We start from the raw sequence: 55,330 nt of genomic DNA on the forward strand, positions 1-55,330 counted from the left end.
TGTGTCTATTGAAGTAGTGGGAGGAGGCGGGGGATAATTGCGAAAGGAAAAGGGGACCGCTTTGATTTAGATATTTCTGAAGATGAGGAGGTAGGTGGTGAATCTAGAACTAATTGCACAACTTGCTGTTCTGGCATTAGTAGTTGCATCAGGACCACTAGTAATTGCTCTATCAGCAGCCCGTAAGGGAAATTTGTAATTCTGTCGTACCATCTCCGGAAGCAAGAAAATTTCTCATTAAACACTGAATTCCGGAGATGGATATTTGAAACGGGGGGGGGGGGGGGAGCTCCTTTTTACTAACACTTTTGGCTACAACCCATCCTTAGACAGGAAAGACTTATATATGATACAATCCAATCGTGGCGGGTATGGTTTAGTGGTAAAAGTGTGATTCGCTTCATTTTCGAACCAGGTAGCTGAGGGATCTTTCAAATTGATTTCTCACTCGATCGAAAAGCTTTATTTCTAAGGGAAGTCCACATACTTTCCTACAATGAGTGTCGGTGTAGAAAGCGTTATTCCTGTCATTCCTATATATTCCTACGTTTGCGAAGTCGAACCAGTTGCATATCGGAATAATGAAGCGGAATTTTTCCAGGATCCAGAGGTCCCGGAACAACTAGTGTAGAATCTATGGATAGCAACCCGAAATATTTGTCTCATCGTCACTGAATCTCTGATCCAGTAATGAATCCGAGCCAAATAGTTATGAAAAGATCGATCCTTATTTACCAGGATTATCAAGCATTTCGTGGACAATTCTATAACTCGGTGAAAGAAAAAATATTCTCCTAAGGATTGTCATCTATAGAAATAAGAAACGAAGTAACCGGAAGAGACATCGGCTGACCTTCGATTCGACAAAGTATTTTCACGAGTCGTGGGAGTAATATGCTTTTCCACAGGGATCATCTAGGAAGTGTGTTCCCGTCTCGTCGGATACGGAAGAAACTGACATAGATGCTATGGATCCTTCTCACCAGCAATGTAACCCTGGTCGAGAAGGAGGAGATATCCGCAATGAGTCTTCGGAATGAGATTCCAATGCTTTCCATTTCTCTGTTTACGCAGCGAAGAGTGAAAAAGAATCTCTCTATGCTTGTATCTGGGGATATTCATCTCCCTCAAGCTCCTCCTTCTACTATCCATTCCATAGAGGAGCCGAATGAAGGGAGACCTTCACGTTCGGTTCTGAATTAGAGATGCCATAATGAACTCATTCAGTAGCATCGACTATAACCCCTAGCCTTCCAAGCTACTGATGCGGGTTCGATTCCCGCTACCCGCTCACCAATTGAACCGGTTTAAGTTACCCTTCTCCATCTCCCGATTCCCGCTAATCTAGGCTTGGGTTCTGGCTCCCGCTACGCAGCCATACCTTGAACAAACCGAAGTTATTGTTTTTGTTTGTCCATAGCATAGTTCCTGCCCCCCCCCTCGGGGGGGGGGGGCGTCCATCGTCTAATGGATAGGACAGAGGTCTTCTAAACCTCCAATATAGGTTCGAATCCTATTGGACGTAATTCCGTGTATACGACTGATGGGTGTTTGCAAATTGCAAATGGCTTCTGATCCTTTTTCTTTCCTCCCACCCCCTACTCAAGACATATTTTGCGTGTTCTGAAAGTTATTTTTTACTTCTCGCGAAGCAAGAAAAGTTCCGTATATTCTTTAATAGCTTCCTTTGAAAGCATCTCTGCTTGTTCCGTAAACATCTTGGTAGAACGAATAATTTCGACGGATCCGGGTTTATTGGTTGTTATATACTCACGTAACTGAACCAGGAATCTCTTCACCTTCTCGACGTCCAATATATCCAAATATCCATTAACTCCGGTATGAATAGTAGCTACTTGTTCTTCTACCGATAGTGGGGATGATTGAGATTGTTTAAGTAACTCACGTAGCCGCTGACCCCTTGCTAGCTGATTTTGAGTAGCTTTATCGAGATCAGAAGCAAATTAGGCAAAAGCTTCTAATTCAGCAAATTGAGCTAATTCCAATTTTGATTTACCAGCTACTTGTTTCATGGCTTTGATCTAAGCGGCGGATCCTACTCTAGATACGGAAATCCCCACATTGATTGCCGGTCGAATTCCAGCATTGAATAGATCCGCTGATAGAAATATCTGTCCATCAGTGATAGAAATGACATTAGTCGGGATGTAGGCTGAGACATCTCCGGCCTGGGTCTCGACGATGGGCAAAGCGGTCATGCTACCTTCACCTAATTGGGTACTTGATTTAGCCGCTCTTTCCAAGAGACGCGAATGTAGATAAAAAACATCTCCTGGATATGCTTCTCGTCCGGGTGGTCTTCTCAGTAGGAGAGACATCTGTCGATGAGCCTGAGCTTGTTTAGAAAGATCATCATAGATAATCAGGGTATGTTGTTTACGATACATGAAGTATTCAGCCGGAGCTGCTCCTGTATAGGGGGCGAGATATTGCAGAGTAGCCGGAGAGTTTGCAGTCTCCGATACCACAATTGTATATTCCATGGCGCCACGATCCTGAGAAGTATTCACTACCTGAGCTACGGAGGAGGCTTTTTGACCAATCGCTACATAAACACATATAACATTTTGACCTTTCTGATTCAAAATTGTATCTGTAGCTACTGCTGTTTTACCCGTCTGTCTGTCTCCAATTATTAACTCTCGCTGGCCGCGTCCTATGGGGATCATAGAGTCAATAGCAATAAGACCCGTTTGTGAGGGTTCATATACGGAACGCCTTGAAATAATCCCCGGAGCAGGGGATTCAATCGGTCTAGATTCAGAAGCTGGAATTTGGCCTCTGCCATCAATGGGTTAAGCTAAAGCATTTGCGACACGACCTGAGAAGGAATCACTAACTGGTACTTGGGCAATCCTTCCCGTTGCTTTTACAGAACCTCCTTCCTGTATGGCCAAACCATCACCCATCGATACAGCCCCGACATTATCAGATTCCGGATTCAGAGCAATTCCTACTGTACCGTCTTCAGATTCTGCCAATTCACCAGCCATTACTTCGTTAAGACCATGAATGCGAGCGATCCCATCTCCGACTTGGAGTACGGTGCCGGTATTGACAACCTCTACTTCTGGAACATATCCCTCAATTTGTTTGCGAATAATACTGCTAATTTCGCCGGGTCGAATATTTATTACCATTAGCATCTATTTACTATCTTCTTGAGAAATGGGACCTACGGAAGCTAATACGGAAGCTAATCAGCTGCGTTTTCCATGGCCCGGAATAGGCCAATGTGATAATCAATCATGCGCAAATGCAATTCGCCATCTAAACGACTATTCGGACTCTCCGGAGCTCTTCTGAGGCAGGCGAGAGACTTGCTGGCGAACCTGTTCAATTGCCCGTTGTTTTTCAAAACGAATAGTATAATTTTTACTATCCTCCAATCTTTTTGGATCTTCATCAGCCGCATCAACGAGATCCCGCTTCTCCCCCTCCATTTGCGTGAGTCCATTCACGCGGATCTCATCCGCTTTCACTTTGCTTGTTGCAAACGAGTCCGAGCCTGCTTGAGTTTTTCGGTAGCCTCTTTATAACGTTCCTCCGCGTCACGAATAGTACTCAAGATTGTTCCCTTACAATTCTCCAGTAGATTGGTCAATGAAAGTAGATTATATATCTCCGGTTCCCAGAGATCTGTGGTCCCTTCCCAAACCGAACATGGATCTTTCGATTCATTCGGCTTTCCCGCCCGTACCTCTCGATAGGATAAGAAAATCCAATATCTTCACGGACCTGCCATCCCTATGAATGTAGTCCACAGGTGGAAATCAAATTGCTGAAACTTGAAAATCATCGAGGGCTCTTCTGGACGATACTCCTCCTACCAGCGAAGTCGTTTCCTCTGAATAATATTCATTCCAGATGGGTTGTCTATTCAGCAGATTGAACAAAATTTGGTTCCTACCGGTAGATTTTACCTCCCCCCGCGAGAAATGAGAGAGGTGGGGCTATTCCCGATATGAGTGTTGTATATCGAAGAAATCTCCGACCATGCTTTGGAATCTTTGCACAGCAGGGGGAAGAGGACCCGAATTCTTGCTTAGACTTCAAGCGATTCAGCTTTAGCCGTATTGATGATATTCCCCTATCAGTCGGTGAAAGCAATAAAGTTTCTACCGATTTCACGAAATGCTCTGGTTCTTACATGATGTCACTCATTTGCAAGTAATTCGTCGGGATTTTGCATCTACTCCTGTTCCAAATGCAACCGGAGGAATCCAGTTATCTCATTCAGATATGCGACTCGCACACACTCCCTTTCCAAAATAAAATAGTACACCCGAAACTAGAATCAGATTAATCGGATTTGTCTCCAAGATATTGGTATTCGAACCAAAACCCGCGGCAGGAGTCCAATGACTCGTAGAGACGGCGATGTCACTTATACTTCTCATGCTCCCTCCCCCTCCCAAGGGATTATCTAAATCCTACATAATTCCTTCAATCTGACCTGGAATAGAATCATGGATTCGGAGGGAATACCTACACACTAGATAAAAAATAGAACTGACGTGGGAATGGAACGGAGCAATCAACTGGTTCATTCCATACTGATGTGGGGGGGGGGATTCACAAAATAACTTGGAGAGTCGCGAGAAGGAATCGATAAAATAGATTGATCGAGGATTTTCTGTCAGACCCCCCCCCCTGAATAAGATAATCTCCCAATCAGATAATCGATTTGGAAAGGGTCCGATTGGGGAGGGGGTACAGGGCTCCCCAAGTACCCCTCACTGTGGGTGGATCGAACGAAAGGATTTGCAGATAACGGTGCTAGGGCTACAACTGGTCCATAGATTGTTAAAGCTTCCGTGAAGGCTAAACTTGACAATGAAGTGCCTCGAATTTTACCCTCTGCCTCTGGTTGTCTCGCAATACCTTCTACTGCTTGACCCGCGGCAGTGCCTTGACCAACACCGGGACCAATAGAAGCGAGGCCTACAGCTAATCCGGCAGCAATAACAGAAGCAGCAGGAATCAAGGGGTTCGTATTAATCTCCTCTTTTTTATTTAATTCAACCAATTCCGACTTAGCAAAGATCAATGCCTACTGGAATAATTCTGTGAAAATTCACTCAGAGCCGCTGATGGGTTGAAATGTTCCTTCCGATTCACTTGTTTCTATTCGAAGCATTGAAATAGCAATACCGGTGGGCGAGAAATAAAGCCATTCCCCCGACGAGAATCCACCAATCTCACTCGTTACCCGTAATGCAGCAATTGGATGAAAATATAGTACTTCATGATGAGGAATTCCAGCCACGGCCCGGATGAGATTCAACTCCTTGTTGTAACACGATAGGAGATACTAGTAAGTATCGGTATCATTGGTTCCCGAGGTGACAAAGATTCCCACGAATTGCGGAACATCTTGTGATTCGTCCCCCCCTGCAGACTGGAGGGAATGCTCGAGTCGAATGGTGGGAATCACTATTGTCATTTCCATCCCCATCCCTTTGAATGGAAATGGGAGTAGTAGGATTTCCCCCCCCCCCTCTAATAGGAGGGGGGTATCATATTATTATACCACAGAAACAGTTTTTGCTACTCCAAGAGGTGGCCCGAGTACCTGTCGAATACCACGATCCTAATCCGATGATTCGTCGGAATCGAAACTCGGTTAATGATGACCCTCCATGGATTCCCCTATATAAGCTGCAGCTGGAGTCGCAAGAATCAAAGCTTGAATGGCACTTGTGAATGATCCTGGAAGCATCATAGGTACGGGAACAATTAGGGGTACTAGAGAGACGAGGACAGCTACTACCAACTCATCAGCTAATATATTTCCGAAGAGTCGGAAACTAGGTGGTGAAGGTTTAGTGAAATCTTCTGGAATATTAATAGGTAGCAGTACTGGAGTGGGTTGGATGTATTTACCGAAGTAACTAAGACCTCTCTTGTTTAGACCCGCGTGGAAATATGCCACTGATTAGGCAAAGCTAATGCAACAGTTGTATTGATATCATTCGTAGGTGCAGCCAACTCTCCATGAGGTGATTGGATAACTCGCCGAGGAAACAGAGCACCTGACCGGTTAGAAACAGAAATGGATGGAAACATAGTTCCAATGAATGCAACCCAGGGACGATACCCTTCTTCCCCCATCTGAGTTCTAGTCGGATCCCTAATAGATTCAAGAATATATTCAATGAAATTTTGACTGCCAGTCGGGATGGTTTGCAAATCCCGAGTAGCTGCGGTAGATAAACCCAATGATATAGCAATTACTACCCGGGAAGTTACAAGAACTTGTGCATGAACTTGGAAATTTCCTACTTGCCAATAGAGATGTTGACCCACTTCCACGCCCGATACTTGATATAGATTATCAATCCCATGAATGGACAATTGTTCGGAATTCGTATTACCTCCTTATCAGGAATCAACGTGGGGAAGAATGATTTGCACAGAACAATCAAGTGGATTCCTAATCACTACATAATCCCAGGGTTGTCCCCATAATAGAGTCACAGCATATTGCTGTCTCTGGGGTAAGTCTCTGTTTCATTCTACCACGAATAGTTGGGATAGTTACTGATTTCACTATCTATTAAGTTCAATATCTTTGAGTTCGAACGACCCTCAGAAATAGCCAGTGTTGATTTATCCAGTACCCGTCGAATGGAGGACCGCGCATCATCATTACTTGGAATCGGAATATCTGTGAGATCTGGATCGCAATCTGTATCGACGACACAGATTGTAGGAATACCTGAAGTGATACGTTCTCTAATAGCAGTGGATTATTCGTGTTGATCAGTAATTATCGCAATATCGGGTAAATTTGACATATATTGAATTCCACCTAGATACTTCTTCAATCGAAGTAATTGTTTTTTCGGAATCGATGCCTCTTTTTTCGGGAGTCGATCGAACCCCCCCGTATCTTCTTCATTCTGCAAATATTGAAATCTCTGAAGACGTGTTTCTGTAGTGGACCAATTCGTTAACATGCCACCGAGCCACTTTTCATTCACGTAGTGACATCGAGATTTCGTCGCAGCCGATGCAATTAGATCAGCTACTTGGTATTTTGTACCTACTATTGAGAATTCTTTTCCCTCCGTCGCTGCATTGGATACCGAATCACAGGCTTCGGATAGGAGACGAGCAGTCTGAGTTAGATCGGGAATGTGAACACCTTTCCGTTCCGTAAATATATAAGGTGACATCTTGGGATTCCACTTTTGGGTTTGATGACCGAAATGGACCCCCGCCTCCATCATCCCTTCTGGATCGATATTCCAATTTTTCTGTTGCATTTTACCCCCCCAAAAAAGAACTACGAAAAGCCGCAGATTGATTTGATTTTTATGGAAGTTACGTAATTATTACGATTCACTGGTCGGGATTATTGAGTGAGACATACCCGAGATGCTACGTCGCAAAATGATTCTGAATCTCATTCACCAATATTGACTCCGGGGAGGGGTTGTCTCAATCCTTCGTGAATCATTAATCTATGGTGGGAACTCGGCTCCCTCCCGTAATAAGTATGAGGGGGAATATCCCTTGCCTCTCGACTGAAGATGTTAAAATCACTAATAGCTAAATAAAATTCCGTATTTCTCTCTACATCTAGTTGACGAATAACCTCCTGACTGCCGGTCCCAATGGGAACGAGATCACCAAGGATGACATTTTCTTTCAGTCCCTTCAACCAATCGATTCGACCCCGAATAGCGGCTCTAGCCAGTACCCGAGTAGTTTCTTGAAAACTCGCCTCTGATATAAAACTAGTAGTGTTAAGAGATGCTTTTGTCATTCCCAATACAACAGGTTCGTAGAAATTCGATTCTTTTAAGACGCGATTCATTCGTTACGCTTATGATGATTCAATAAGCTCTCCGGGTAAGAAAACATTAGTTATTCCATCTTCCAACGTTACTACTTTCGATGTCAGTTGTCAAATGATGATTTCTATATGCCTATCGGATATTTACACCCCCTGGGATCCATGAACCTTTTGAATTTGATCAATCGGAACCAGTTGACAATCTTCCATACCTATTCCGGCACTCGTGAAATGACTCCAAGGATTACCAACTAATCTTGTAATAGTTCTCCTCCATCTATCAGAAATATCTTCGATTCTTGCTAAGGTAAAAGCGGTGGAACGAGATTCCAACAACTGCTCAACCTTTGGAAAACCCTGAATAATATCCCCAGACCTCGATCTATCGTGTAGTAATGTTATTAATGTATCCCCCTTCCCAATGATATCTCCGTAATTCTTATGAATAGTCGCCCCCTCAGTTGCTAGGAGAGGCTTGGCTGTTCTGATTGGTGAGTATTCTCGGTGAATAGCTATGATTTGGCCGGATTGGAGGCAGATATCACCCCCGTAAATGCATGCGTTTTCACTGACCAGAAGTCCGAGATTAATAGGCAGAATTCTTGCTCCGGGGAAATATGATGGGGGGAAGATCAATCTGGGGAAGCATCCTCCCACCAATAAATCTGGGGAGTATTCAAATATCGATTCATTTTCATCTATTGAATACCAATACCTACGTCCCGATGCATCTGTTGACTCATCGACAAAGGGATCCTCGGCAAAAGAGACTTTGTTGCTTGATACGGAGTAGGAAAACAACAAAGAGTAGGGGCTATTTTGTGAATCACCTAAAAGGCCCAACTTTTTGTTTCCCCTTCCACCAGTAGTAGGATAAAATTCTCCAAAATCTGTCAATACTCCTTTTGGTCCTGCGGTACCTCTCCAAATAGATCCAGCATCAGAATCCGAGTGGGGATCTTTTGAATCTATGTTGTTACGAAAGACAGTCATACCCCCCGATCCAGAATTATCGGAATATGCACCCCCCCTTCCATATACCCCTCCGTCTGGGTCGGGGGGCAGGGGGTTACGAAAAAGATTGGATGGTGATAGGATTAAGAAGGATGCACCTTGTTGGGGTACTACATGAATAGTACCTCGATATCCGACAAATTCTTTATTTTTATTCTCATCGCGTGAATTCAAATTGATGGGGGATAGCTTCCCACCGAGCGCCAGTTGTGGAGGAGCTTCCCCAGCTCTTGTCTCAGGGGACAAAAACGGATTGGAAAGTCCCATTGGGTTAACCTGGAGGAAGGTGCTAAGACTGTCACTTATCTTAATATTGGTGAGAGACAGATACGACCCTTCCGGGGGAGGGGGGGATTCTTGCCAATCAGCCACTAAACAAGTTTGAACCAATTGGATATCTGTGTTGTCACTTATTTCTACTACTTCGCCGTCTCTGTAAAAGATATAGGTAAAGACTTGAATTCCCAAGTCTTTCTCTGTCTTTGGTATTTCAGGCATTCGTATTGGAGAATCACCAGGTACATTGTATTCTACAACTGTTCTTATTGAGACAGAGGGCTTCCTTCTTCTAGCCGATGCAACTGGTTGGGGATAAACCCAATTATCAGATTTGAATTCACCGAGAATCAGATGCCCTGGTGGAATCAAAGTATCAGCCTGTTTAGATATATTAGTTTTCTTTTTCGGATAATAGATATATCCGGGTAAGATTCTTATTTTGATACTATTGGGTATCTTTTCTATGCGAACCAACCCACCCATCTGACTAATAATATTAGAAGTTATTTGTGTGCCCTCCTCGACAACACTGTTGTTCTTCACCAAAATGGATGAGGAAGGCTCGCAAATAGTATACACTTCTTCAGGGATCAAGGAAGAGTTACCTCCTTTGGTGACTTTATACCGCGATCTAGAACTTGCTGTTTCACTGCCAGAAACCAATTCTCCTTCATCAATGGGTTCTACTTCTGCAGTACCATATCTTACAACTCCCGAAACGTTGGTTCGATACTTCGAGTCTTCGCAAATAGCAATAATTTCATTCCGATCCAAAATCACGTTATTGAGTATACGGAACTCGGAATTTGCGTAAGATAATTTCCTGTACCGACCCTCCTGTTCCGGTGATAGAGGAACCACCTCTGTTCCCCCACCTCGACCCATGGAAGGAGTTGAAACAAATCTCGACGAATTCAATTCACTTTTGATAGATTCAAAATCGACATTGATTCCGGACTCCCATATCCATTCCTGATAACATCCAGAGTTAATGACACTAATATTCTCCCAATTTACCTCCCGAAGCTCGCGTTTACTCTCGTTGGAATGGGATCTGGTATCAATTCTATCTTGATCTTCATAAAAGGAATTCCCATTGGAATCACTAGAGGTTCCTGAAAGGACCCGTACATGACCGCTATTGCGCACGACATGAATATTACTATGTATATCTTCGGGCGAGTGATACACGACCCCATTCCAATAGGTTTCCCCCTCTAAATTTGGATAGATCTTTCTCTTAATCCGTTCCTTGAGAGGAAACTCCTTGGCTCAGACTTCCGCAGTGATTCGTTTCGATTCAACATATTGATTATTTTGAATCACAAGTAGACTTTGTGCTGGAATCACAGGATTGTGTGTATCATTTTAACTTCTAATAGAGATAGGTAATTCATTTTGACACATCCAAGCGGGCTGTCCGTGTCGCGTACGTGTGGGATATAATGACTTCTCATCGGAATTGATGATTCCATTGAACGGGATTCATACATGTTCTGCGATATCACCCGTAAATACTCCACCAGTATGAGAAGTTCTTGATGTTAATTGGGTTCCTGGTTCTCCGATTGGTTAGCCCGCAATAATACCTACAGCTTCTCCCAATTCCACCAAGTCGTGGTGGGCGAGACCCCAGCCGTAACACAATTGACAAATCCAGAAAATGCTTTTACGTGTCGGGGGAGATCTTACATGTATCGGTTCAGTCGCTACTACTGAGTTACTGGCGGGTTCATTATCAATATCCTGATTACGCATAGCAATACGTCTCATATCTAGATATACATTGCCTGCTAACACACGTCCAACTAGTCTCTGTTGTGGTATCGTTCGTGTGGATCCCTCTTCCCCCCCAATAAGATTCACAGCAATGCCCCTGATAGTCCCACGATCTCTTTCACGCACAACAATATGTTGAACTACTTCGACAAGCCTACGTGTGAGATATCCAGCATCTGATGTTCGTACCGCAGTATCCACCACTCCTTTGCGAGCACCATAACGGGAAATGATATATTCTGTCAGAGATAAACCCTCGCGCAGATTGCTACGGATAGGTAGATCAATTACCTGTCCTCGTGGATCCGACATCAATCCTCTCATACCGAGCAATTGGTGGACTTGGGATATACTTCCTCAGGCTCCTGAAAAAGACATCATATGGACTGGATTCAGAGGATCAGTCATCCTGAAATTTGGATTCATCTCTCTCTTCGGACACTCACTTGTCGCATACCACGTCTCGATCAAGTGACGTAATTTCTCTACAGCATGTAGACCCCCGCAACGATGAGACTGCTCCGAGGCGGAACCCTGTTTCTCTGCATCTTCTACAAGCCATCCTTTAATAGGTACTGCGTAAGGATCATCGATGCCTGATGAAATAGATGCTTTTGTAGCTTGTTCGAAACCCAAACTCTTTATTTGATCCAGGATATTCGTCGTATGCGTAATCCCGAAATGAAGTGTCAACCTACTGATGAGTTGTCTCATCGCGGTTTTGTCCATCATCTTATTGTAGTAAAGCGACTCAGCTTGATCGACCGTTGTAGGAACCTCAACCTTTTTTATCTTATGACCATCATTGACCGGCAAATCCAAACTATTGATCATATCTGTCAGATGCGTCAAAAACTCCCTCATTCTTCATTATTCCAGTTCATAAAACGAGTTGATTTCGGGATTTTCTTCTGTATTTCTATAGCTGGTATCGATTGAGTCTGATGCTGAGAAGTACCCTGTATTGCCTCTTTCACTTGTTGATTAGACGAAATACGACCAGCATTTGTGAGGATATATATGCCAAGTATGTTACCCTTTTCATCCCTCCTAATCTGATAATTGTCGTAAAACTGGAAAGAAGTTCCCGAGGATTCGTATTGAAATTCAATGGGCAATTCGCGATTTCTAGAGCTAATCATACGTAGATCCGTCTTCCATCGGAGCCATAAAAGACTATACAAATCGATTCGCCTCAATTACTTGGCCCTGAGTACATCATCATAACTAGTGAAATAAGGTATCTTGGAGGACGAACTGGGTTCCCCGTCCGTGGCAAGAGAATGTCTGTTTCCATAAATCCCTTGTTTATTCTCAGTCATCGGCACATAAAGCCCGAGAAGCATGTCCTGACTTGGTACAGATACGGGATCCCCCGTAGCAGGAGATAATAAATTTGTATGTGAAAACGTTGGAGAACGAGCCTCAGTCTGAGCTTCTAGAGATGAAGGTACATGTACGGCCATTTGATCTCCGTCAGAATCTGCGTTGAACCCCCCGCGAACCAATGGATGCAGACGAATAGCACGCCCTTCTATTAAAATAGGTTGAAACGCTTGTATACCCAATCTATGCAATGTAGGTGCTCGATTCAACGATACAGGATGACCTTACGTAACTTCCTGGAGAACTTTCCGTATAATTGATTCTTTCTTCCGAATCATATTCTTAGCAGCTCGCAGGTTACGAGCGACGCGTCGTCCAATTGAATTACGAATTACGAAGGCTTGGGAAGGCTCTATCGACGGTTCTCGGGGTGATCCACATTGATGTAACGAGGGAGACGGACCTACCACGGTAACGAAACGACCCAGATAATCAACCCGCTTTCCAAGCGAATTCTCGCGGAGTCATCCTTCCTTCCCCTCAATAACCTCAGAGAAAGATTTGTAAGGCCTGTTATTAATGTCTCTCATTGGTTGCCCACGTATACCGTTATCAATGGAGGCATCTACAGCTTCTTGAATAAGTCTCTTTTGACACACAATCGATCCGTCCGGTGTGAATTCACTTCCCAGTAGAAAATCGATAGGGGTATTATTCCGGTGAATTATCTTCCTATGAAGTTCATTGAAATCAGAAGTAATTGACTCACCCTCATAGAGTTCGATTATTGGTCGCGATCCAGGTGGAAGAACCGGTAGTAAGTCCAGAACCATCCATTCTGGTTTTATGTTTGTTCCAAGGAAATTCTTAGCCAGTCTCATCCGTCTGACTAAAAGATCCTTTCTCCTTTGAATCGTTCGATCCTCCCACTCATTCCCGGTGGATCCCTGCTTCGCCAATATTTGCCACTCCGGATACGCACAATCCATAACACTCTGCGAATCCAAGCTAGCTAATCATTTCTTAATAGCATCCCCTCCAGTAGCCACTTCCCTCCCCTGGAAAGACTCGAAGTTTAGAGTAGAAAAAGAGATGGTAGAAATGTCTCTCCACGAGCAATCTTCATAGTTGAACAAGCCTCGCGATCACAATGGAGTAGGTTTTTCAGCTACAGGCCTAGCAAGGAAAAGATCGGGATAGGTCGGGTGGGAACCCCCCCCCCCCCCCCCCCCCAGAACCGGACGTCGGGGTTTTCTCTCATCCGGCTCAAATAGCTATATCGAGATATGAGGTCGCGGTGGCATTGGGACGTGATAACCAAACTTATTGGGAATCGAATAGCTATTCGTTACTCAAGTCAAAAATTGATGAAATCCTTTTACTGAGTAGTCTCATCCCCCCCTTGTTGCATGTATACATACTTATCCCACAGAAATATTGGTTCTGATTAGGGACAAGGGGGGTTTCTCTTGTTCATAATCCAGTTATTACTCCTCCCCAGGTTCCCACTCTACTCCGATGGTTGTCACGTCATTGAAAACGTATCTGCGATGAATAAGTTTCCGCAACCATATCTCCTCATAGAATAATCTTTCATCTGGAAAGGGGCTCGGGTGGAGGATCTCGCCGATAAAGATCTGGATTGATTCTAGAAGTAGTGATTTATATTACGAAGTCTAGTCGATGAATTAATAGGAATTGACCTTGGAGGAGTAACCTCCCTTAGTATCTATAGATCTTTCCGATACTCCTTTCCGAGCCACATGATACTCCCCACGGAAGATATGTCGAAATGGGAGGCATCCCACCGCTACCGGATGGGATGACAGATTGTGATCATTCTGTGGTAATTGGAACGTATAACCAAGTCACACATCGCAATATACCGGGCTTTCTAACTCTTTAAGAGGTTTGGTAAGGAGATTCGCAACGTAACTGGGGATTCGTTTCAAAAACCACACATGAATTACTGGACATGCCAATTTGATGTATCCCATTCGGTACCTCCGAACCCGGGAGTCAGTAAATTCCACTCCGCGATGCTTACAAAAATTAGAATCTCCTTCTTCATTATCAACGGATCGGTAAGTTCCACGGGCACGAACTCCACTCTCTATAGGCCCAGATATTCTTTCGCGGAACAAACCATCCCTCTCTGGTTTATGGGTTTTATAATGCAACGTATGAGGTTGAGTAACTTACCCAACAATTTCTCCATTAGGTAATTCTCTTTCAGCCCAACTACGAATCTGTTCGGGAGAGGCCAATTCAATTCGGAGTTGTTGGTAATTTTGTTGATGAATCATGGGATAATAATATTCTGTTTGTTTTTATTGAAAATATCTCGATTAAACATTTCTACTTTCCCTTCTCGAATCCCCCTCAAGTATCAATTTATGATCCAGATTGAAACCCATAGATCATGATTCTCGAACTAGCAATCGAAAAGATTCTGGAGCAGTATCGGGCTTGGGTACGGGTTTCCCAGTCACGGTGGCATTAGGTACTTCATAACGAGCTTAAATATGATCGGATTTAATAGTAAGCATTTCTTGCAATATATAAGATACACCAAAACCTTCCAAAGCCCAAACTTCCGTTTCTCCCACTCATTGTCCCCCTCGTCTGGATTTCCCTCTAAAAGGTTGTTGTGTAACAAGTGCATGGGGCCCACTGGATCATGCGTGAATCTTATCATCAACCTGATGAATCAATTTCATCATATGAGCTTTCCCAATTGTAACCGATTGTTCAGAAGTATCACCCGTTCGTCCATCAATTAATCTACTCTTTCCGGGATGATCAGGTTCGAATAACCACGGATTGGATGTTTCTGTACTTGCCTTAAATGGTTCCGAAAATACCAGTTTTCTAGAAGCTTCTGGTTCATGTCTTTCATCAAAAGGTGTTATTCTGTGATGCATCTTCGGAAATTCCCCTGCCAACCCAAGCAAACATTCAAAAATCTATCCTACATTCATTCGCGGAGGTACTCCTAAGGGACTTGGTATCATATCTACTGGCGTACCATCCTGTAAATAAGGCATATCCTGCCTAGGTAAGATCTTTGATATAATACCCTTGTTACCGTGTCTGCCAGCTACTTTATCACCTACTTGTATCTTACGTTTCTACAAAATATATATATGTATCATCTCCGAATTATTCATGGGATTATCCTCAGGATAGACCCACATGGCATCAGTGACTCGACCTCTTCCACCAATAGGGACTTTCGGACAACTCTCTTTTGTGTTGACTGCTTGGATACCAAAAATCGCTTGTAATGATTTTCCTTCTGGGGCACGTAATGAATCCCCCCCCTCTCGAGGCGTCAATTTGCCCACTAGAACATCTCCTGTTTCTACCCAAGATCCTGATGCTACAAGCCCATTATCCTTCAAGTGACGAAGGTCATAACTGTCTAATTGGGGTATTTCCTTCGTAATTATCTCAGGACCCTGATTCGTCGCACGAACCTCAACTTCGTGTCTCTTGATATGAAAGGATGTAAAAACATCTTCATATAGCAAACGTTCACTAATCGGTACTGCATCTTCAAAATTGTATCCCTCCCGTGGCATATAAGCTACTAGTATATTTCTACCCAAAGCTAGTTCTCCTCCAACGGTTGCTGCTCCATCCGCCACAACTTCTCCACTTTTCAGAAGTTCTCCTTGAATAACTGTAGGCTTCTGATGTCTACGAGTATTATTATTGGGACGTTCATATATCCTCAATTTAGTTATAGTATCTCCATTCCTGGAGGATAAAGTAATCTCATTACCATCGGTATATTAAATTCATCCTTCTTGTTCGGATACAGCTACACTTCCCGAATCTAGGGCTACTTAACCTTCTGACCCAGTTCCTACAATGCACCTCTCAGGTCTGAAAAGTGGAACCGCTTGGCGTTGCATATTAGAACCCGTCGAAGCGCAGTTTGCATCATTATGCTCGACGGAGGGAATAGGAGAAGCTCCAATGGGGAAATATTGTAGGGGATGAATACCTCGTAAATCCAATTCCTCCCACGTAACGGTTAAGAACTCCTCTCGATACCGAACCGATATAAGCTCCTTCTCCCCGGTCCTCCAATCTGCTATTAACAGATTTCCAGTTCCTATTCGATAATCATCCCCGACGGGTGATAGATCTACTAATTGTCCTTCCATAGATGATTTGGATACTTCATAAAAGGGACTTCGTAAGGATCCGGAATTGCTAACCTTTGCAAAAATAGCTAGGGATGAGATAGGACCAGCATTCATACCCTCAGATGTCTCGATGGGACATATACGTCCGTAATGACTGAAATGGATATCCCGAGCTTGAAAAGTGGCAGTTCGCCGCGTCAATCCCCCGGGACCTAGAGAACTTGATCTTCGTTTATGAACTGTTTCTGCTAGTGGATTGGTCTGGTCCGAAAATTGCGACAAAGGATGTGAGCCAAAAAATTCGTTGAAAGTTGTTGTGAGTGGTGCGGAAGTCACCAATCCCCCGAGAGTTAATGGACGTCTACGCCTGACGGCTCTATGGATATTTTATCGGATCGAATTCTCCGGACGATTCAGGGCTAATTTTAATTGTTCCTGTAATAGATCCGCTACAGACCGAACGCGTCGATTTCCCGGGTGGTCTATATCATCGAGGTTACCCATCCCATAGCTTATCTCTATCAAATAATCTGCGACAGCTAATAGATCTTGGGGTAGTGGGAAATGTTCCGTTTCAGGTACATCGAGATTAGGTTTGATGTTTGAATTTCGTCAACCAATTCGTCCCAATTCGCACCTTTGTTGGAAAAATCTCTTCTGCAATTCCTGGAATATGGATTCTGAAGACACCACATCGACTCCCGGAGAGTATAGATGTTTGTAAAGTTCTAGCATAGCATCTTCCGAAGATTCGATAGTTTCTCTCGATTCTCTGAGTAGATTCAGAAAAATCTTAGGATAACGTACATTCCGCGGGATATCCTCCGTACTCAGTCCCATAGCTAGAAGTAGAACCAAAATGGATATCTTTCGTTTCCTGCTGATACGAATCCATATCCTACTCTTTCTATCTATTTCTGGTTTGAATCTTCCTCCCCAATCCGAAATGATCATGCTGGTATATGTGAAAAATCCCCTGTGGTCCAACTCGCGGTTGTGGTAAACACCAAGACTCCTCAATATCTAGTTAATCAAAACTCTAGCAATTCCATTGATTATAAATGTTCCTTGGGAGGTCATCGAGGGAATAGATCCGAGAAACACATCCTGTTCTTCTACTATTCCGCTTCTCTTCCGAATCAATTAAGCTGGTACATATGGATCGGATGAATATGTGATACATTGATATGTAGCCTCTCTCCTCCCAATCGGAGGTTCCGACAATCGATACTATTCACTAATTGATTAGAATTCGACTTCCTTATCCGTATCTTCAATCTCTGGGAAATCATCAGGTTCTTCAAATGATCTTTCATGAACAAAGCAGTTGAATCCCTCAAATTGAATTCATCCAAGTTCTGGCAATACGAACATCTCCCTATCTCCTATTGATGTTGTACTGAAATCTTATCCTCGTGCGAAACCCTCCTATACCTATTCATCAATTCATTTAGTGATTCCTTCTCCCTCGCATCCCCCCTCCCCTCTCTTTCTCCCGGGTGAGGGATTGAATTTGGTAGATTCTCCCGATGAAGACTGTTCCCGAGTTGGCCAAGGAGATACCACCATCATCAGCGGTTCTTGAGGTATTGGAGGTGTCAAACAAACTATAAATGGATTTCAAAATGATCTGATGGAAGACTTCCCTGCACCCAAAAAATCTTTATCATCCACTTATCAACCATCGGCTCGATTCCGTCATTCCACCGATATGGTGAGTGGGGGTAAGGTGAGACACAACGAGAATGGGGATTCTCGACACGAAATCACAAAGATTCTAGGTGCCTAGTTAGACAGATTCACTTCGCTGGATCTCCAGAAGACGCTGGAGGCATTAACGTCAGCATAATTGATACAATTGGCGCAGTTGTTGCGATTCTCGCTGCGAAGCAACTACCGCGAAGAACCAGTTTTTGCGCCGTGAAGTATCGATTCGTGGAACAGCAATCCGGTAAACATTGATACGGGGAATATCACTTCACATACTACTGAAAATCAATCCATTGTGTCAAATCGTTGGTTTACCCCTCCCCCCCCCAACCCGAGGTGGATCAGAAGAACTATTGAGATTCGAGAATCTATCCCTAAAGGTGGACGACCTAATAATATCTACCTGCTGTTGCCACGGAGTGTCAATATCAATGTGGGGAGGGTGAAATTGACAAGGAAGGGAAAAACTTTTCGAAGTAGAACCCGGTATCTATGCGAACCATTTCTGGGGGGTGGGGAGCGTGAAGGATCCGTTAGATATTTCCAAGAGTGTTAGGAGGGAAAACAAGACCAGGGGGTGGGCAGTAGGGATCCGAGTAAGTCAGAGGATAGTGGAGCAATCTAGGGAAAAATTGGTGTTGGCTGCCTGGGGATGCATAGTATAAAAAGGATGTGTGTGGAAGTGGGGGGGGTGGGCAGCAAGGTTTCCTAACCCATCAAATTGATTGGATGGGGAGAAAAGGTTTCTAGTATCCGACATACTTACGAGCTCAATCCGATACAGAAAAATGAGCAGCTTGCTAATATTCCCATTCAGTGGTATACTTAATATCGAGTCCCCCATCTATCAATCATGTGCCTCGATGCAGGTGAAAGAAGGGCGATATAGTCAAGTGGTAAGACAAAGGACTGCAAATCCTTCATCCCCCAGTTCGAATCTGGGTGTCGCCTTGTTGTGCCAGTATCAATAATTTCGACGATTTCGGGATTGACTACCGCGCCAGACCCGGACACAAATCGAGATGCTCCATAGTATATTATGGCCTATCACGCTAGATGTATCCGGATATGCCACGGATAGGCAATCCTGATCTTAGTGTATCAGGAATCGAGGAGTAAATTATATGGATTGACAACCCCTCGGGGATTGGGACTTGGTAACATTATAAAATATATTGGTGGACGGATCCGCACTCTTATTACCTCCTCCCACTCGGGTATCATATGAAACAGAAATTGATTCCCATGTACGATATGTTACTGACTTCGATTCGGGTTCATCCATATAAGCACCCAGTAGTTGGAGGAAAAGGAATTCAATAGAATTGAATTGAAGGGATAGGAATTACGACCACGGATATGGTTAGTATTGCTTGGGCTGCTCCGATGGTGACTCCTACATTCTCTCTTTCACCTGTGGTTCGGGGAAGAAGTGGATCGCAGTGAGTAATTTTACACTACTCCTCCTAGTATAGTAGAATCCGGGAGATGTGAATCGTTGGGGTGGGGCCCAACGATTCGACCCCCTCTAGAATCTCTTGCTTCTTCGTAGGAAACACATATGGTATAACTAATTCCCTTCCATTTATGGGAGAATTCACCCCCCCCCCCCAATCTCAACTCTCTGTAGGAATCTTCTCTCCCGGGAGGGGGAGTCAACCAGGTAGTTTCCAAACGACCCCTATTGGATATCCGCTGGTTAGATTCATCAAATGCCTCGATCTCTTCTCTACGTAGATATAAATTTTCAGCAATAGGAAATATTGCAGTTCCACTTAAAAGTATTTCAGATAATAGTAGAATCGGATCTAAGCGCCAACCTTGAAAGATAAGAATTCCTCCGCATAATAATCCAATGGAGGAAAGGAAAAAGTCGTAGTATCGGGATAGGTTGGGAATCTATGGATTGGGTAATGCGCCCCCCCCCCCCCAAAAAACCATGGGTGATTTTTTCATTTCGTTGTGGCTTAAGCAGGACCAGTAGTTGGAGCGAGGTGTTATCTCTCACTTCTCATCCACGTCAGTTTCTTCTGTCGAACTTCCCGGATCCTCTTTCACCGGATTGAATCGGGAAATAGATAGATAATCTTGATATATCCGAATCAATGGATAGATAGAAAAATCTCTCCACGTTTCAAATTTCAATCCGGTTTGTTCTTTATGCACCCATCCACCCCGTTCCGTAAAAATAGGATCTTTAGACTCATGTCTGACTCCATTGGTTACCCATAAATCCATATGTACATATAGATCTCCCCTCCAGAGGGGGGAGGCTAGAACCAAAGATATCACAGGGGAGAGAGATATTGGAACCCGCCAATCCCCTCCCCCCCCCTAGTTTTCGAAGTATGGAGAAACATATTGAATCAGTTTAGTCATGGATTGATTCCTATTGGGATTCATTACTACCGACACCAGTTCAAGTTTCACATCCCCCGGGTAGAGATATGCTGAAAATCGCAGAGATGTTGCACGGGTACATTTGGGACCACACCTCTAGATACATTAGGTTCCCTCTTTGCGGAGACATACAGGAATACACCTATCACTACTAGCCCGATTCCGACTATTGCACCGGGACCTGGTTCCATGGAAATCATAATAAAAAGGATGAGTGAGATGGACCTCCCGATCGATAGATAGATGGGTCTATCTATGTAGATCATCTATCTATCCAGATTTTAATTGGGATGGGACTGTGGAATTCAAATTGGGGGAGTAAAAATTAGTAGTTTACTGGCAACCGAGTTGCTACTTCACGCGGAGTAGCATCCTATTTCATCCCCTACCCCGGGACGTATATTCAACCTTCCCTTATCTACTTACTACCATCCGCGGCGAAACAATAGACCAGGTTCTCGGATTAATTGTTCTGAGCAGCCGTTTGAATGTAAGGAATAGGTAGAAAAGCTGTAGGTATTGGAATAAAGAGTGCAGTAGCTATGAATGCGAGGATATTTACTTCCATATTAGTGGTTCAAATTGATTTGAGGAGTAACTTGAGTGACCCCATTAGGAGAGACTCCTGAACTTTATCGTGATATTGTGAGTCATCCAACTCTACTAGAGTGGATCTGATAATCGGGATAGAAAAAAATTAACTCGGTCTGGTCAAATCTCTGATATCAATTACATAGTATATCACGAAAGAAAATTTTAAGAGTAGTCGATTGTTTACGCTTCTTCGGCAAGAACTTGCCCCCCCCTTTTTTATATTCTTACTGAGACAGAGAAGAGGGGTTAGTCACCGCATCTTTCTGTGGCAGCAAACGAATCTAGAAGCACTGTGGGTGGGAATCTATGGATGGAAAAATCAATGACTGGAATAATTTCCCCTCCTCCCCTTCCCTCTCTCGCCTATGGGTTGACGTGGCTAGAGATTAGCCCCGCAAATAAGCTCATTTGAATACTCGTAGTGAATATCCATAGTAAGCGCGGGCATGTGGAACTGGCGCGAGGCGGATGTCTCGTCTCCTCGAAGAATCAAGACAATTGGGGCTTTCGGGGTTAATATCTCCTGCATCTGTATATCCGAAACGGGATTCGAGTAAAAATGGTTTGTCGGATTCACCGTGGATGGGGAGATAGAGCATTGACTCCTAAGCACCCAGTACATAGACTTTAATTAATTGCTGGGATTGTAGTTCAATCGGTTAGAGCACCGCCCTGTCAAGGCGGAAGTTGCGGGTTCGAGACCCGTCAATCCCGCTACATTTTATTGAGTCATTTCAAATAACTCAGTCGAGATATACAAATTATAATGAAGTAACTCCGCGGTTTCTGGGTCGAGCTGGATTCGAACCAGCGTAGGCGTTGCCAGCGGATTTACAGTCCGTCCCCATTAGCCACTCGGGCATCGACCCATAGATTTAGACCGGGCTTGGAAGTACTTGAAAACAGAATCGGTCTCGGAAGTGTAAATGAAAGGAGTTTATTGATGTTTTCAATCTGGGCCCCTCCCGCCACCCTGAGAAGGTACGAGGGCAAGAGAAGCCATAACGTCCGTAGTGCTTCTGCGAGATGAGTATAAGTACCCCCAGGGGAATTCGAATCCCCGTCGCCTCCTTGAAAGAGAGGTGTCCTAGGCCTCTAGACGATGGGGGCCCAATCACTCTTCAGATAATAAGAGATTATCTATAAATCGTCAATCTGATTCTCCCGAATCCCCCCCGAATACAACATCCAATGGATGGGGAATTGGAATACCTCTCCGAATCCTTATCGCAAAATCCCGCTCGATGCATACCTATATGCGGAACCGCATGTGGCATCTCCCACAACCTCTAGGTCGACTGCTTCCTAGATGTGTAGGAAGTCGAACACGGCATAGAGGTAACGCTGAGACTTAAACCTTGCAATTCTCCGAAGTGAAGTGAGGCAGTTGAAAAGCTTCACCCAATCCATATTTCCATGGACGATTATTTCTTTCACCGATGAACTTATGTATCCCAATAATAATTGGTAATTACCAGCAGCATCAGTAAGTATATAGGCTTCTCCATTGCTTTTGGTTCATTCAATGTTCTGTTTCCCCTCGAGGGAAAACCCAGATTGGAAATCTACGCCTCTAAATCACTCGGTTATGACTTCCTCAATTGGGAATATCTCACTCCTGAAGCTCAAAAATATTCTCTCCACCGGTCTGAACTATCCCGGGGGCTACTGCCGGGGGTGGAAGCGGGGCAAGAAAGTCGGGTCGGCGGATAGCGGGAATCGAACCCGCGTCCTCTCCTTGGCAAGGAGATATTTTACCATTCAACTATATCCGCGTGATATGCCACCCCGTTCTATATTGAATAACTATATATGTGGTAACTCCTCTAGTCAACACACCTAATCCATCCACCTCGTCTCGGGATTTTCCCTCGTGGACGGAGAGCCCCCCCCCCCCCGAGGAGGAAGTGTCGATTCCGTAGACCGTAATTATTATTGATTCTCTCTCCCCACTCGCCATTATGAATCGTGAGGAGGGGGCCAGAATTACCGATACATTGAATCTCTGGGATATGAAGGAATTAAGTATACCCACTAGGAAAACTAATCCGATCCATAAGGAAGCCCCTGAAAAGACGACATTTTTGTTGCTTGACCAACCATTGGGGGAAGCAAGCACGACAGGTACACCAATTACTAGTAGGAATGAAATGGCGATTAATGTGAATAAAGCCAATTGGAAAGCAATAGTCGTAGTTAGGACTCTCGACGTATCAGAAGTAGAGGATTTGTACCATCTGATCCCCATCCGGTGGGACTTACACCATACCGAGACCGAGGATTTTGGACGGAACAAGAATCCTTCTAGTTCAGTACCCCGGAATCCAATGTCTCTTTCGAATCTCTTGATAATCCATCAAGTAGGAGTAAGAATTTGATTATTTGGAATGATCCCTATATTGATTTCATAGTAAATCATACGAAACCATCATCTCATATCTTTCGTAATAGGGGTGAATCTCGATACAATACATGTGTATCAAGATCGACAAGATCTCCGAAGAATTGGAGAAGAGCTTTCTAGGAGAGGTGGTCGAGTGGTTTATGGCTCCAGTCTTGAAAACTGGCATAGTGCTGAAACGCTATCGAGGGTTCGAATCCCTCTCTCTCCTCAATTGATTCAGTACCGGACCCGACGGGAGGGGGTATTAGTGGTCTATCGGTGGTCTAAAAGAACCACCTAGTATTTCCCAAAAAATGCCAATGTCCCCGAGGGGAGCCTATTCTTAATAATGATAGATGAGAGGAATCTTCTGAAGCAGTCTGGGGGTATTCCTCCTCCGCCCCGGTTCATGCGCCGCATCTCCAGGCCCAGGTCCCGTGTCAATACTTTCCCTATCAGGGTTCGAGGGATAGGAAACAAACAAATATGAGAGATCTGATGTTAACTAGAGGTATTTAAAATACCAGTTCTATCGATTGACTTATCGGGATGATCAAAGGTCAATTACCCACCCATTTGCGGGATGGGTACGTTCCACCAGATACAACTGGTGAGGATTCAAATTAGCTTCAAATTAGCTTACGGAGATGAGTCGTCATCGCCAAATCACCCCCTCCAGGGGGGTGATTTGTAGACATAAGTGCAAATGCTACCGAAACTTGTGGTTTCCCGGAACCCTATAGAAATGAACAGTGAGTTACACCTCGCCCTTCCCTCATCCGCGAGGTAAAGGTTACTGCTGGGTATATACCGACGTATCGAACTAACCCCACTGGGGGGTTAGTTTATGTATGAGCTGTGTCCCGGTTCCGCAAAGAACCACCAGTAGAAAATGGAAATTTGTCTGGTATGGTAGGTACTAATACTACCAAGTAATAACTTTCCATTAATATCTCAGCAATTTGTCCTAATTTAATGGTGTCATGGAAAGAACGGGTTCGGTATCACGGTCAATTCCCTTCTCAAACCCGGCTGCCGCCGCACGGGCTCTTCCCGCATGCCATAAATGACCCACAAAAAAGAAAAATCCTAGAACGAAATGGGAAGTAGCCAACCAACTTCGGGGAGATACATAGTTCACGGCATTTATCTCAGTAGCTACTCCACCTACGGAATTTAAGGAACCCAGAGGTGCATGAGTCATATACTCCGCGGAGCGTCGCTCCTGCCAGGGTTGTATATCTCTTTTCAACTTACTCAAATCCAAACCGTTGGGGCCTCTCAGTGGCTCCAACCAAGGAGCACGAAGGTCCCAGAAACGCATTGTTTCGCCTCCAAATATGATTTCTCCCGTGGGGGAACGCATCAGGTATTTACCCAAACCAGTAGGTCCTTGAGCGGAACCTATGTTGGCGCCGAGACGCTGGTCCCTGACAAGAAAAGTAAAAGCTTGAGCTTGAGAAGCCTCTGGACCGGTAGGACCATAGAATTCACTAGGATATGCCGTGTTATTGAACCGAACGAAACAACAAGCAGTAAAACCAAAAATAGCAAGTGCTCCTAAGCTATAGGACGGGTAAGCCTCTCCGGACCACACAAAAGCGCGACGGGCCCAAGCAAATGGTTTGGTCAATATGTGCCAGATCCCCCCGGAGATACAGATGGATCCCAGCCAGACATGTCCCCCAATAATATCTTCTAGGTTATCGACACTTACAATCCAACCCTCTCCACCAAAGGGGGATTTGAGTAAGTAACCAAATATGACACTCGGGCTTAAAGTGAGATTCGTAATCTTCCGTACATCCCCACCTCCCGGGGCCCATGTGTCATACAAGCCTCCGAAATATAACGCTTTGAATACTAGGAGGAAGGCGCCGGCTCCTAACAAGATTAGATGAATACCCAATATAGTAGTCATCTTATTTTTGTCCTTCCATATATAGCCGAAAAATGGGAAGGACTCTTCTGAAGTCTCGGGGCCAATGAGAGCGTGATAAATACCCCCGAACCCTAGAACCGCGGAAGATATCAAATGAAGGACTCCAGAAACAAAATAGGGAAAGGTATCGACGACTTCCCCACCGGGACCCACTCCCCAACCTAGGGTAGCTAGGTGGGGAAGTAGAATTAACCCCTGTTCATACATAGGCTTCTCCGGAACGAAGTGAGCCACTTCAAACAAATTCATGGCTCCAGCCCGAAACACGATCAAGCCAGCATGAGCTACATGGGCACCGAGTAATTTACCAGACAGATTGATCAGTCGAGCGTTACCGGCCCACCAAGCGAAACCTGTGGTTTCCTGATCGCGACCACCCAGAGACAGAGTTTCGTTAAAGAGCGTTTCCACGGGGTAAGACCTCCTCGGGGAATACAAGGTTTTCATGAGGCTGATCCTGAGCTGCCATCCAGGCACGAATACCCTCATTCGACAGAATGTTCTTTGTGTAGAAAGTTTCAAACTCAGGATCTTCCGCCGCACGAATTTCTTGGGAAACGAAGTCATAAGCACGCGAATTCAAAGCGAGACCAACTACTCCGATAGCACTCATCCATAATCCAGTTACTGGCACGAATAACATAAAGAAATGCAACCAACGTTTGTTGGAGAAAGCGACACCGAATATTTGGGACCAGAAACGATTAGCGGTAACCATTGAATAGGTCTCTTCGGATTGAGTTGGGTTAAAAGCACGGAATGTATTTGCGCCATCACCGTCTTCAAATAAGGTGTTTTCCACCGTGGCGCCATGAATGGCACACGAAAGAGCAGCACCAAGGACTCCGGCGACTCCCATCATATGAAACGGGTTCAACGTCCAGTTGTGAAAACCCTGGAAAAAGAGAATGAATCGAGAGATAGCTGCTACACCGAAGCTGGGTGCAAAAAACCAACCGGATTGCCCTAACGGGTAGATTAGGAATACAGAAACAGAAACAGCAATGGGAGCAGAGAACGCTATTGCATTATGGGGACGTAATTGTACGGACCTAGCAAGTTCGAATTGACGTAACATGAAACCTATCAAAGCGAAGGAACCGTGAAGAGCAACAAAGGTCCATAGACCCCCTAATTGGCACCAACGGGTGAAGTCTCCCTGTGCTTCCGGACCCCACAGTAGAAGCAAGGAATGAGCGAGACTATTTGCAGGGGTGGAAACTGCGGCAGTCAGAAAATTGCAACCTTCCAAGTAGGAACTAGCTAATCCATGAGTATACCACGAGGTGACGAAGGTTGTGCCGGTGAACCAACCGCCTAGGGAGAAATAAGCGGTGGGGAAAAGTAATAGACCGGACCAACCTACAAATACGAAACGATCCCTTCGTAGCCAATCGTCCATACTATCAAACAAATCTTTCGATTCCTTGGAGGATTTTCCAATGGCGATGGTCATAGTTATTCTCCTATTCAACTCTTCCAACCATTTTGGGTGCCCTTCTATTTCATGACATGATAGGGTCGTGGTGTAGGAAATGAAACTACCATATCACTGCCCCTTCTGAATAAGAATTTGTCGGAATCTCTCTGGCATGGTAACAATATTCCTAGGTCCCGTCGAGGGTACTTTTCTACTCCGTCTCGTTCCCCCAAGCGGATGGATATGGATAGAGTACCGATACAACGAAATTGATTTCGTGATTCTTCAGAAAGTGGGTAACCCTTTCTCTTCTTCCGAGACTCCATCAACCCGTTCGCTACGTCGATGAATCCTGATCCGGAACTTTATCCCAGCTAGATTCCTTCCAATTGAACAATCAACGGCATCTATTGGATCTCTTTATGTGGTGCTGGTGTTTCCTCCCGCATGTCCTGCCCACTGGAGAAGTACAGGAAGGAGTGGGAGAAGCACCAATTTTCAGCAATCTATCTATTTGGTGAATTGAGTAGGACACGCGTACATACAGATATTTATGATCCGTATCTTCACTTTACTCGTCTATTTCACGATGGAAGAGACACTTCCTGATATTTATTCTACCAATACTCAATACCATTCGGAAGCTTTTCGCTCCCGAATCATTCGGGTGATTAATGGCGGGTGGGTGGGGGGGGGTGGGGGGAGGCCACTTTTCCTTGATGTCGGACGAGAGAAACAAACTCCCGTCTCGATAGATTAAATGAGAACCATATAGTCCGTCTTACCTCCTGGTTAAGAAGCGGGAGATGGATCGGAATGATACGAGAGAAACCCGTAGCTGGGAGTTAGCTGAAATCTTTTCATACGAGAATTCATTGGAATATCTCCCCCTGCGGAGAGATGTATCGATAGTCAGAATTCTCATTGGATTCCTGTATCAGGGGTAACTGAATGATCTTCCACATCATGAATTACATCTACCTAAATTTCTTATATTACGGGTAGCAATAATTCTGAGATTCAAGACGGGGGGGAACATTCCGAACAGCTTTATTACGTAGCGATTCGCTGATTCTTCGTTGATTTCCCCACCCACATATGGATCCCGCTATATAGATAGATATATGTGGATATTTGTTGCGAATCTTACCGGGAGTCCCCCGAGCAGTGAAAGTGGATAATCAGGATAATCTGATTCGATAGGCATCTGGGGGGGGGGGGGGGCCTCGTCATATTCGTCGCCTATTCGGGCGAAGGATCATTTCGACGTGATCACTAATTTTCTGAATTGGTAGAAACATATGTGGTACTCTACAATGTAAGGAAGGATTACGAGTGTCTGTGCCGAGAGAAAGAGACAAGTCGAGTGAAATCTCACGAGCCCTTTATCGGATTTGAACCGATGACTTACGCCTTACCATGGCGGTACTCTACCACTGAGTTAAAAGGGCTTACCGATGATGACATTGATGAGGTGTATGAAACACAGTATGTCGGAAACAGAACTATTCTGTTTCCCGTTTCTCAAATCATTATCCTGTCACTATTCTCTCAATCTTACCAGGGGGGGGGGATTAAAAACTGCTGATACTAAAACTAGGTGGGGTAAGGTCTCTGGAACTAGCGGAAATGGTTGAGTCCTCCTTTCCACCCCCTACTTACCCGATTGAATGGATCCCGATAGAGAATCGGGAGATTCACCTGGGAAGGAGAAAAAGGAGAATGAGGGGGGAAAATTTGGGATTATCCGGTTTATGTTGTGGATGAATACCCGCCGGTACGTGGTCAAATAGTTGGAATAAAAATACGGGAACAGGGTGGACTATTGCTTTATCCCCCTATCACCTATTGCTTTATCACCCTATCACCAAGTTAATTTTCGTTTGCGGAGACGGGATTCGAACCCGTGACCTCAAGGTTATGAGCCTTGCGAGCTACCAAGCTGCTCTACCCCGCGTGGTTGATTCCCTCGCTGTAATTATTATACAGTCTTCAAATAATTACATTGAACACGAGGGAATCTTGTGAATTTATGGAGATCGATTCTCCAACAATTCGTGTGGGAAAACCAATATTTATCTACCAACTCGATTTTATTACTCCAGGCAGCAAACAAGCGTGTGCCATTTCGCGTGGTACGTGTCTGGATGAACCAAAGTCTCGATAATTGGATCTGGGGCGTCCGGTTAGGGAGCATCGGTTACGAAGACGGGTGGGTGCACTGTTACGTGGTGGAGATTGGAACGCCTCAGAAACCTCTAATTTTTCTTGTATTGATAAACCCCCCCTCATTCTCTGTTTCAGGGATTGACGTATGAGATAATATTTCCTCACCAGTTTTTGTTTCTTCTTCTCTTTCTCAATGAGACTCCTCTTTGCCGTAATTTCCTAGTCGGCGATATTGGAATGTTATTATAGAATGGATGGAATTTGGGATAGAGTCCAATTGAAGTGCTATGATTTGCCACCCATCCGTGCTATCTATCCATCAGAGACAGATTTTAATCGTGGATAAGTTGGGCTTACCACTGGCTCGAATGCCAAAGGTAAGCCCAATGCGATACATGCTTTTAGCTTTTATTGAGGCGAAACACAGAGCTACCCAAATTTACCCGATGTGGATGCTATTGAGAAAGCTGCATAGGTAAATATATAACCTACGGAGAAGTGGGCTAGTCCCACTAATCGTGCTTGAACGATAGAAAGAGCGACTGGTTTGTCTTTCCAGCGAATCAGATTGGCCAAAGGTGTGCGTTCATGAGCCCGAGCCAGAGTTTCAATAAGTTCTTGCCAATAACCGCGCCAGGAGATGGGAAACGTGAATCCAGTAGCCCGAACGAGATGTCCAAACGAAAACATCCATGCCCAGACGGATAAACTGTTCATACCGAAAGGATTGTAACCGTTAATGAGTTGTGAAGAATTCAGCCGTAGATAATCCCTCAACCATCCCATCAAGTAAGTAGAGGATTCATTGAATTGAGCTACATTTCCCTGCCACAGGGTAATATGCTTCCGGTGCCAGTAAAAGGTGACCCATCCAATTGTATTCGACATCCGGAAAACTGCCAGATAAAATGCATCCCAGGCCGAGATGTCACAGGTACCACCTCTACCTGGACCGTCGCAAGGAAAACTATAACCAAATTCTTTCTTATCCGGCATCAGCTTGGAGCCGCGCGCATCTAATGCACCCTTCACTAGAATCGGTGTAGTTGTATGTGGACCTGGAGCAATAGCATGATGAACTAAGAAATCCCCGGGTCCAATGGTTAGGAATAATGAGTTGCTATTATTATTAATGGCGTCTAACCAACCGGGTAGCCACAAGCTCTGACCAGCATTGAATGCTGGACTGTCTGTCGAGGAGAGAAGTACGTCGAAACCATACAAAGATTTACCGTGAGCGGATTGTATCCGTTGAGCAAATACAGGTTCAATAAGAATTTGCTTCTCTGGGGTTCCAAAGGCTAACGTGACGTCGTTATGGACATAGAGACCCAAAGTATGGAACCCTAGGAATAAACTAGCCCGACTCAAATGGGCTATTATTGCTTCTTTATGCTCCAACATCCTTGCCAACACGTTATCCTTATTTTGTTCCGGATCATAATCCCGTATAAAGAATATGGCTCCGTGGGCGAACGCCCCTGTCATAATAAAACCAGCGATGTACTGGTGATGGGTGTATAGCGCGGCCTGGGTCGTATAATCCTGTGCTATAAAAGCATAAGCGGGTAAGGAATACATATGTTGTGCCACTAGGGAAGTAATGACTCCTAAAGCAGCTGCTAAAGCGAGTCCTAATTGGAAATGTAGGGAGTTATTGATTGTGTCGTAGAGTCCCCTATGTCCACGTCCCAACCTGCCTCCTGGAGGAATATGAGCTTCCAGAATCTCTTTTATACTATGTCCGATGCCGTAGTTAGTCCTGTACATGTGGCCGGCAATGATAAACACAACCGCAATTGCCAGATGATGATGAGCGATATCAGTTAACCACAAACTCTGAGTTTGTGGATGAAATCCCCCCGGAAAGGTTGAAATGGCAGTTCCTGCTCCCTGAGCACTATTGAACGAGTGATTAGCGGAGTCGGGACTTTGTGCATAAACACTCCATTGACCCGAAAAGAATGGTCCCAAACCTTGGGGGTGTGGTAGTGCAGTTAGTAAATTACCCCATCTCACATGTTCGCCTCTAGATTCAGGAATAGCGACGTGAATCAGGTGGCCTGTCCAAGCTAGAGAGCTTATTCCGAAGAGTCCTGATAAGTGATGATTGAGACGAGATTCAGCATTTTTGAACCAAGAAATACCCGGTTTCCATTTGGGTTGTAGATGCAACCAACCCGCTACCAGGAACAAGGCGGAAACAGCTAGTAAGGAGATAGCTCCGGTATATAGATCTTGATTGTCGCGTAAACCGATAGTGTACCGCCACTGATAAACACCAGGATAAGCAATATTAACCGGACCCGGAGCTCCCCCTCGGGTATAAGCCTCGACGGCTGGTTGACCAAAATGAGGATCCCGAATGGCATGAGCGATTGGTCTTACCTGTAATGGGTTTTGCACCCATGCCTCGAAGTTACCCTGCCAAGCTACATGGAATAGATTCCCAGAAGTCCAGAGAAGAATTATAGCTAATTGACCAGAATGGGAAGCAAATATTTTCTGGTAGAGACGTTCCTCGGTAATATTGTCATGACTCTCGAAGTCATGCGCAGTGGCTATACCGAACCAGATACGACGAGTAGTTGGGTCTTGGGATAGACCCTGGCTGAACTTTGGAAATCTTGATGCCGTAATGCTTTTCGAATCCTCCTAGCCATTATCCTACTGCAATGATTCTCGCTAGGAAGAATGCCCATGTTGTGGCGATTCCACCCAGAAGGTAATGAGCCACCCCTACGGCACGTCCCTGTACAATACTCAGAGCCCTGGGCTGGATAGCAGGAGCAACTTTCAATTTATTATGGGCCCGAACAGTAGATTCGATGAGTTCTTGCCGATATCCACGGCCACTGAACAGGAACGTCAGACTAAAAGCCCAAACAAAATGAGCACCCGAGAATAAAAGACCATATGCGGATAATGAAGAACCATACGATTGAATGACTTGGGAAGCCTGTGCCCATAGGAAATCACGGAGCCATCCATTAATGGTTGTTGAACTCTGCGCGAAGTTTCCTCCAGTGATATGGCTCACTACTCCCTGGTCACTTATACTACCCCGTACGTCAGATTGCATCTTCCAACTGAAATGAAATATAACTACTGAGATGGAATTATACATCCAGAACAAACCTGAGAAGACATGATCCCAAGCAGATACCTGGCAGGTACCTCCTCTACCGGGGCCATCACGAGGGAAACGAAAACCAAGATTCGCTTTGTCGGGTATTAGGCGGGAGCTCCTCGCAAACGGGACACCTTTTGGTGATATTAATACAGTAACATGAATCGTAAAGGCATGGATGTGATGCACCAAAAAATCGGCAGTACCTAATGGGATTGGTGACAAAGCAACTTTACCACCTACTGCTACTAAGTCTCCACCCCCCCAGGTCAAACTGGTACCTGCTGTTGCATTAGGTGCCGTTAAGTCAGGAGCAGAAGCATGAATGTTTTGGACCCACTGAGCAAATATGGGTTGTAATTAAATAGCAGTATCTGAAAACGTATCTTGGGGACGTCCCAACGCACTCGTAGTATCGTTATGAATATACAATCCGAAACTATGGAAACCTAGAAAAATGCATACCCGGTTAAGATGTGAAATTATTGCATCACGATGCCGAATGACACGATCCAATAGGTTGTTGTATTGAGTAGTCGGATCATAATCTCTCACCATAAAAATAGCTGCGTGTGCCGCCGCGCCTACCACTAGGAAACCACCAATCCACATGTGATGCGTAAACAGGGATGGCTGCGTAGCATAATCAGTAGCTAGGTATGGATAGGGAGGCATAGCATACATATGATGGGCCACTACAATTGTTAGGGAACCCAACATAGCAAGATTAATAGCTAATTGAGCATGCCATGAAGTAGTTAGGATCTCGTAAAGACCCTTGTGACCCTCACCCGTGAAGGGACCTTTATGAGCTTCCAGAATCTCTTTCGTACTATGCCCGATACCCCAATTGGTTCGATACATGTGACCAGCTATCAGGAAAAGAACTGCAATAGCTAGATGGTGATGCGCAGTATCGGTCAACCACAATCCCCCTGTGGCTGGATTCAATCCCCCACGGAAGGTTAAGAAATCTGAGTATTGTAACCAGTCGAGGGTAAAGAATGGAGTTAATCCCTTTGCGAAACTGGGATACATCTGAGCCAAAAGGTCACGATTCAAAATGGATTCATGAGGAAGAGGTATCTCCTTAGGATCGATTCCCGCGTCTAATAGTTGGTTAATGGGTAGCGAGACGTGTACCTGGTGTCCCGCCCACGCCAAGGAACCCAATCCCAAGAGGCCTGCTAGGTGGTGGTTCAACATGGATTCCACGTCCTGGAACCAAGCCAATTTTGGAGCAGCCTTGTGATAGTGGAACCAACCAGCGAAGAACATCAATCCTGCAAAGATTAAGGCACCGATAGCGGTGCAATAGAGTTGTAACTCACTAGTTATTCCAGAAGACCGCCATATTTGAAAAAATCCGGACGTTATCTGTATTCCCTGGAATCCCCCACCTACATCTCCATTAAGTATCTCTTGACCAACTATTGGCCAAACTACCTGGGCGCTAGGCTTAACATGAGTGGGATCACTTAGCCACGCCTCGTAATTAGAGAAGCGAGCCCCGTGAAAATACATACCACTCAGCCAGATAAGAATAATAGCTAATTGACCAAAATGGGCGCTGAATGTTTTACGGGATATATCTTCTGAATCATTTGTGTGACTATCAGAATCATGAGCATCAGCATGTAGATTCCAAATCCAAGTGGTACTACTGGGACCCTTAGCTAAAGTTCTCGAGAAATGTCCAGGTTGAGCCCATTTTTCGAAAGAAGTTCTCACGGGATCCTTTTCCACCATAATCTTGACTTCTGGTTCCGGTGAACGAATAGTCATCGAGATTCTCCTCTCTTCGGACAGGGGATAGCAACGACCTACCAGCGGGGGATACGAAACTTCTAAGAGATGGAATTCGTATGTAAGGTATTCTTCTCCCTGAGTTTGGAACTGGAACAGCTGTAATAGAAGAGTTATCCGAGGCAGGCATTTAATCTTATTATTACACAACTTATTAGTGCTTTATGGACCTTGTATAGAGAGATTCTTATACGTTTCAGTAGGGGGGGGTTACATATTACCAGATGGCAATCGGTAGGAGGAGAAGTCTTCTCCTTCCTGGTATCCCAGGGGGGGGGGGGGGGTAGAAAATGTAAAGGAATTTCTTTCAATTGTCTGGTCCCCATATCACTGCTACCCCGGCGTCACCCCCCTCTCTCATCACCTGGAACGTTTCGTAATCCTCAACCAATTTTGTGCTTCGATATAATTGCTTGGAGGAAGTGCTATTGCTTGTTTCCGACACTCAGCGGCTTGATCAAACCAAGATTCCGAAGCCTCCGGGTCTCCCTGTTGAATGGCCTGCTCCCCCCGGTCGGGATGGATAGATCCCTTCGAGATATCCTCCCTCAGAACCGGACTTGAGAGTTTCCTACCTCATGCGGCTCGAATGACTACTCAGTAGCTTATTCTCTATCTGATCCAAGAGAAGAGAGAGATTTACTTGGCCCCCTCCCCCGTTAGTCTAGAGAAGAATCAAGAGTAGTTACTGGGAATGGTTTCCAATCCTATCGATGCGAGATAGAATCTTTTCCATACTCCTAATTCGTGGAGGAGGGTAATAATCTCCCCCGGAACTAATTCCCCTACTTCTAAAAATAGATCCGCTGAAATGTTTCCTTTGGGATTTGATACTACACCATAGCTCGATATTCCTTTCCAAATCGATTCTATTACAGGAATCGATTGTAGAACCCCCCGAGTGAGCAAATCTCATCGTATCGACCCAGATTTTCGATGACGAATCTTTGCGGTGCTTTCTCCCTCAATTCACCCGATTATCCATGGGATTCACAGGCTTCCGTTCTTCCCCCGGACCTGAGTTACTACGGGGGACACCAAATTCCACAGCTCAGGAGAACTCCTTATGGGAGTATGCTTGTGGAAAGCCTCCTACATCGAGTGGTTTCGAATCAAGGGATCCTATAGTATGGGTAATCGCACGTAATGACGGATCACAGCCATATTATTAAGAGCCTGTGGTGGAAAAGGATTCCGTTCCAATGCTTGAAAATAGTATTCCAAAGCCTTTGCATGTTCTCCATTGCTAGTATGAATCAAACCTATATTATGGGGTATGTAACTCCGATCATGAGGATCAATCTCCAAACGCATAGCTTTGTAGTAATTTTATGAAGCTTCTGCATATTCTCCTTCGGATTGGGCCGACATTCGTCAGGGTCGCTCACTCAGCGTGAATGAGCTCCGCTTCAAAACCGTCTTGAGATTCTCACCTCATACGGCTCCTCCTGCATGATGCATGGAGAGAGACTAGTATTTGGAATAGTCTAGCAATTCCTACTCTAAACCTATGGATGAACGGGGGCTAGTGTCTGTGAAACTACTGGACTAGCCATCCCTTCTGCCAAAAATCTCTTGTTAACATGGTTGTGCCACTCCGACACGTCGACACCAAGAGACTAATGACAATTTCTCTGTTCCCAACGCTTCGAGTTTCATGGGGATCAGCTACTTCGACAATCTCCGATGATTCTAGGGGTATCCAAAATACGAACGGGATGGATGTTCGTTGTCCCAATCATTATTGGTATTCGTCATAGAAACACGACGCGCGGCTGAACCCAACCGTAACGAAGCTTTTGCGTTGTCGATTCCTCCACGTAGTGCCTCTCCCCTATGCCTACCCACGGAGTCCTACAAATAGGTCGGTCCGTAGGTTTCACCTTTTGCTTACTACTACGATTCGCCGGAGATCGAAACTGGAGCATTTGAGGCTGCATCAATCGAGGATACACGACAGAAGGACTTGTTTCCCGTTCGAAACATACCTTCACCAAACGCGGGTCTATCGGAATTTGAATCCCCCAATTAATTAGGAATTAAGGTTAATCGATTTTCCCTCCCCAAATCGCACCATCTCTATAATAAGTAAAAGCTCTCTTCTCCCTATCAGTAGTCGGTATGATTTGTAACAAGATATCCGCCAGAATCGTGGGAGTTCTATCAATAGAATTGTCATTTCTCTGGGATCTAGGCGTAATTGGAATTCCTCTTCGTTCCACTTATTATTGAGTTAATCAGGATGCCGGAAGAACAGATCTCTTTTGCAATACAAGGGGAAGAGGTGCATCCGTCTGGTATCTATGTCCCTCCCCCTCAATCGACTGGGAGGGTGGAGTAACTAATTCCGCACCGAATGAGAGTCGTGTGTGAATGGGGGTATATAGTCTCGCAGCATCCATGAATAATTACTAATGGAGTGATTGCTTTTGATGGGATCTGCATCACCTAATTGAAAATCTCTCATTATGAAATCGACTCGGAACAACTAAAAATCTATCCCAGGGATGGGGTCACCTCCCCTACCTCAATTCCGGGAATTAATCTCATTTCTTAATAACTGATGAGGCTTGCACTCACTTCCAGGAATCACTTTTTCCCGTCTATCATCGAGGATTGAGTTGCTATCCGGTTTCTTAGATTGGTAAGATGTGTAAATAGTACAAAGTTGCAGGAAAGGTGACTGAGTGGTTTAAGGTGTAGCATTGGAAATGCTATGTAGACTCTTGTTTACCGGGGGTTCGAATCCCCCCCTTTCCCCTTTGCATTCCGTCATTGACTCTGTTCCGGCACCCCAAAGAATTGCTAATCCTTTGAATGCTTCCAGTTAGTACTCCCGATTTCAAATAATAATTCCAAGAATCCCCCCCCCCGGGGGGGGGGGTATCCGAATTTCAGAATGAGGAATCCCAGACTATTAGATAATTACTTGGGGTTAGGCTTTGCGGGAGTAATACTCAACGACGAGCAATTCATTTATATCCAACCCAGTGGACTCCCGATTTGCGATTCCATTCACTAATCCTGTGGGTCTACTGTCTCCCGACGAGGAAAAAGTTGAATGATCAGGTATTTTGTCTCCCCGAGAAAATTCCATCTCTCTATTTGGTCCATTGCGAGAACCCGGTCGATTTCTCACAATAATAGTATCTTTTGGTTTGCGACGGTAACTCGGTATATCGACTATACGATCGTTCACTAGAATGTGTCTATGATTAACTAATTGCCTAGCTGCAGGAATAGTAGGAGCCATACCTGGACGAGAAACAATATTATCTGGACGCATTTCGAGTAGCTGTAATGGTACTTGACCTGTTGAACCCTTGGCTCTTCTAGCAATACGAACGTATCTAGGCAATTGTCGTTCCGTTGATCCATAATTGAAACGTAATCTCTGTTTGGCTTCCAGACGCACGCAAAATTGAGATACCTTTCTCGAAGCAGATTAATCAATAGCAATTCGTGCTTCTCTCGGATTTGATGTTTTATTTGTAAGCCCGGGTAGATCCTTGAGACGACGTATTATTTTCAGACGGGGTCCTCGATAACGAGACATAAAAACTCCTTCTTTGTAAGCATGGTAAGACCCGGAATGGACCTCTCCGTAATCGAAGTACTGGTACTATTTATAAGTGTCACCCAATTTTGTTGAACATTTGGTATTTGTAATAATCATAACATATGAATGTAGACGAACAAATACTCGAATTCCCATCGACTCTATTGGAAATGGAGGCTTCGACGCGGGGGACAAAGCCGAAGGGAGACACGGTATTGGTGCATCGACTGATACTGGGCAATATTCTGCCGGAATCGAACCGATAACCTCTGCCTTGTGAATGTGGTACTTCCGAATCCAAACCAAGCTTTCCTGGTTCTTTTGAACCCCATGGGATGGAATAGAACCCTCCTAAAGCGACAATGGTGGTTGCGCCCACGGCGCAGTCAGCCGCAAGGGTTATTCAACCACAGAGATGGGTTAGATGAGTCGATAATTCCATCTCCTACCGTATCGTATTGATTTAATTACCCCACCCGTGTATAATTCTTATGGGTACGCGAATACGGAGAAGCAGGGTATGGTCTCGCAGATATATATTCTCTGGGATCGGTGGAGTCCCTTTCTGGAGGAAATTGGGAATAGAAACAGAAAAGGGAAGAGGTTGAGAATTCGGGAATCGGGACGGGGTATATAATTTCCGCTTGACCGGAATCAAGAGACTCGTGAAATATCTCTGGAACAAATGGCATGGAACATGCAAACTCGGATGGCATGCAAAAGGATTTGATGCAATTGCAGATCCATTGCTTCGGTTTGGGACTCAAGGGGGGGGGGGGTATGGCGGAATGGTAGACGCTGCGGACTCGATTGGATTGAGCCTAGGTATGGAAACACACCGAGTGATAGCTTTCAAATTCAGGGAAACCTAGGATTATTTAGTAGGCGATCCTGAGCCAAATCTCATTTCAGAAGCAGGATTCGGATGATGAGATAGGTGCAGAGACTCGACGGAAGCTATTCCGACGAACGATCTATTAATTTCTATTATTCATTAAGCGGATAGATGTTCTCTTTCCATGGATGATTCAATCTAGAATGATCCTATAAGCGGCGAGGATCCTCTCCCAGTGCATACTCAACATCCGCACCGAGGATTGTATCAAAATCTCGAGAATCTCGGGTATTGGTGGGATCTACTCGATTATCCCCGAATCCCATCTTCTCCTGATTTCCTCTTTGTGTATGTATACTCCGTATTCGGATGAATATGGTTCGATGAATAACCATTAGTAACAGACCTTCGCGGATAGAGATGGAGTCCAACTCTACGCCGTTGATGGAAACAGCAATGCAAATTGTGGTAGAAAGAAAATCCGTTGGTCTTTGTAGGACCGTGAGGGTTCGAGTCCCTACATCCCCAGTAGAACGGGATGAAACATATTATCCAAATTGCGTAGGAGTTGTGGGAAGCATCTACCCCATGAAACAGAGAAATCCCTCCCCGTCTATTCTGGTGGATGGGATTCTTCGACCCATCAAGCGGACGAAGGGTATCGAGATACATCTCCCGAATACGTATTGATTTCCTCCACCTAAACGAGAGGGGATCCATGCTCCCGATTCATAGCTCAATCGAATCGGATTGATGTCTCGTCCCCAGCTCGAGAATATTTTTGAGTGGTTTGCGACTGAACCATTCGGCAAATCCAATGGATTGTCTGAATGGTTCGCCTGCAAGGTATAAAAAAAAAAATGGATTCGTGAGGATAGTTACTTCGATTGGACGGATAGGTAAGGGAAAGAATCAATCCACGCTGGGATATTTGTTTGGGATTATCGCGGAATCACTGGCCGGGATAGCTCAGTAGGTAGAGCAGAGGACTGAAAATCCTCGTGTCACCAGTTCAAGTCTGGTTCCTGGCATACCGATGGGAAATAATTTGATCTGATGGCTGCGGGCGAAAACCGCACTTGGAAATAGGAGAATCCAAAAAAAAAATATGGATTGCTTATTGGTCTACTGGTCGGGGTATGTATCTATACCCACACCTACATACGCTTGAACGTGCATATGTAGGTGCGGATTTCGATGCAGATACGTGGATGCGATTGATCGTACGAGAAACAAGTGTCTCAAATAAGGTAGACCAGCCTCACCTGCCGCACAAGATTAAATAGAATGATACAGAATTGGCTAGTGGGAGGATGGCTTTCAATTTTGCCTCCGTCCCAATTCGATAAGCATCCTGTAGCTCATAAAAGTCGGGTACGACATAATCCTTACGTAAAGGCCATCCCAGCCGGCTCCCAGGCATTAAGATACGTTGTAGGTGCGGATGACTCTCATAAGTGATTCCTAACATATCATAGGATTCCCGTTCCTGGAAATTGGAACTTTTCCAAACCCAACAAACGGATGGAATCCTGGGGTCTTTTCTCGGAACGAAGACTTTTGTACATACTTCTTCAGGTTGATCTGCATCGTCTCGCACCTCCGTCAGATGATACACACTAGCTAGGGATCCTCCTGGTGCTGCATCATAGGCACATTGGGAACGGGGATAATTGAAACCGCACGCATATGAAGCAACAGCTATAGAAGGCCAATCCCCTGCTTTGACCTGTGGGATCTCGACACCCCGGTAATCAGAACCTAAAGGTCTGTGGGCTAAACTATGTCTAGTCGACCAAGCGGGTAATCGACCCCGCATCTCGATGTTGGAATCGCCGTTGTTATTGATAATACTCATATTAGCTAACGTTCTATATCTCTGTGGAATATCTTCACCCGCCCCCTCTGATACGGATTCTTCATGCATACTTTCGAATCCACTCAATCCCTTCGAGAGGATATTTGATAGGGATTTCGAAGACTGATTTGCGATTCGTTGATTGTATTCACCGGTATAGGTATTGGGTACGAAAAAAAGTCGGTGATTCAGACTAAAATATCTCTTCCGGGTTCGACAAGAAGTTCGATCCCTATAGTTTTCCTGAGCAATTCTTTTGCGGGGTTTTGTCACAGCATCAATAATAGCTTCGGGCTTGGGCGGACGACCCGGCAAATAAATGTCCACAGGAATCAATTTATCCACTCCGCGAACGGTGCTGTAAGAATCCGTACTAAACATGCCTCCCGTAATGGTACATGCCCCCATAGCAATTACATACTTTGGTTCGGGCATTTGTTCATAGAGTCTCACTAGAGACGGAGCCATCTTCATGGTGATAGTACCCGCCGTTATTATGGGATCAGCTTGTCTGGGGCTGGATCTTGGTACTAGACCGTACCGGTCGAAGTCGAAGCGTGAACCAATTAATGAGGCGAATTCAATGGAGCAGCAGCTAGTACCGTAAAGGAGTGGCCACAAACTGGAAAGTCGAGACCAATTGGAGAGATCATTCAAGTTAGTCAAAATAATCGAGTTTGATGTGTCTTGATCGGGGGAGAAGGACTCCACGGAGTTAATTAGTGGATTCCCCCCACGGGAGTCGACTCCGTTCCTCTTACCCGAATAGTTAGAAATTAGGACCATTCCAATGCTCCTTTTCACCATGCATAAATCGAACCGACAATTAATATGGATATGGGGATAGACACTTCAGTAAAAGCAAATAGACCCAATTCCCTGAAACTCATAGCCCGGGGATAGGGAGAGACCGTCTCGACGTCGGGAATAACGAATACCGGGGCAAACATATAATAACGGATCTGGAATTGGATCCAAGCCCCTCCCTTTGGTTCCATACCTGATTCATAGCTTGTTAGTTTTTCAGGCCCCTCGCGGATGGGTGCGACGGATCTGGAAACCGAAAAGGCTGTATAGGGAATAAGGATGGATACTAGTAGGAGGATCCGGAAGGAATCGTGTTTAGGAAGCAAAAACATTTACATACTCCTCCTGCTTCGGTATTTATCTTCTCACCCCACCGTGTGGGTGTAACATCTTTATGATAAGTGAAGGGGGGGGGGGTTGCTGACTCCTCGATCGTTCGATCGGGGATGAGATGCCAGACGTGGCTCACGGACATCTCATCCCAGAATGGAATCGGGATGTACACCCCCCCAGTGATGAGCCAATCGTCCCTCCGATCCAGTCCTCGGAAGATGCTGGATACCAAATGGACTTGCGAGAAGATTATTAGAAACGGGACTCCCCATCCGGAAATGAGCTCTTGGCTGGAATCCGTGAGATGAGTCAAATTGCCGGAAGAACCGGATGGGGACTATATTCTACTAAGTAGGTAGTGGGGTATGGTATGTACCTCCCTACCGAATCGATGCATAAGATTGATTTATACGGATTATCTATTATGGAAAGCAATCCGTCAATTTAGATTCTTATCTGAATTTTCTCCGATTGACCATCATTGAGGAACTTATTAATGAATAATTCCTTCTCCTTCCTGATCTTCATCCCTATCCCCTGATCGAAACGGAAGTAGTGACCCTACGATCTATATAGTTCATGCGAGTCGCGTTGAATCTGGGTAATTCTCAATTAGTTCCGCTGCGATGGGCGAGACCGGCTTATCATTAAAGATTAGGGCTATACGGATTCGAACCGTAAACATTCTCGGTAATGCAGATCGGAATATATAAATTCTTGAACTGCTTCACGAACCCAACATGCTTCTTTCGTGGCATTGGGCTCCCTCATCAACTAGTCTTCCACCGGATGGGAGGAAGAAGCCATTGTTGATGCACCATCCTTTGCTTCATTATAAATAACAAAGAAATGGTTCCGTGTGCTCGAAGAACTCGTTCCCTCCGAAGCAATCCCGAAGTCTCTCGAGAAGATTCTTAGTGTTGACACAGGTTTGCATCCCGTAGACACAAATCCACTTAATTCTAAGTGTCTCGATCGCCTAGGAAGGAGATACGATACCCTCATACACCTCAAGGTTCGTAGGACGAAGAAGAGATCTTGTTGAGGTCCTCGCATTGCCCCCACCACCCTTAGCATTAGACGTATCATCTACTGACCATATCAACCCACCGAAATCGATCCTTTTTCCGATCGATTCTTCGTCATGCTACTGTTCTTCCACATCTCCCAATAGGGTAAGACATAAGTAACTTACGCGGTATATTCCGCGTAGATCGGTTGAATAGCGACGAACCCTTCCCGAGAAGCATCGGCGCACGTGTAAACGAGGTGCTCTACCGTTGAGCTATAGCCCTGTGGCTACATTAGTATAATGCATCGGATGATCCCTGTCAAGCTGGTAACCAACCGAGAAGGAGGCGAGACTCATCTTTTGCCGTTAAAATCAAATATTTATTGATGTTCTAATTGTTTGAAATTCTCTCCCTGGGTCGGTATAATAGAGTACTACAAGCAATAGAAGCCTACTTAACTCAGTGGTTGGAGTGTCGCTTTCATACGGCGAGAGTCATTGGTTCGAATCCAATAGTAGGTAAAACTCATTAGGTACCACAATACTTGAAATGATACCTAATAAGTTCTACAAATATTTGGGATGGATACGAAGTATTACGGGACTAACAAATCATTGTGTGTCCCATCATGCTTTTCCCGTCGTTTCTCACAGGCGCAACTAAAAGTGGGAATGATTGAGTAGTATTTGAAGCCTCTAATCTCGCCTTAGCTCTTTTAAATGCTAGATTAGCTTCAATAGCTTTCCTTCTGCCTTCGGCTTGAGCTGCGTCAGCTTGAGCTGTCTGAAGAGCTTCCCGAGCCTCCTCAGGATCAATTTCGGTAGCTCGTTCTGCTTCGTTGACTGATGTTGTTACCTGATTACTGTCTACCATGGCGAAACCACCCATCAACGCCATTGCGGACCACTGTCCATCGTGACGTACCTTCGGGACTCCCATATCCAAAGCTGTAAGAAGTGGAGCGTGATTGGGCAATACACCAATCTGGCCACTACTCGTAGATGGGACGATTTCTCGAACCTCAGAATTCCAAACAGTTCGATTAGGAGCCATTACACGAAGATTCAGTACCATCCCTTTCATTGACCCTCCACTTGTAAGGTTGCAGCCTTCGTGGTGGCTTCATCGATGTTGCCAACCAGATGAAAAGCTTGTTCAGGGAGATTATCCAATTCTCCAGGAAGAATCATTTGAAATCCCTTAGTGGTTTCTGTTAAACTAACATATTTCCCTGGCGAACCAGTAAATACTTCTGCTACGAGGAAGGGTTGTGATAAGAAACGTTCTATCTTCCGAGCCCGAGCTACCGTTAGACGGTCCTCTTCTGACGATTCATCCAGTCCGGGAATAGCTATAATATCTTGCAATTCCTTATAACGCTGTAAAGTCTGTTTAACCCCTTGTGCGGTTTCGTAATGCTCTTCACCCACAATCCAGGGTTGTAACATGGTTGAAGTCGAATCCAAGGGATCTACAGCCGGATAAATACCTTTAGCTGCTAGTCCTCTCGAAAGCACAGTGGTAGCATCTGGGTGTGCAAATGTTGTAGCAGGAGCTGGGTCAGTCGAATCATCTGCAGGTACATAAACAGCTTGAATAGAAGTTATCGATCCTTCCTTGGTAGAAGTAATTCTCTCTTGTGGGGATCCCGTTTCTGTACTAAGAGTTGGTTGATGACCCACGGCGGAAGGCATTCTACCCAATAAAGCAGAAACTTCTGATCCTGCTTGGACAAAACGAAATATGTTGTCGATAGATAAAAGGACATCTTGCTTGTTCACATCTCGGAAATATTCAGCCATTGTCAGAGCAGTTGAACCAACTCTCATACGAGCTCCTGGTGGTTCATTCATCTGACCATGAACTGGAGCCACCTTCGATTCTGATATATCTTGTTCATTAATAACTTTCGATTCCTTCGTTTCCATGTAAAGATCATTACCCTCACGGGTGCGTTCCCCCACCCCACCAAATACAGATACACCTCCGTGAGCCTTGGCGATGTTGTTAATTGATTCCGTGATAGGAACCGTTTTTCCCACTCCAGCTCCTCCAAATGATCCAATCTTTCCTCCTCGACGATAGGGAGCCAAAAGATCCGCGACTTTAATCCCCGTCTCAAATATAGATAATTTAGTATCCAACTGCGTAAATGCCGGAGCGGATCTATGAATGGGGGACGTCGTACCAATATCTACGGGACCCAAGTCATCGACGGGTTCACCAGGGACATTAGAGATTCAACCAGGAGTAATTTCACCAACAGGAACACTGAGAGGAGCTCCTGTATCGACGACGCCCATACCTCTCATCAGACCATCTGTAGCACTCATAGCTACGGCTCTGACTTCATTATTACCCGGTAATTGTTGCACCTCACGAGTAACATTAATCTCTTGACCCGCCGGGTTTTTCCCCTTAACCATCGAAGAGTTGTAGATATTGGGCATTTTACCTGGAGGGAAAGACACATCCGATACTGGTCCAATGATCTGGGTAATATATCCCACATTTCTCTCCACTGATTTAGAAATTCCAAAAGCAGAAGAACTGGTTTTCGTAACTGTTTTGGTGTATTATCTTCATTTGATTGTCGAATTGGCAGAACCATCTGGCATTTCATTGCTAATTGGTTGATGGTGGGGAGTTACTAGTTCCACACCCTTCTCCCCCTTTTTCAAACATATCATTTGCTTCCTCGGAAGTCGATTCCGATCCATCCAGATGGGTGACAGGTACTGTAGGATTTGATTTCCTCCTCTCCACATATGGGTCGGAGGCAAAAGAGCGCGATACCCACGAGTTGGTCCATCTAGTTAGATGTGATTGCTACATCTCATTCGTCGAATCCCCTTTTTTCCCCCGTCTATTCGCAAAGCGAACCAGATATCGAATTCAATCCCCTTTTTTGCTTCTACTGACCAGTCTAACCACGAAAAGATTCCCGAGTCAATGTATCGAGATGTATTACGATCTAATTCTTCAAGCAATTTCCGTGCGAAACAACCAGAGTCAGTTGCATTACATGTGGGACGTATTATAAAATACTAATGTCCCATGCTTGAGGTAGAGTTTCGACAAACGTCTCGAGTCGAATCTATCAGGACCTATTCCACGCTTCACGTTGAATTCTTCCATCTATGTCGAGCAGATCTCATCCTTGCAGGATTTACTAATTGAATTGTAAGGAGGGACTCATGTCACCACAAACAGAGACTAAAACAGGTATTGGGTTCAAAGCTGGTGTTAAAGATTATCGACTAACTTACTATACTCCCGATTATGAGACCAAAGATACTGACATCTTGGCAGCCTTCCGGATGACTCCGCAACCCGGGGTACCGCCTGAGGAAGCTGGAGCTGCAGTAGCTGCAGAATCTTCCACAGGTACGTGGACCACTGTGTGGACGGATGGACTGACTAGTCTCGATCGTTACAAGGGTCGATGCTACGACATCGAACCCGTTGCTGGGGAAGAGAATCAATATATCGCATATGTAGCTTATCCTTTGGATCTATTTGAAGAGGGTTCCGTCACCAATATGTTCACTTCCATTGTAGGTAACGTATTTGGATTTAAAGCCCCACGAGCTCTACGTTTGGAGGATCTGAGAATTCCTCCTGCTTATTCCAAGACTTTCATTGGGCCGCCTCACGGTATCCAAGTCGAAAGGGATAAACTGAACAAATATGGTCGTCCCTTGCTGGGATGTACAATCAAGCCAAAATTGGGCTTATCTGCTAAAAACTATGGCAGGGCTGTTTACGAATGTCTCCGTGGCGGACTTGATTTTACGAAGGATGATGAGAACGTAAATTCTCAACCATTCATGCGTTGGAGGGACCGGTTCCTGTTTGTGGCAGAAGCTCTTTTCAAGGCTCAGGCCGAAACGGGCGAAATAAAAGGACATTATCTAAATGCCACTGCGGGTACGTGTGAGGAAATGATGAAAAGAGCAGTCTTTGCTAGAGAATCGGGAGCACCCATCGTCATGCATGATTATTTGACGGGAGGCTTCACTGCAAATACTAGCTTGGCCTTTTATTGTCGAGATAATGGGCTACTGCTTCATATCCACCGCGCGATGCATGCTGTTATCGATAGACAGAGAAATCACGGTATCCATTTTCGTGTCCTAGCCAAAGCATTGCGTATGTCCGGCGGGGATCATATCCACGCCGGGACCGTAGTGGGTAAACTGGAGGGAGAACGAGAAGTCACACTGGGTTTCGTCGATTTGCTACGCGACGATTATATCGAGAAAGACCGAAGCCGTGGTATATATTTCACTCAGGATTGGGTATCCATGCCAGGTGTATTTCCCGTAGCCTCGGGAGGTATCCATGTCTGGCATATGCCCGCTCTAACTGAAATCTTCGGAGATGATTCTGTCTCACAGTTCGGCGGAGGAACCTTGGGACACCCCTGGGGAAACGCACCAGGCGCCGTAGCTAATCGAGTTGCATTGGAGGCTTGTGTACAAGCTCGTAATGAGGGACGTGATCTTGCTCGTGAAGGTAACGAGATTATCCGCGAAGCTAGTAAGTGGAGTCCCGAATTGGCTGCTGCTTGCGAGGTATGGAAACAGATCAAATTTGAATTCGACACAATTGATACATTGTAATTTCCGTAACTATTCGGGAATCTCATTCATTCGGTAGGATTCGTGGGGCGAACAGGGAGTATAGGGAGAAGGAACATTCCCCTCCATACTCCCGATATGCCACGGATCGGAGTTGGTAGCTCAGCGGATGAGAGCACATGGTTCCGATCCATGGGGACGGGGGTTCGAATCCCCCCCAATTTGCATAGGAGAGGTGGAATACGAGCTGCAGAGACTCGAGTAGTAAGGAAATGATTCAGTGCCTCTCAGTACACGACACAACTATTTCCACGAAGTGTTATTGGATAATTATTTGTGGGGTTCTAACATATGATTGATCAAATAGATGATCAGTCAATTGCCAATTAGTTATCGGATTCGGAGTCAGTCTCGATTCGACGCCTATTCCGAACAGACGCTGATCCTGATAGTTCAGAAATGATTTCTCCATCTCTGTGTCTATCTCATTGATGAAATGAAATCTAATAGAATCGACTGTTTTTACCTCCGAAGCGAAGGAGAAGAAATGAATGAGGAAATTCCTATGTCTGTGAGAAATCGGTTCGAAGATAAACGCGAATTTGGTGGATTGATCGGGGCTTTCCTCGAAAAAGCCACAAAGGGTTACGTTTTGAGTGAGAGAGGAAGGAATAGAGACATAAGCATTGATACCGACAGGGGGTTGTGGACTCGGTGTGACAACTGCGGTAACATGCTTTACGTGAGATTCCCAAAACAAAATAAAAATATTTGTGAGGAGTGCGGCTATCACCCCCCAATGACTAGTACAGAAAGAATCGAACTTCCGATCGATCGTGACACTTGGATTCCCATGGATGAAGACATGACTGCATAAGATGTTCCAGGTTTCTCTGACGGGGATTCTCATGGAAGTCGCATCATCAACTCCCAGAAACGAACGGGTTTAACTGATGCTGTTCAGACAGGGGTGGGATGTCTAAACGGGACACCTATTGCGCTTGGTGTTACGGACTTTCAATCCACGGGGGGAAGTATGGGTTCTGTGGTAGGTGAAAAGATTACCCGCTCAATCGAATGTGCCACGGATCAATCCCTTCCACTAGTTATTATCTGTGCTTCCGGCGGAGCACGTACGCAAGAAGGGACGTTGAGTCTGATGCAGATGGCTAAGATTCCTCCCGTCCCACAAATACATCAGGTTCAGAAGGGATTATTATATATATCGGTTCCTACCTATCCAACTACGGGTGGTGTTACTGCTAGTTCTGGTACGTTAGGGGACGTAATTATTGCTGAGTCCAAAGCATACATAGCATTTGCTGGGAAAAGGGTGATTGAACAAACACTGCGTCAGAAGATACCCGATGGCTTTCAAGTAGCTGAATCTTTATTTGATCATGGATCACCCGATTCAATTGTTCCACGTAATCCTCTAAAAGGTGTTCCGAGTGAGATATCTGAGCTTTATTCTTCAGCTCCTTGTAAAAGGAATTGAACCTCCTTTCCCCCCATTCGGTTAAACCCCCGTTTCTATCACTCTCCCTCCTTCTCATTAATCAAGTTAGGAATTATCAATTCGGGGTTGTCCTACTAATCTCTCTACCTCTCCAATGAGAGGAATTTATTCAGCGAACCGTCGTAACAATACTTTTCTATCCTTCTCTGATATCACGCCATGCAAATTATGCCACAATGCAATTATACCTCAGTAAGAAATCGAGATTAACCATCGGTATAATTTCGGACTCTGCTGTGCGCCTGATTCGACGAAGTAGACACCGCGGATGTCTGCAGATTCATTGAGTCAGTTGATCGGAGCTGGAATCAGATACCTTACCGGAAACAATATGGATTTCGTAGCAATTTCCGAGTAACTGTCTCGATATATCGAATGTATAAAAACTTCCTTTCTACGTGAGATAAGGAGACTATTATTAGACATTGGGGGATAAAAGATAAAAATAACAATATAATGTCATTATAGATACATCTATCTGTGTCATATCTTTCTTACTTGAGGTGATTCCATTACGACAGCGTCCTATTTACCTTCCATTTCTGTACCCCTAGTAGGTTCGGTCTTTCCGGCAATTACAATGATATCTCTGTTTATTTATATAGAACGGGACGAAATTCTACAATTTCTTGTTCTGTACACTATCTCACGGAAATTGTTCCATAGGATCGATCAATTACGACTACTACTCTTGCTTTTGATTCGGTCGGATATATTCTTTCCACATAGCTTCACCGGCGGTTATTTTATTTGAGCACTTGTTTTAGCACTTGGGAATCTTTAACGTCATCTCAATCTATATCTCACTTTCCCCTTATGGATAAGTGAGACGTGGATCGTTCCATCGTTGCTAAGACATATAGATCTTAGCGACCCCCACCTACGCACCAAAACAGTGGAAAATGTTCTAAACTTCTCGGAAACAGAATCCCTTCCAAGAATCCTTTTCAAAATGAAGTGATGTCGAAGCATCGGCTGTATCTGTATCTGCATCTATTCGGGGAGGGGGGGGGGGGGTAGGGTAGAGGTGGGACCAATAACAATATAAGCGGCTGATTCATTCCAACAAGGCAATTTCTGGAGGGAGTATTAATGAATCGTCAATCCGAATGGTTTCGAGTAGATTCTCCAAGAGGTTCTCGTAGATTCAGTAATTTGTGTTGGGCCCGTATCCCGGTTCGTGGCGCAATGGGTTTTCCGGCGGTTGGAATCTCTAGTTATATTGGTGAAGATTTAATCCCCACACTTCCATCTGGACAGATTGTTTTCATTCCACAAGGTATTGTGATGTGTTTCTATGGTATCGCGGGTCTCTTCCCTGGATTTTATCCGTGGCGTACGATATTTCGGGATGTGGGTAGCGGCTACAATTCATTTGATAAATGAGAAGGAATCTTCCCCATTTCTCGCTGGGGTTTCCCCGGGGGAAACCGTCGTATTTGTATCCAATTTGCAATGAGAGATATACAAGCAGTTAAATTGGAAATTCGAGGAGGTTTCTATCCTCGTCGAGTCCTTTACTTGAAGATGAGGGGTCGGCAAGACATTCCCCTAACCCGGATTGGTGAGGATTCGGCGTCGGGAGAAACAGAAGAAAAAGCTGCTGAACTTGCTCGTTTTTCACGTGTATCAATCGAGGGATTCTAATATTTCGACCGATCCGGAGGTTCCTAGAAGAAGCGAATGAGATGAGGGAAGGAAATTAGGATGGTATAGTGACGATTAGAGAAGGGAATTAGAAAAGAGGATTCGATTACGGGGATTCATCCACTTAGTAATTTACTTCGTGAATTCCCCTCCTCACCATATAAATAATATATGAAATCATACTGTTGGAGACTCCTCCGGTGGTTCTACAATACCCCACGTCGCTCCCCGGATAGAGCTTACGAAGCTAGTAAGCGACTACAATCCGTAAGAGAAGACTCTTCCTATTATCTAGAAACAATATCATCTACGGAAGATTCGTCACAGGCTGCGGTAGCTCATACGGATGCAGAACCTAGTAAATCTCTATCTACTATATATCGGAGTCTTTTAGAATGTAGGATCAGCATATCTGTATCGAAGATTCGGAATAGTCTTAAGTTCTTTATCAGGAGGAAGCAACGCCAGTTGCTCCTGATCGGGAATTATCCTCCTACCTCCCGTGGGAAAGAAATATCGACAGAGGAAAGGTCCCGTGATGCATCTCCATCTCACCCCCCAGTTGCTCTGCCTCTTCAATCAGCGCCTCCACTGGTTCGTCTAGATCCCTGCAGGGTGGGGAGGAAACCAAACATAATTGGTGATTTATCGCAAAATCCACCAGGGGATAATCCTTTGGCTCCTGCGGGTAAATATGTGTCAAGAGAATCGAGTAAGACGGAACAAATGAATAGGAAATTGGCTCGGATCGAAGCAACTCCAAATGATCCTGATTCCTGGACACGGCACCGTCCCACAACTTCTCCGTCACTCCAAATAAATGATAACTCAAATGATAAATTTTCTGTCCGCAAATCAGTGGATTCCCCCAGTAGTACAACGGCTTATGAGTCTATAAGTCTGATGCCACGGTCCATAACTCGTACTTCATCAAGGTTCAACACAGAGTTGACGGGTCAATCGAGTTCATTAGTACTTAACGATTCTGAATTGGCTAAATATCAAGCAGTAGCTCCTATTCAATATATCGGATGTCTATTACTTCTCCCTTCCGCGATTCCAATTGTCTTGAAGAATTGGTTTCTAGAACCTCGGATCAGAAATTGGTGGAATACCTTCCAGTCACAAATATTTATTAATTCTTTCCGGGAAGAGGTAGCTCTCAAACGACTTCAGGAGATAGAAGGCTTACTCCGGTTGGGGTGAAACAATGAGAGGCTCTGTATATACCTAATTACAAGACTACGGCACAGATGTGTATGACAAAACTATTCAATTGGTGGTAATATGTAACGAGGGAAACACCCAGATAATCTCGCACCTAGTAACCGACGTAATTAGCATTGCCACCTCGATCTGCTTGTTCGTAGTAGGTAAAGAAAGACTCGCAGTTTCAAATTCCTGGATTCGGGAGTTATTCTATAGCTTAAATGATACGACGAAAGCGTTCTCTACTCCACCATTAACGGATTTATGTATTGGATTTCACTCCCCCCACGGTTGGGAAATAGTTGTAGATTCTCTCCTGGAACATCTGGGATTCGCTCACAACAAATATGTAATCTCTTGTTTCGTCTCAACCTTCCGGTTATTTCAGACACAGTCTCCAAATATCGGATTCCTCGCCATTTGAGTCGTATATCTCCTTCAATCGTAGCGACTTATCACACAATGAATGAATGATAATCACTCCACCGAGTATCTGCCAGTTGCATCCAACGGAGTAGACTCACTTCTCGTAGGAATTGGATTTTATTATCCTCTTCTGGTATTGGGTAGTGGGAGGATAAAAATTTGCAATTCCCGCAATCGTCGGGATATCAGAATACTCCAAAAGAGGGGAGTAATATTTTACCTATGATGTCAAGAAACAATCTATTTGTGAGAAACCCTAATACTAATAATCGAACTATGCGAAAGAGAAGTAGTAAGGACTGGATGGCGAAGTGGTTGACCCTGTCATTTCCAATGTTGATCACTCTGGATGGAATGAATCGTCCATCCGTATCAAATGCATATCCGATTTTTGCGCAATAGAATTACGAGGATCCACGAGAAGCAACTGGACGTATTGTATGTGCTAATCGTCACTTGGCTAAGAAACCCGTGGATATTGAGGTTCCGCAATCTGTTCTTCCCAATACTGTGTCCGAAGCAGTTGTTAAGATTCCTTATGATATGTAGATAAAATAAGTACTTGCAAATGGTAAAAAGGGAGGATTGAATGTAGGCGCCGTACCGATCCCACCCGAAGGGTTTGAATTGGCTCCTTCTGATCGTCTTCCAACCGAAGCGAGGGAGAAATTAAGTAAACTTTCGTTCCAGAGCTATCGCCCCGATAGAAAGAACATGATAGTAATAGGTCCGGTTCCGGGTAAGCTATATAGTGAAATCGTATTTCCGATTCTCTCACCGGATCCTGCCGTTGATAAAGAGGTACACTTTTTAAAATACCCCCTATATGTTGGAGGGAATAGGGGAAGGGGACAGATCTATCCCGATGGAAGTAAAAGCAATAATACGGTTTACAACGCTTCGGCGACGGGAAGGATAACTAGAATAACACGTAGGGAGAGGGGGGGTGGATACGAAATCACTACCCAAGAGACATCGGGGGGTCGTGAAGTAGTTGATACTGTACCTCCCGGTCCCGAACTTATCGTTTCGGAGGGTGAATATATTAAAGCTGATTAACCATCGACCAATAACCCTAACGTGGGTGGATTCGGTCAAGCAGAGGCAGAGATTGTACTTCAGGATCCATTACGTGTTCAAGGTCTTCTACTTTTTCTTGCATCGGTTACTCTGGCCCAGATATTCCCAGTGTCAAAGAAGAAGCAGTTCGAGAAAGTCCAATTGGCGGAGATGAATTTCTGAGTCCATACTTTTCGGATGTGAACCATCCGGAAAGGGTTGGTAATTGACTGTAAATCCGACGAGTCAAAGACAAATTCTGGATTTCTACCTCTTCTATACGTCTAAACGAAGCGATAAGTACAACTCTTGTGGTATCATTTGGAGCCGGTTGAGTCCAGTTAGCAGTAAGAATAACTGGAATTCTTCAAAAACATATTCGGTGATGAAACCAAGTTTTCAATAATAGTCTCCCCGACAGGTATCAGAAAATATATCCAATTTTGCTAACTATTTTTTCTATTCCGATATCGGTGGTGGCGGGTGAGCCACCGCCACCGTGTACTCCCCCCAATTTACTATGAGGAAATCGACCTGGAATTGGATTTAAACCTCAGGTCGAGTCCTTCCTTCTTCCTCCCGAGTCCAGAGATTTAATGTGATATGATTCCCCCCATCCCTCGATCTCTCGAAGAATCAGACGAGTGACTCGTGGGTTGGTTTGTTATCAAAAGCATATGCACCCTCCCAATCCCGGTAGGAATCTGTCCCATACTTATCAAATGATTGCAATAATTACCGCCCCTTCATCCAATTGCGATCGATTCTTCGGAGAGAATCGATCGAATAACCTACTCACCCGAGTACGGTACCAGAATTTGACTCTGCTGAGGCGGAGTAGCATATACAGCTGGGGGGTTGTCGCACCCGGAGCAGTAGAACAGACTCCGGAAGAGGGGGTTGACCCGTTTCCGGACCTATGAACCCCCGGGATCCGGCACATCTTTTCACCTGCGAGTAGGAAGAATTTCCCAATGCTTATTCATTCTCAGAGGGATGATCCCAATCCCGAATAGGCTCCATGAAAGAATATTCCCAGTAGACCTATCACGAGTATACCAGCTACGGTACCTATAAGCCACAGAGGAATCCTTCCAGTGGTATTGGCCATTTGTCCCACCCCCCTCCCTTTTTGATTTCATTATTTAGTCACGACTCGAGACACGAACAGTCACAAATAAATCAGGTCTTAGTTTTTCCCAATTGGGGTTATCAAATCTCTTCAGTTTCTAATTGAAGAAGTAGTTGGAAAATGAGACGGCAAGTACGAAGATCAATAAGAGTCCCCGATAAAGGCTTGTACGATTCAATTCCACACTCTGTTTATTCGGGTTCGGTTGCGTCGTGGATTTATAGCTTATATAGGGATTATCGCTGAATGAATTGCATTGCCGATATAGAGCCTGGAAAAAAAACTGTAGGTACAGCTAGTCCGTGGACGGCTAGCCACCTAACGGTGAAAATCGGATAAGTTCTATCTGGAGTCGTTGGTACCTCCTGAGATCTAGTAAATGCATCAGCTTGTTCCAGCGAATCGAAGCGGCCAGTTACTAAAGGAACTTCTTGTCGGCTCTCCGTAAAATATTCATTTGGGCGGGGACTTCCAGAAACGTCGTAAGCCAAACCTGTACTGACGAATAACCAACCTGCAATAGACGGAGAAGGTATAGTAATGCTATGGATGACCCAGTATCGAATACTAGTAATAATGTCAGCAGAAGGACGTTCTCCCGTATTCCCAGACATGTTCAGCTCCGTATATCCCTGCGGGATTAAGGAGGATTGCTTGCCGAGAGGTGTGAGTACCAGTAGATGGAGAATCTACCGGTATACCTGAGCGATCCCCGTTAAGTTGTCATTATTATACCGAGGGTATACCCGAAACATACTGGATTAGTATAGCTAGCCCCCCCTCGAAGCAGCAATATTCCTCTTATTTCGCCGGATAAATAAACGAGTTGTAAATAAACCGAGCGGAGAAACCGTAATTCCCCCCCTCCCCCCGAGTATACAAATCTATCAGTATTTTCTCCGCGTTTTAGGAGAACCTATGGAAAGAATATGATTCTTTTTTTTTCCCCGATTGTTCAATTGGAGGTTCCGATGCTTCCGGTGAGTCTCAACGCGCGTGGTTAACCCACCACGTCTAAGTTTCTTTCGAATGACTTCCGTATCAAATCCTGCCATTAGAACTATAGGATTCTCCATCGAGAACTCGGGGGAACCTGGTCATGTAGGGGTATCTGATACATATAATTGAGATATTAATATCCAATCTTGTCTTGTTCCTCTTTCTGGGAAGATTCGATTCCTCCCACTCATTCAGAGGTTGGAGATATTTCGATGAACTGTCGATCCCATTCCCAGCTTCTGAAACGCGATCTTCTCGTCGGATAAACTGCTCTCATATGTCTACCAAGCTTCGAATCCCCTTTCGATAGTTCCGAGTAACCAATTATTTTTCTACTAACCTATCTGCTAAATCAATTTGGTACTTAAATCTATGCTTACTCCACCGAGTCACTTCGCTTTTCTATCGTCCGCACCA

General features: G+C 44.8%; 5 non-coding genes across 5 annotated transcripts; 3 read left to right on the plus strand and 2 right to left on the minus strand.

The window, feature by feature from the left end:
- Window positions 1–22,788: 22,788 nt before the first annotated feature.
- TRNAG-GCC (transfer RNA glycine (anticodon GCC)) lies at window positions 22,789–22,859 on the minus strand. The gene has a single exon. It is a non-coding gene; the product is annotated as a tRNA-Gly (tRNA).
- Window positions 22,860–23,607: 748 nt separating this feature from the next.
- On the plus strand, window positions 23,608–23,696 carry TRNAS-UGA (transfer RNA serine (anticodon UGA)). Its single transcript has one exon. It is a non-coding gene; the product is annotated as a tRNA-Ser (tRNA).
- A 5,016-nt stretch (window positions 23,697–28,712) lies between these two features.
- TRNAM-CAU (transfer RNA methionine (anticodon CAU)) lies at window positions 28,713–28,786 on the minus strand. The gene has a single exon. It is a non-coding gene; the product is annotated as a tRNA-Met (tRNA).
- Window positions 28,787–36,607: 7,821 nt separating this feature from the next.
- TRNAS-GGA (transfer RNA serine (anticodon GGA)) lies at window positions 36,608–36,694 on the plus strand. Its single transcript has one exon. It is a non-coding gene; the product is annotated as a tRNA-Ser (tRNA).
- Window positions 36,695–47,073: 10,379 nt separating this feature from the next.
- TRNAR-CCG (transfer RNA arginine (anticodon CCG)) lies at window positions 47,074–47,147 on the plus strand. Its single transcript has one exon. It is a non-coding gene; the product is annotated as a tRNA-Arg (tRNA).
- The last annotated feature ends 8,183 nt before the right edge of the window (window positions 47,148–55,330 follow it).

Source organism: Dipteris shenzhenensis, unplaced genomic scaffold (genome assembly GCF_047967505.1).
Source record: "Dipteris shenzhenensis isolate YYH24624 ecotype China unplaced genomic scaffold, Dip_SZ_1.0 scaf0245, whole genome shotgun sequence".
Classification (NCBI taxonomy): domain Eukaryota; kingdom Viridiplantae; phylum Streptophyta; class Polypodiopsida; order Gleicheniales; family Dipteridaceae; genus Dipteris; species Dipteris shenzhenensis.